The 72,089-nt window shown below is 37.9% G+C and overlaps 1 protein-coding gene across 2 annotated transcripts; it reads right to left on the bottom strand.

Annotated features, from left to right (window-relative positions):
• Positions 1-25,905: 25,905 nt before the first annotated feature.
• On the bottom strand, positions 25,906-51,308 carry Cxxc4 (CXXC finger protein 4). 2 transcript variants are annotated; one of them, XM_028857249.2, is made up of 4 exons: positions 51,047-51,308; positions 50,846-50,921; positions 47,051-48,360; positions 25,906-30,455 (listed from the first exon to the last, which is right to left on the bottom strand). In XM_028857249.2, exons 3-4 carry the CDS (start codon positions 48,101-48,103, stop codon positions 30,411-30,413), a joined length of 1,098 nt encoding a protein of 365 aa, XP_028713082.1. In that variant the 5' UTR covers positions 48,104-48,360; positions 50,846-50,921; positions 51,047-51,308; the 3' UTR covers positions 25,906-30,410. The 2 variants fall into 2 exon arrangements, with proteins under 2 accessions (XP_028713082.1, XP_028713088.1); XM_028857255.2 differs by lacking the exons at positions 50,846-50,921; positions 51,047-51,308 and having other exon boundaries at positions 47,051-48,491.
• Positions 51,309-72,089: the final 20,781 nt, after the last annotated feature.

Genomic DNA, 72,089 nt, shown 5'->3' with positions numbered 1-72,089 from the left:
ATAATCAAATTCAAAATAATCAGTTGAATAAATATCTTTAAAACTCAAATATTAATGCTGTATATAAAATTTTACCAGCATATGAGAAATAAATTGAAAAGCTAGTTGAAAAAAATACCATTGTAACTCACAAATTTGATAGAGTTAATGTAGCATGAATCTTGAAGGGCCTTATTAATAAAAACAAACCTGGAGCAAGGTACTGGGGTCAATGCTGGAAGATCAGAGAAGCAGAACAAGCCACAGCTTCCTCACCTTGCAATTCCTCAGCTGATACTGTTTCCTCAGACTGGAAGCCTCTGTGTCCTTATCCAAATGGATCTCAGCTGAACTGCTTCTCAAAAGCCTGAAAACTTAACCAGCTCTAGTTCCTGGTCCTCATGCCTTATATACCTTTCTGCTTTCTGCCATTACTTCCTGGGATTAAAGGCGTGAGTCACCATGCCTGGCTGTTTCCAGTGTGACTTTGAACTCACAGAGATCCAGAGGGATTTCTGCTTCTAGAATGCTAGGTTTAAAGGCATCAGTGCCACCATTTTCTAGCCTCTGTATCTAGTGGCTGTTCTGTTCTCTGACCCCAGATGAGTTTATTAGGTTGCACAATATTTTGGGGAACACAATATTACCACAAGTTAATATAAAAATATATAAGGAACTCAATTCTACAACAAAAGTATATCGTCTACTAAAACTAAGTAAATGAAAAATTAGACATTTCTCAAAATAAGCACACAAATGATCAAGGGGTATATTTTTAAAATGCCAGAACTATCATATGATTAATCAATCTTTCTACTGAGTCTATAATCAAGGGAAATAAAATTGGTATGTACAGAAGATATCTGTATCCCCTGTGTCCTTTAGCATTATTTACTTTAGCAAACATATGACATCAACCAGTCTTCATTTGTGAATAGACTGTAAAAAAAAATGTGGTACATGTGCACAATAGAATTCTATTCAGTAATAAACAGAAGGAATTTCTGTAGTTTATAAGATTAATTAATCTAGAGGGAAAAATCTAAAGAGAAGAAAACAAAACACGGAAATACAGCATGGTGTCACTTATAGATGGAATCATTTTGACTTTATAGAAGTAAGTGAAAAAATCAATGATTAGCAGGGTTCAGGTCTTTGAATAGAACTATGAGATTGGCAAGATATTGATGAAAGGATTCAAAATTTCAGTTAGGAGGAATGAGTTTATTTATGAGCTCTAGCTACAACTTGGTGAGTGTAGCATAATAATGAAAATATATTTAATTTTTTATTATCATTAATTATGTATTATTGCAAGAAGTATTTATCACTCATTGTTGTTATTGTGTGTGCATCTGAGTATGTACGTGGCTATATACACTATGGTGGGTGTTTGGGGTCAGAGGACAAATCTTGGGAGTAGGTTCGATCCAGCCACTTTTTGGAATCTGAGGATTGCACTCAATTCATCAGAACCCTGACCAAGAGCCTCTATTAACTGAGTCAACTCACCTACCCAAAACATGTAAAAGAAGGGCTATAAAGTGATTCCACTATAAATAATGATAATTATGCAAGGTGATACATATGGAGGCTGGATTTTCTCATTCCACAATGTATATACACTTCACAACATCATACCATACACGAGAAATGTATACAGTTTTACCAATTATTTTAATGAGAGAGAGAAGGAAAGAGGGAGAAAGAGGGAGAGAGCACTAGCTACTGACTGCTAAATATATTCCATTTCTCTGGTATGTTTTATATTTAGCAATTACATGGAAATATTGTAGGCCATGAGATTATTAAAATGTGAGAAAATCTTACCTTACTGTGAATGCTGTGGGAACATAGGTCATTATATCCTGTAATATCTATGACAGACTCAACCCAGTCTGATGAACTACCATGGTAGGGAACAGAATTCATGGAAAGACTTCCAATCTTCATGTAGACATGACCTAATTAATCTACTTATATCCATCTCTTGCAATTACTATCTCTTTGACCTTAATAAAGTACTTAACTTTTCTGAATTCAAGTTATATACAACCAAAAGCTTCAACCATCATTATTACTTGAGCAGGGCTATCATAAAAGGCTAGGTGGATCATGTATGACACAGGAGAGAGAACACATAGTTTAAAGGGGTCTGTTCTGTCCCAGTTGGAGTTTGAGCATTGGTGTTGGGCTCCTTGTATCTGAAGGAGCAGGGCCTTTGTCTTTGGAGTTTCCTTGAGCTTATGCTGGCTTGTACTCAGGGCTGCATCTGCCCAGAGAAGGTCCAGTTCCTAATTCACTAAAAGTTGTAGCTAGCTTAAACTTTGATTGTGAAAATCAAAATGAAAAGCACTACAGAACAAGGAACTGTAGAATTCCATACATATAAATCTAACCAAACAACAAACTAGACACGAGATACTGAGAACATGGGAAGAATTTAATCACGCTAATAGATATATCTCAATTAAAACATTTATGAAGTACTATTTTCTCATAAATTAGTGAATAATAAATTAATAAAATCCAACATTGAGATGACAACTAATTGAACAGAGGCACCAGTAGGTTATGAAGTATAAAACATCTTAAAGTCATTTTTATAAAATTTACCAGAGTCTTCAAAAACATTCCCAACTTAGAATACTTGCCATCATCCAGTACTGGTCTTCACAAATTTTTCCCCAAAAAAGCAAATAAAATATAAGGCAATGTTGTCCAAAAAAGTATTAAGAAAGTCCTATTAGTAGGATTAACTGACTGAAATAACATCTTAGCATTCTTTAAAGATGGTAACAAAAGACAACTCACTTGTCTAGATTCTTCATGTGGTAGATTTACTATACACAAATCAATTGGAATCTAAGAGAATGATGTTCTTGCATTTATATGCATGAAACAAAGTCAATTTCTTTAGCAGATAATTGCAGGAATAGTGATCAAATAAATACTTTAATCAGTTTTACCAGTTATCTGGCAAAAGAAGAGAAATGTCTCTTTTAGATGTCCTCCTATACTTTCACCAGAATATTCTCAGACAAACTATTAATATCTGTTCTGAGACTTTTTCCTGATGATTGTCTCAGTCTGTTGCTTTAAAATTAAGACATCTTTATAATGCATCTCATTCCCTGGGAGAGTCCTATACCATCCATTTTCTGAATTCATCAGTATCGTCCAGTGGTCTTCTCTATTTCTATTCCCCACCATGTCTCTCCTCTTCACTAGTTGAGAACCTAGTACTTCACCACAATCACCATGTGTCGGAAACAGCCCCTCCCCCCTCTGCCTTACCACAGTTCTTTCCATTCAAGCCTAAATTTCTACTTACATGATTTTACAACACTAGGGATGAACGTGATTGGAAGAAAGTTCTCTGCCGTGTTGGGAGATGCAACATTTTATTAAGGACTCCACACTCCAGCCCAAGAGGAGTACAAAGAACACAGTAGAGCATTCCTGTTCTCCTAAACTTGTACTTCCCTTCATTTCCCTTCCTCTTTTCCAAAAAGCAACACCTTTCCCTTATTCCAATGCAGATCATGACTTTGCTGTCTCGTTCATTTAGAAAATAGAATTTATTGGGAAAATATGCCAAGTCTGTATCTAATTTGATGAGTGAAGTCTTCTCCTTGATTGATTTCTTCTCTTCTGATGAATGATATATGTTTTGTGGTAGGTCCACTTTCATTCATCCTGTGTCTTTAAAGGGTTTTGGCAAGTTACTCGGGAATTGGTATTAGAGTAAGCATAAGGATTTTTCTGATAAACTCTTAATAAGTCATGAATCTAGTGACTCTGTAAAAGTCATCCATAAATTATTACATGGTAGCATGATATATCTAATGAGAATATTGTAGTTTATAGGCTGTGTTGCATAATACATAGCAGTAACATTAACCTAATGACCCTTATCTTTGCATTTTTCTTCACAGAGACTTTCCAGCTCATAGTCTTAGCTTGTGGTTCAGATAACTACCATGGATGTAAGAAAGAAACCTGATATGAAGGCAATCTACTTTCAAATTGGCTTCACCATCTGAACCTCAGTGTAATACTGAACTGAAAGTGAAAATTGTGGCAATTCTCCAAGAAGGCGGTAGATGTCTTTAGGATCATGTTTTTTTTTTTTTTTTTTTTTTTTTTTGGTTTTTCGAGACAGGGTTTTTCTGTGTAGCTTTGTGCCTCTCCTGGAACTCACTTGGTAGCCCAGGCTGGCCTCAAACTCACAGAGATCCACCTGGCTCTGCCTCCCGAGTGCTGGGATTAAAGGTGTGCGCCACCACCACCCGGCAAGATCATGGTTCTTTTAATTCACTGATCGTGGATTACATATGAGAGATAATTCAACAATAGTAAGAAAAGCCTAGAATAGTAGTCACAGGTATAAAAGATAAATCAGGTTCATCAAAACATCCCATATGTATCCCATAAATATATGTATAATTTTATAATTTGTATAATCTATTATATTAAAATTTATAATTTATATAATATATAGATAATTTTTACTTAAAAATAAAAACATATTTGGATCTTAAGGAAAAGCATAAAATAAAAGCTAAAAATTTAGAACTGAAACCCAGTGTTCAAACATAAAATAAGGTCACATTCCTCAAAAAAAATGTTCCACACATTGATACATTATTAGAAGGTAGATAATTATTTCTACAATTTGATGTATTTCTTATGGGTCCCAAGAGTACTTTGTCTATATTTTTCTGCATTTTAATCTAGTCCAAAACCAAAAAGTTTGCTAAAATAAGGACAAAGAGGAAACTATGCGATAGGCAAAGAATCAAAGTGTGTAAATTTACCTCTATAAATTAGAGTGTCTTCATTTGTGAGATTGAAAATATAAAGTGTCTTTAACCTTGGTATATGTCAAGACCTGATAAGATCTATGGTAGTGACTATTGAAAAGATGACCATGTCCTTTATACTAATAACTATTTTGAAATTAATCTTAGATTTTGCTCTACTGTTCCTGTCTTCTTCATCAACAACTACAAAGCATTCTGAACCATCTCCATGGCAGCAGTAATACCTGCTTTGTAGTGATGCTCCAATCCATGTTACTGGTCTAGAGCTTGCTTCTAAGAGTTCTCTTGCATTTGACAAAGAAACTCAACCCTAAAGTGAGGGAGCTAACTATCCCACCTTCCTGTTTTACGTCAAAACCTATTGTTTACTTTGATAAAGTTAACAAGCCAGCTCTCTTTTCCTTCACTACCATTTCCAGCATGCAGACAAGTTTCAATCCATTTTAACTTGAAGCATCACTATGGTTTAATTCAGCTTCTAATTTCTTTTTTATCTTTGTTATCTGTATATTCTGTCTTCTCCTTTAAATGGGATTTGTCTTAAGACAAAACTAATTTTTCCACTTCTCAGAGTATGATCTTCTGGGGTCATGATGACATATAGAATGACCCACTAAGATCTTTATATTTGTCTGCATGCTGACTAATTGCCATCGTTTGCTTCTATGGCTATGATAAACACCATAACCAAAGTAACTTAGAGTCAAGGATTTATTTGGCTTACAGTTTAGGGTCCACCGTGTAGGGAAGTCAGGATAGGAACTCAAGACAAAAACCTGGAGGCATGAACTGAAGCAAAGACCATTGAGGAACACTGCTTACTGGCTTGCTTTCCAAGTTCATGTTCAGCTACCCTTGTTATACAACTCAGGCCTTTCTATCCAAGAATATCACTGCCCACAGTGGGCTGAATATCCCCACATCCATCATTAATCAAGAAAATACCTGAAAAACTTGCCTACAGACTGATTCTGAAGGAAGTATTTTCTCAACTGAGGTTCCTTCTCCCCAGCTGACTCACTTTTTATCAAGTTGATGAAAAATTAACCAGGACATTTTTCTCCCACTGTAAGCTTGGGTTGCCAAGAATCTATAACCTGCCTATGCCTGAAGTAATGGCTCTTCTGCACAGCTATAGTCCCATCCTTTCTTTGGTCAATCCATGGGCAGACAGTTCATCTTTCAAGGCATCAGCTTAGCATTACTCCATGACACTCTCTCTACTATCCTCTTCTCCAATAAACCAGTTGCCTTTTTAGTCTGGCTTCTCTGAGCTTTACACCTGCTTCTATAACACCTATTCTAGCTCCCAATTCCTTCCCATCTTTAGATGGTGGTTTTAACTCTAGGTCCCAGTGCCTTAAAGGCAACAACTGTATCTAATTGCTCATGCTGTTCTCAATGTCCACACCAGTCAGGGGAAAGTGATGCTACCTACAATCACTTTGAGATCTAAGGAGTCTTTAGTGATGTGACTAACTTTTTCAGGAGGCTGGGGCAGCAGGCTCACAAATCCAAGGCCTGCTTGAGGATTCAAAAGTAGCCTGGGTAACTTAACAAGACTTTGTTTTAAAACCTAGAAAAAAATAAATGAAAGGGGTTATAAATGTATCTCAGCAGTGAAGCAATTGCCCAGGATTCAAGCCCCAATGTTACTAAATATATAAGTTAATAATTGAATAGACACTTCACGGCATGCAAGCTTAATTTTGAGAGGTCAGTAAAGGATTAGTCTGAATTTGGAAAATAACACAGAGAAAAGGACGTCATTCCAGACCCAAGTACCACTGAATGAGAAACATGTTCCTGTTTACAGAGATTCTGAGAATCTGAAGCAAATCCCACATGGAAAGGACAGCAAGTAGTCCCTCGTTGGCAGTGTCTTTCCATATTCTCAACCCGACACAGTAGCTGGAAGGAAATGCAAAGGCCACTGGCATAGTCCATTAGGTTGGCTTGGAAGAGGGGGATGGGGTCCAGAGCACAGTAGAACAATCAAGAAAATATATAGTGCAAAATAGAAAAGCTCTCATAAATACTAATTGCTTACATGATATGTGTCAAATGAAAATTCATTGAAGGATTATTTGTGGGCCATTGAAATCTGCACAAAATGGACACTGAAGAGTTAAACACAAATGCTCTGAAATAGCATTTCTGCTAGCTTTATACAGGATTATGTTGTGCAGCCACTTAGCTGCTTCAGCAGAGAAATGCTTTAAAGGGAAAGTGCAAGAAACACTGGAGAGAAAGGTTCTGTCATGTTTCCCAGGGGAGAAATGTGTTCCTGGTGGTGTTACCCAGAAGGCAGTCCTTTCCGATAAAATGGTGAGGACGACAGGGGATAGATGCAAAGAAAATTAGGAGAGCCTGCATATAAATGAAAATAAACAAGTCGACACCACAAGAGTAATGATGCTAAGTAAGAAATGCCAACAGCACAGAGAGGGACGTGAGCTTCTGTGTAGCAGGGAGGCAGCATGACTAAGAGGGAGCAAGGGAAGCAGAACTGAAGTGAGGTTATAAGGATTTACTGGGAAGGAGCAGGGGAATGAGATATCTGCGGAGGGAATCTGTAAGTCTCCCACTAAACTCAGAACAACTTGGAGAGCCCTGAAACAGCATGTTTGCCAAAGTGAAAAGACTCTCCTGGAAATGACAGGCTGCTCATCCAGCAGAATGTGCTAGGACAAGGTAGTCGCTAAAGGAAAACAAGGAAATAAAGTGGAAAGATGAGAAGGAATAGCTTGCAACCCATCCCAGCCAAATCAAGACTAATGCATTTCAACCAATTAGTTTGAAATGCCTTTCATTAACTGTACATGTACAAATTAATTCTTCGCTAAACTGATTATCATTTTAACATTCTGTGTGTACAGAAGTAGTTTCAGATAAATCAAATAGTTGATTAAGCTCCTAATCATGGGTGGCTCAAAATATAACAGCCAGGTATTGTCTAAGGGAAGAATTCATGACTTCATAGATAAAACCTAAAAAAAAAAAAAGCATAAAGCATGTGACTCAGAGTCAGGAATGTGAACGTCGGCGTCAGACAAATTTTTATGTCAATTTCTGCTCTAGTGCCCAATAGTTATGTAAACTTGGTGTCAGTTTTAACTTGAGGATAATGTTGGTTCTCCAACTGGGGCTTCACTGGAGTACCTCTAAAACACAGATGGGTAATGTGAGCCAACACAGTGCCTGGCACACATGTGTACCCACATCCTAAATGTGAATTACACTAGAGCTTGCTCTTTACTTATTTCTGTGATGTGAGAAGGAAACACGAAATGTTATTGTCTTATAGATTGTAAACTATTTCACAATTTTTTAGATCCTATCATTATTTCTAATTATTTATGATATGTAGGGATTGATTTTGTAAGTGGTTGTAAGTTAACAATGACAATTTTTAGAGCATCAAGAATTTACATGTATATGCTGGCTTGCCATATAAGTTCAAATCCTTATAATTATAGCAATAGATAAATATATGTCATTATTTTGAAAATTAGTTATGTATTAGTAAGTTATCCACAGTGTCATAAAGTAAAATAGCTTTTTGGCTATTTTAAATTGTATTTTCTTTTTTCTATGGTCTCCTGCTTGCTTTTTTGTAAAATATAGAAATGTTAAGACAAAGTATATACTTGATTACACATTACCAGGTAATTCCAAAATAAATTAAAACTATATATATATACCCAATATAAGGCCTAGGAATTACAGGAAAAAAATAATCATTATATTTTTAATGATTTATAACACCAGACATTATATATATTATATATATATATATAAAATAATGTGTGTGAAACATTAAAAGTATTCAAATTAAGTTAAGAACACCTATTTTATCTCAGTATAGCAACTAAAATTTATATTTACTACAAAGTTTTCCACAGTTACTATCTCTTAGAACCTCATAAGAACCTTGCAAAGCCCCCAGGATGGGTGGCATTACCATCACTACTGCTGACAAGAAGGGGAGAGCGGCCGGCTCTTTCACCAAAATAGCAGTGCAACAGCAACTGTTTATTTCACTCTAACAGTATGGAATAAAGAAACCAAGTAGTGGCTTCATTTTTTAAAAAATGCTTACAATGGTGCTAATTTTTCAAATAGATTAAGAACTTGTATTTATCAGAATGTACTTTATAAACCAACCAGGAGCCATTCTACCCCTGACCCTCTTTCCTCTGAGGTGATGGTGTTTTCCCAGGAAAGCTGTGGGGAGGTCTGCAGCCTGGCTGGTTCTGAGGTGGGTGGGGCTCAGGGCTGCTGTACAGCAGAGCAGCTGTCGGGACAGTGAAAGAGAACCCCAAGTGCCAACGCCAGCATACTTTTCTCTCAACCTCCATTACAATCAGATGAAGCACAGAAAGTGACTTCTGAAATGCCCACGTCTCCTTTCGTGCTGGAAGTTGGATGTGTCTGGAGCGGGTTCTGAGCGGCAGGTAGGTGGGTGTGTCAGGCATTTGCTAAGGAGTGCTCTTGGGATCCATCTTTGTGAAAGAGGAAATTAAAACAGAATTGAACAGGAAACCTGAAGTCACAGTGCATGCCCAGTGTCAACCTTCTCTAACTCCATGGACAAATATATTTGAAAACCAAAATAGTTAAGTCTCATATTTTCAAATTATGTTTTCTTGAGTAATACAGTTCTTAGAATTTAATTTATGAAGGACCACATTCTTGACATCCAAATCATGTTATGCTTTAAGAGTTTTTCCATTTTTTAAAAAAATTGTTTTAAAGTCTTAAACACATATTAAGTGCTTATTCTTAAAAATGTTAAAGTAAAATGGTGAGACATACTTTGGTCACTAAAATAGTATCTTAAGAACCAAGCACAAGAAATTAAAACCTTAGTGGTTGATCATTTTAGGTAGATAAAAAAAATTATATGTAATTGATGTGCCTCAATGAAAAATTAATGGGTTTTAAATACTGTATTAATGAGTTGGAGCCAAAACAATTCAAACTGTCTTTCATATTCTCATCATCTACCACTTCCCAGCTACCTCATCACCAGCAAATGAAAGAGCAAGCAATGTCCATGCCTATTATTACATAAAGCCATGGATTTTCCTTAACTTTAAAATGCCTGATTTTTCAGTAAGAACATTGTACTTTTTCTATTCTTTATTTCCATTTTCTCTAAACCTGTAGAAAAAAAAATGTTTGTGAAGAATCACTGTGTTACCAGGAAACCAAATGACTGAAAGCATTCTGGAGCAGCGAACTAGAAGTCTGAAAAGCTGCAGTGGCTCAGGGAAAACATGCCCCACCCCCAGGTGGTTTTCTATTCTTTACAACAGGACCTTGTAAAGCAAGGACATCTGAGGTCTAATATTTGAGCTCTTATTGCCCAGAAGTGAAATGTCTCTGTCCTCTGTCTGGAACATTTATAAAATTAAGAACAAAGCTATTCTGCTATCCCAAATCCCTGCATAAAATGGCATAGTGCACTCTCCTTTCTCCAACATTATTCACCACAGCCCTAACCGGCTTCTAGGAAAAAGGTGTAAGAGGGAAGGCAAATATGTATATTATTTTAGGAGATGGAAAGCAAGAGTGACGATAGATAGATAGATAGATAGATAGATAGATAGATAGATATAGATAGATAGACAGAGCAATAATCTTATCTGCTTTCTTGTAGAACATACCTTTTCATACTTTCTGCCTACTAATTGATTGTGAAGAGGAAAAGAGAAAAGCAACAAAGGAGAAGGAAGGAGGAAAGGGAGGGAAGGAAAGAGGGAAGAAAAAGGGAAAGGAGAAAGCTATTTTTAATCTCTGCAAGCTAAAAATTTATTGATGACCTACTATATTATACAATATTTTGAATTTTTAATGTGTTCCCTGGCTTGAAATTTAAAGTGATACTAAGATAACAGAACTTTATGAATGATATGAGTGATTACGATTGGAGGTCAAGTTACTGGGAGAAATGTGGTGTAAGTCTACATTGGCTGGAGATTCTAAATCATGATACGTTGCAACAAAATATATTTTATTTTGTAAGATGTCTGTTTTGTAAACATAGACTATATAATTTTATGGTCTTATACTACTCAGCTCTTGCTTATGCTACCAAGGCTGAAATTCTAAGTGTTTTTGTTCATCTTCTGCCCACTGCCTGGGACTCACCTGACCCACAATCTCCATCCAGGCTTCTGTAAGAAACAAAAGATGTCTGTTCTGTACTTTCAGACTAATACAGACATCACTACTCCAGGGTCCTTTATCCACTCCTTTCCAGAAAGCTGCCCCAGATACCTCATACTATTTAAATCCCATTGCTTTAACAATCTCTGGCCTTGATGGTGGTCCTTCACTGGAACTTCTGTCTCCTGAGTCTGGTGAAATGGGTGGTCCAGTATAGCTGGTGCAAAAAGTACAATGGTGATACATTGTGCCTAGTTATAGCAATGTCAGTAATGCACAGTAACAGATAAAGCCCATTCAAGGGACCAGGAAAACCTAAGTAGAGATTCAAACAAAACTTTCCACAACTTTCTGTAATTTGACTCCATAGGATCTACTTTTTGGATTAGTTCCTGTGTCGATGGCTATGTTGGGTACTGAAAGAAATATTGGTTCTAAAAGTGAAAAGCTTTTTCTCTAGCCTGCTAGGAACATATAATATAGAGGGCAAAAATAGAGTATTAATCAAGCCATTTAAATGAATGTGATAAGACTACTGAAATAATGTTAAAAGTATGAACATTGGGTTGGAGTAATTACAAAATACTTAAATAGAGGAGACACCCAAATCTCAGCTTGACTCTATAGGACACTGTTTGGTGTTGGAAAGAATTTCAGAAACAGGAAAAAGTCCAAGCAGAGACAATGCGGAGGGACAATATTTTGAGATATTAATAAGAATTTTCTCCTATAAAGCATTTCATTTACTGCCCCCCTCCCACCTTCTTCTCATCTCACATTAGAGGGCAAGATAAGATTTTACACTGTGCAAAGAAAAAAACTAAAGCTTTTATAAATGAAAAGGTCAGGGCTTTTCAGGGAAGGAACCTAAGGCCTCAACATTCAATACCATCTACGATCAAAGTTTATGTTATAAACAGGGAATAAAGAACCAAAGCTCCCTTTGCAGACTACATAAAGATTCCACGGACAAAGGGAAATGGTAAATGAAGGAGGAGGGAGCTAGGGTTTAGATACTAGTATGTTCCTTGAAAGATCACTGCATTCAGCTCTGCCCTATCTGTGGAAGGTATAATTAAATCCTTAAATATGAATGAGATACTAAACCAGGATGAGAGCCAGACAACATGAAGATAAGGGCAGAAAAAGCAAGGTAAAAGCTAGTGCCCTGCTAAAATACTCAGTAGGACCAAGCATTATCATTCTTACCAAATTTTATTTGAGTCATTATCCAATTGTGAGAGACTTATCATGAAAGCATCCCTATTTTATAGATATTAACACTAGGTCACAGAGAAGTTACGTGAGCTGAGCCATTCCATTGAAAATGACATGGTTGGTGTTTGAATCTCATCATAGATGGAGCTCATAAACATTGTGTTGAGGGATACCCAGAATTATCAAAGATGTTGCTTATAATATATGTTTCGATCAAGGATCAACAGAAACAAAAGATCAGCTGCAAAAAAGAAAGCGAACTATTTATTTTATTATTATTTTTTATTTTACAACACCATTCAGTTCCACATAATAGCCACAGATTCCCCTGCTCTCCCCCTCCCGCCCCCTCCCCTCCCCCCAGCCCACCCCCATTCCCACCTCCTCCAGATCAAGGTCTCCCCTGAGGACCGGGATCGACCTGATAGACTCAGTCCATCAGGGTAATTGTAGCCTCATAGAAGGAGTTTGGTAATGTTCCTTCTGTTTCTATTATGTGGAACAATTTAGAGAGTATTGGTATTAACTCTTCTTTGAAGATCTGGTAGAATTCTGCGCTGAAACCATCTGGTCCTGGGCTTTTTTTTTGGTTGGGAGACTTTTAATGACTGTTTCTATTTCCTTAGGGGTTATTGGACTATTTAAATAGTTTATCTGGTCTTGATTTAACTTAGGTATGTGGTACCTATCCAGAAAAATGTCCATTTCTTTTAGGTTTTCCAGTCTTGTGGAGTAGAGGTTTTTGAAATATGACCTTATAATTCTCTGGATTTCCTCAATGTCTGTTGTTATGTCCCCCTTTTCATCTCTGATTTTGTTGATTTGGATTCTCTTTCTCTGTCTTTTGGTTAGTTTGGATAAGGGCTTGTCTATCTTGTTGATTTTCTCAAAGAACCAACTCTTTGTTTCATTAATTTTTTGTATTATTCTCTTAGTTTCTAATTTATTAATTTCAACTCTCACTTTGATAATTTCCTGGCATCTATTCTTCCTGGAAGACTTTGCTTCTTCTTGTTCTAGAGCTTTCAGGTGTGCTGTTAAGTCACTAGTGTGGGATTTCTCCAACTTCTTTATGTGGGCATTTAGTGCTATGAATTTAGCAATGAAACAAACAAAGGAAACAGTCCAAGACCTGAAAAGGGAAATTGAAAAAATAAAGAAGACACAAACAGAGCGAATGTTGGAAATAGAAAACCTGAGTAAAAGATTGGGAACTTCAGATGCAAGTATAACCAACAGAATGCAAGAGATGGAAGAGAGGATCTCTGGCATTGGAGATACAGTAGAAGAAATAGTTTCATCAGTCGAAGGAAACACTAAAGCCAACAAAGTCATGAACCAAAATGTCCAAGAAATTTGGGACACCATGAAAAGACCAAACCTACGAATTATAGGGATAGAAGAAGGTGAAGAATACCAACTCAAAGGCACAGAAAATATATTCAACAAAATTATAGAAGAAAACTTTCCCAACTTAAAGAAGGAAATGCCTATGAAGATACAAGAAGCCTATAGAACACCAAACAGACTAGACCCCCCAAAAAAGTCCCCTCGACACATAATAATTAAACAACTAAATGTACAGAATAAAGAAAGAATATTAAGAGCAGCAAAGGAAAAAGGCCAAGTAACCTATAAAGGTAAACCCATCAGAATAACACCTGATTTCTCAATGGAGACTTTGGAAGCCAGAAGGACCTGGACAGATGTAATGCAGACACTAAGAGACCATAGATGTCAGCCCAGACTAATATACCCATCAAAACTTTCAATCATCATAGATGGAAGGAACAAGACATTCGAAGACAAAGCCAGATTTAAACACTACCTATCCATAAACCCAGCCCTACAGAAAGCACTAGAAGGAAAATTCCAACCGAAGGAAGTCAGATACACACTCGAAAACACAAGCAATAGATAAAGCCACAACAGTAAACCCCAAAGAAGAGAAGTACACACACACTACCACCAAAAATAACAGGGATGAACAATCACTGGTCGTTAATATCCCTTAATATCAACGACTTAATTCACCTATAAAAAGATATAGACTTACAGAATGGATACGCAAACTAATTTTTAAGCGAAAATTTTTATACCATCTGAAGAGAAACCAGAGTACACTACAGTTTTTTGAATGGGTAACCTGTAGATATAATTATAGATACAACAATAGCACTAATGTGAGGGATTTCTTCTAATCCAATTGAGGAGCTTTTTGGCAGGTGTCAGTACTGATAATCAATTTAGGAATGAGAAGTTCATAAGGTCAAACTTGCCGAAAAGTCCATAGCTAACAAATGACCAAACAATAACTACATGTGACCCTGCTATTTGATTTTCAGACCTGTGCTCATAATCCTTGAGCCATCTATGTTCCTAATATTGTAAAATTATTGTATAATAATACAATTAATACACTCAGTAAGTGACAACAACTGTATCCATAGCTTACATATCCTGCTATATTTTCCTGAGTTCCCAACTACTGTCCTTCTAAACCCACCTCCGCATCCATTCCCACTGGACACCCCCATCCAATGATGGAGATCACTTAATTATACACTGCTCTTCTGATGTAAATTTTGACTCAGCAAAGCTCTCCACTGACCTAACCAAATCTCCATTATTTGTACTATATCTTAAACTCTTTCTACTCGATTCTGCTGTCTCTTTTCTTTCTTTTTTTAAATCACAACTGTCAAACTTATATTCTGAAGCTGCTCTTACTTCCTGCCTTCTCTTGCCAATGAATCTCTCACATCTCTAACCTGTCTTTGGCATCTGCTTCTCTGGGGACCCAAGTAACTTGAGTGGTATGAGATGAAAATGAGTTGAGCGAGAGTAAACCTTAGATGTGGGTAGCTTGGCTCACAAGCTACCCATCCTGACAGAGACACAGTCAAGAGTGCATGGCATCAATCCCAGTAGCTAAAGTAGTGTGTTGATAGGTGATGATCTGTTTTGCAGGTGTCATGGCTCAAGCATTTCAAAGACAGGCGAGCTGGCTTTCAAATATAATTTTAAACTATATTGACACTAACAGTATGCAGAGGCCGAGAAACTGATACTCATTAACAAACAGTTCATAAGTGTGACAGCCAGAGATATCTGTCATAACTTGCCCCAAACTGTGTTCCAAATGTAAGAGCGGCTTGATTTAACAGTGGACCCAAGATCTACAAGACCTAAACTCCAGAGACTTCAAAAACATCCACCAAAGGCAGATTTGTTGTGTTAAACTCAAAGACCAGATATGGAAAACCTGGATAGAGACTTAAATATGGAATGAGAAAATGCAGATGAATGCCCCAAAGGCTTGTGGCTTTGTGCAATCTTCTAATCCATCAGAATTTGGAAAAGAGGTTTACCACAATCTACCACTAGAGAATGTTGCAGAGGACCCTTGCAGAAGTTTTCAAAGCAGCATTACCTTTATACACATCTTCTTGACTTCAGGCACCAAAACTAAATTCAATTCCAACATTATCTAGCTGCCAGTTGTTGGGCATGGTAAAAGGGAAGAGATTATTTTCCAGTGGAGTTTCAAAAATTAGCTGCCGTATACCAAAAGAAGTTCAGGAAGTAATCCTGGGGTTATTTAACAAGGTGCTTACTCAAAAGGGCTGTGAAGTAAGAATAGATAAGGAAAAATTTATCTACTTGAGAGTATTTTATCCAGACCTAATTTTCTTCCAATTTAACACCCTGACAAGAGTCCTCAAGGAACAGGCAAGTTTGCTGCTCTTAAAAATCAGCTTTGACAGTGCTCTCATGGAACCAGGAGACAGCACAATACTCTTCCATCCAAATCTTCCATCCTACATGCTCTGTTCACAGGAATTAGCCACCATTATGCTCTGAAGAGTCCCCCCACTTTCCCCTGTTCCTGATGATAAGATTTCCTTTGCATTTTTAATCTCATAATAATACTTGCTCATAAGTGGACCTACATGAACCCCAAAAGCAAACACAGCCACAGATTTTATAGGAACCAATATAGGGAAGAAGACTCAAAACTAAGACCTGGAAATGATAGTATACCTTGAAGGCCAGAAAGAGAAAACATATCTTAACCCAGAGAGAAAAGCAGTGAAGACGCAAGTTTAGTGTTTAACATAAACAAAACTTTGTCATTATAATAGTTTTGGATTGAGGGTAGGGACAACAACTATTAGGAATCAAAGACTTTTGACAGTTGTATAAAACTTCAAAATTTGAGGTATTGACACATGCATCCTTAAGTTAATATACAAGATGTTCATACTGAGAGACTTAAGTAAACTGTTGTATGATATTTTGTTTGTGTTTTGACAAGTAAAGTTTGCTTTGGGTCAGAGGGCAGAACTAGTCACTAGTTAACCATAGAGGTTTGGAGGACTTATAGAGAGAGGGACAGAAGTGGTAAGGCAGGGATGAGCCAGGATCTAGTACTTTTGGTCAGAGGAACCCATAGGGGTAGGAAGTCACTGGTAGTTGCTCCCCTGCTTCTCTGATCTTTCAGGTTTTCGCCTCAATATCTGGATCTTGGTTTTTATTGATAAGATTAATTAGATTTATGCATCAGTAAACAATGGCACATAACTAAGATCAATAATTCCTTTCTCATGTTGTTTTGAAGCCTATGCCATTCAGCTCCATCAGCAGTATTTTGGTGATATAAGAGGTGAGACTAGAGTACATTTAGGTCAAGATGGTGTAGCCTGTTTTAAGTGGTTAATGTATTTGTAAACAAATTTCTGAAACCATCAATCTATTGGTGCCAGATGAACTATTACTAAGTGATAATTAGAGTCCCATTTGCCACTGTAGGAAAAGGCATTTCTAACGCTGAATTCCAGGTGAGATGGGGATCTCAGGAGGAAGGCTTCTTTCAAAGTTGGTAAAGCAAGTTTGTTTAGTTTACATCTTTTTCTAAAAGTATTTTCTATTTCCAGAAATAGGAGTTTACAAAATGAAAAATTCTTATTTTATCAATCATTCCATTATAAAAGTAAAATAAGCTAAATTAAGTCATACTTATAAGAAGAGCCTCTAAAACAAATAGATGAGGCTTATTCCGAGGAATATTTATATACAGTCTATTTTTACAATGAAATATGAAAAGTTGAATACCTTGTGAAATTAGTTCAGTGTTTATAGGACACAAGTTAGTTGTCTCTAAGGAACTGGCCTTTTATAAATGAAAAGAACATGAAATGATTCATGGAGTTGGCTTCCTCCTCCTAAAGAAGCAGTGTTTGAATACTGATTCAATGTGAGAGTTTGGTAACTGCTATGGATCAATAAAATCAGAAGTGACCTGGGTGTGGCGGCATCTGGAGGGTGAAGTGAGATGGTAAGTTCTAAGCCATTGTGGGCTGCACAGTGAAACCCTGTTTCCCACAAAAGGACAAGACAAACACACAAATAAACAAACAATGAAATACAAATCATAAATAAACAAACAATGAAATACAAACCATAGCTATTTGAACCATATAACCTTAGATATTACAAGAATAATCTTTTTATTCAACTAATCAGTTAGGATTTTCAATATATGAGTTATCAGTGTTATCAATGATATAAATATGAAAGCCTTAACTTTAGAATAAATAACACTTCCTTTTTAAAATTAGCATTCTTATAGCTGTGTATTTACAATTTACTAATATCTCAAAATGACAAATACTTTAAGAATTCATAAATATGGATATAGACACAGTATTCACAGTATCAAGTTCAAGGATTTTTCTTAAGATGCAACACTTAGATTTATGGCCACTCTAATATACAAATGACAAAGTTTTCTACAGATATGTTTATTTATAGGTCAATTGGCACAATAAATAAAAAGTAATAAAAAGTGAAGTAAAGAAAAACCACATGTAGATTTCACAGTGTCTTTCCATCAGGTTTTTTTCACACCAATATCCTTAATAAAGCTCTACCTATTTTAGTCACTCAAATTATTTCTTATTATTCAAATTTAAAGAGAAACTTAACTCAAAATTTTACAAATAATTATTTCTTAGCATCATTTGTTTAGGAATTTCATTTTAAACATATACATTTTAATCCCTCTACTTGTCCATTTTAGTTAAAAAGGTGAGTTACATATACTTTTATAGTTTTCTTCTAAATTAAAGAATGAGAAAAGGATTCTATAAGTCCAGAAGTGCCAGATAGAAAACATATCGTTATAGGGCAAATACATTCCTTTAGTTGATTTTTTTTCCAGTTGAATATTTATATGTGGAGCAACAGATGGGACATTGGTTCCAACACTTGGGGGGTCACTGCTCTATTTATCTAAGAATATTACAAGTCTCACTGACAACATTCTTACTTCTTCGTTTACCTAACAGATGTATGTGTTGAGACCTTATGAGTTTCCATTTCTCCATGTAAGAGGCAGGTACCTTGTTTGCTGTCTGCCTACACCCCTTCTTACGTTAACAAGTCTCCACATGCCTCTGCACACTGACTCTCCTCTTCCACCAGTCTGGTTAACAAGGATGGTTCATTTCCTTGAATCAGTGATGCAGAGACAAGTACAAAGTGCCATGCATGCTAAACCAAACCAGGATATGTTTGTCTCACTCTACCTAAGAAATCACTGGAAAATGAGAGTCTCTCTCGGTGCTGAGCAGTCAAAATGGTATTACAGGATATGTTACTACAGGAGCAGATCTTGTTACTAACAAGAGCGATAGCCTCGATCGACTGAGGTTTGTAGTTTTGTCACTTAATGAGCACAACTATTCAGGCTAACCTGTGGTGAATTGGAGAAGACAGTGAAATGATACCAACACAGACTTAAGAGGAACCACAACCATGTCTGCCAAGCCTCATCAATCACGAGTTTGCTCATATTGTAAAGTACCATAATATCAAATGCTTTCCTTGTCTTTATGACTTAACTGACAGCTGTCATTCAAACAAACCACACATGCCAGGATGGCTAAACATTAAGTAAAAGGGACTTGAATTGCCAAAGAAATCGGTATCTTTGGTTTCTAAAGAGATTCTGAAATATGTCTTTTAAGTTAGTACTGCCTTTCAAATACTTACTAATGGTCTTCCATCTTACATGGAAGCCAGCCTCGAACACTTGTGCCTATTAAGTATGTACTGTTATCCTGAAGTACCTCTTATATACTGCATTTGCATCTGTCTCTGCTGTTGTCTGTGTGATTTCAACTTGCAGATCTGTCTCCATGGCCATGAGTCCTTCTTTCCTCTACTGTATCAAACTGACTGAGGTGGCCAGTGCAAGCACACTTCACCTTCACAGTGTGCTTTGTTTCTGGACGTTCCACCTGATTCTCTCATGTAGTACTGATCTCAGCTGACATCACTAATCAAGTATTGGGTGCTGCCCACCTTTTCAACGACAGCTTGTGCTGAGCTCTATTTCATCATGGCAAGTTGGACTCACATGCCATCTTTCTGAGTTTGTGACTTGTTAGGTTTCACTAGATATCTCTGGAGAGGTTCAAGAACGTGGCATTTTTTTCTCGGTTCTTTTTATTGTAAACTTGACAGTGATATCATTCTGGTGCTTTGCCAATGAAATGAAAACTAGAAACCTAATTAGGATTTAGATTTTTACCTTCTCAATGAAGAACATATTCATTGAGTCAGGTGGTACGAACAGCCATGTTTCAACTTTGTCAATTTTTCCAACTTTGTCTTAAGCAAGATTACTGTAACACATTCAATATTGTGACCTATACTTTTACTATTATCCAATAATAGTATAAAATGGGAAAGCAACTGTTTTTGTTTCTGAAATAAGAATTTTCTTTTAAGCATAGGGTATTTAAGTTCAAGATGTAAATATGACGAAACCAGAAAACCTCCGGCTTCATCATACTCAGTGGTTCAATGATGAAACGGCAAATACAATGAAAGAATCTATATAAAGATAATGTTAAAGTTAGCGGCTAAGGTCTAATTTGTACTTTGTGACTTTGGTGGTCTTCTTTTAGTTTTCTGAAAACAACTCATTTCCTGTATAAAAAATCCATTTGCTGTGTTCTATATAAACAACATTAGCACAGATTTCTGTAAGGAAGTGGATTGACTCTAACAGAATATTGCTGGAAAGCTAATCAAATTGATGGCAAATAATAATCTTCATCTCGGAAATTGTGTATTCACTGAGCCCTAGTCATGGGTAGAAGGCATTGCACATGTCTGTTTGTTGTGTGTGCTTATGCATATACATGACTAATTAATAAAAATGAATCTTCTGAGTTAACCAAATTGAGTTATCAATTATACAGAAATTAATGAGTCTATTAGGATTCCAACCAAGGTCTCAGTTTCTCTGCCTCCTCCTCCTGCTGCTCCCTTATCCATTAATGCTTCAATAAAACACTTTCCTGGAGATGTCACCCAACTCTCCTTCCATCTCCCTTACCGTCTTCACTCCCTGTATTCTCTCACACTGTTTTTTTTTTTGTTGTTGTTGTTGTTGTTCCACTGTTAGTACCTCACTCTTTTTTTCACCTTGCATTCATATTTTCTGCTATCTTCCTTTGCTTCTTATCTTGTCCTACTTTTCTTATCATCTGATCCTAATTTTCTCTGAATAACTCTTTTCATTCTCAATGTGATGAACATATGGGGGAAAAGCATGCCACCACCTTGGTCACACATGCTGATTAAATCACAACTCCTTTAGCTTTCTTACAGCTGTTTAAATGCTGGGCACGTGACCCCAGCCAGGCCAACTGGATCCACCAAGAAAGAATCAACTGTTGGATTGCTGCTGAAAATGAGAGGGATGAAAATGATCAATATTCAGGAATTCCTGAAAATGGAAAATTAATCTCAGGGATGCTAGAAGTCACAGTGTGAACAAGTGAGGGTTCAAACTAAATCTGAGAAAATGGGAAGAATGAGAGCAAGATGACAGGTGTGGCTCTTACTCTAGCCTTTCCTCAACGCTTTCCACCTCTGAACAAACCTCCCCCATCAGTTCAACCTCTTGTCTCTGATGCACTTTCTACCTTCTTTGCACAGTGACTGTGAAATGAAATACTTTGAACTGTTCTGTTCTCACAGGAGCCATTTAATCTTTAACAACTTAGGAAGGATGTTTATATGGAATCTAATCATAGCTGTAGATTCTACAGCTCAGGTAGAGGTTGACAAAGTAGGAGACAAGGCTATGGTGATACACATATTTTAAATTTTAGAGTATATTATTAATTTTTTTTCACTTTCAATGTACAACTCCATTGTAAATTACCATTTGTCCATAAGCATTCACATAGAGAGCGTGTGTTCTGGTTACTTCATGTCTATTGAAATGTCCCTTCAAACAGTGGACTGTCCTATTAAAACCCATTTCCTCATGAAGAAATTAGTAAGTAATCTACTACATTAGGCTTATTGGTAAGTCATTTGTTACTCTTCTTTTTTTAAAAGTATCAGATGAGATAGTCACCAGCAGGTTAAGTGTCAAAACTATGACAAACAACTGTTCAAGGAATACTATGGTAGCATCACTGGAATACTGTTCTGAAATAATCCCTGCCTTAAGGTTTCTGAAGTGAGACATACAGAGCTCATGCCTTAAACAAACAAAAAAAAAGTTCATCTACCAATTCCAACTGATACCTTAGAGTTTACTTTCTGGTGGCCACTGTAGAGACAACTACTGCATTCTAATTTAGAGCTACTTGACGTACATGACAACCACAGAAGATTCCACAACTTAATGAATTTCTGCCTTTTAAAGATATAAGAGGATCAAAGGGTTTTCAAAAATCTCAATCAGAAGCAGGTTTATTTGCCTATTATGTGTTAATTGCCACTAAGGACATAAGTCTATACATAGACTATGATTAGGAGGATATGAATATATAGCACTGGCAATGTATATAATGATTTTGACAAGAATTAATCATCATTCTTCCTTCCATACAGAGTAGTCAGAATAAACACAACAGAATAGACAGACAAGCTGCACAAAAGGCCAAAACAGTGAAAGGCTATTGTCAGCTGTGACTTGAAGCACATCCGTAAATTCTGTGCCAGCTTCCTTTGAACACACCATTTTAAGAGCTTGGTTCCATGTGTACTCTGTCTTCTTGGGCCCACAATTTTATGACATTGTAGGAATATACTACATAATTCAGCTTATAAACTAACCCTTACATGTTTCTGTGAACATTTATTTATGTGATGTCTTTCTTAATGATGGACCTGTTGGCAAGCACCAGTTGTTTTATAAGACTCCCAACTGTGCATTTTCTTTAAAATCCTTAAAAATTTCATAATATTCTCGACTTTTTGTTGAAAATCATGAAGGCAAGTACTTCTGTGTTTGTCATTGTTGTTTTCTTATTCTGGGTGTAGAGGTCCTTGGGATTACCGTGGAGTAAAACAATGGCCCTCTGTATCTTCAGATTTGGAGCAATTTAGTGCTTAGAACTACAGTGGCAAGGATGTACCTGGATCCTGTGGAGACTTCTGTAAAATGGTGGGTTCCACACCTAAAGGAGACTAAAGAAGTGAGGGTATTAAACACTTTCTCTAAAAACACAAAACTCAAGCACGTGTCTTTTCATCACGCTGCCTGGAATGGATTTCAACTCCCAGTGAAAAGGCTTATAATTATTAACTCTGTAAAGAATGGCAGATTAGAAACAAGGATGAAAATTAATGAACAATTTATACCGCAGTACTTTTATCATTATGAGACAACTTTTTCCCTTGTGAAGGATCATTTGGGCAAATCTGAACATATTATCCCTTTTTTGTGACTGGAAGTCAACAAAAATTAATCTCAATTTTCAGTGTCTACCCACTTTCCAGCACCTTAGTTCCCAGAGATACCAAATAAATAATAAGAATACCATCCCCTTTTAAGGAACAGCCAATAAGGAATATAAGCACACAGAGATGAATTGTGAACTCAAATTCAGTACAACTGTGCTTAATTTTTTTTTAAACTGCAGTTGCCACATCAAACTTTTAACTCAATGGGCCTATGCATTAGAGAAAAGATTTGCATATGTAATTAATTAGAATTATGTGTGGATAAATATTGGTAACTATACAAATTTTGCAAGTGATGCAGAGTTGATTGGGGTAATAAAAGGTCAGAAGAATGTGAATCCCAGAGAAGGGAGGATAGCTGGAGCTATTACTGCTTGTTCTTCCCTGGTATTTCCATTTGTTCTCCAGCTTTATCAGTGTGGGATATGGACTCCCAATTAAAACACTGATTGGAATGAAAATAAAGATACAACCACTATAGGAGAGTCCCAGACCTGTCCTTATGCTTCCTCTTCCAGATCACTCATTCTCACCCCTTCATAGCCCCAAGCAAGTTCTTCTTTGTAAATACAATTTCTACCTCTCACATAGAACTCAACCTTAGCCTTTCAACCCATATGTCAAAATTATATGTCTAAAACCAAAGTATAACTTTCCCTCATGTCAGCAAATGTTGACTTCACTTTTCCAGCTATTTATACTAAAATCAGGAAGTAATTACTAATTCTTTTTTTACATATTTAACTCCTTGCATGTCTACAGATTCTGTTGCCTTTACTCTACGTTATAAACCAAATTAGTCTGATTTTACAATCTTCACTATCCCTGTCCTGATTCCATGTGTATTGTAATAGTTTTAATGTCCTTTCTATCACTCTGACCATATATAGTATAAAACTCATGTGTAGTGCTTGGTATCCCTTGCTTCTCATAAACATCTTTCCATTAGTCTTTTCAGCAAATGTCCAGTGTGATCTACAAGGTCCTCCATGATCTGACCCTACTATCTCATCCCCTGTCTCATTACTCCCTTCTCTCAAGTCCCAGACACTTATACTTTCTTGTGGTCTTTACATTTAAAAGATAGGTTTTTCCCTCTCAGCACAGGACAATATGTCTACACTGTTGTTAATGCTTGGATTCTCTTTCTGCCTGGTAATACCGTATATTCATTAAAACTACAAATCAAGGCTTCTATCAGTATTTAGATGTACATTTAAACTTCAAATATAGAAATATCTTAAGAGATTATAAATATATCAAATATACAAATGATGTGAAAGTAAGTAAAACACCTGTGGAGCAAACTGTATGCACAATTTTCAGGACAGCTCCTTAAGTGATTGAAAGTAGGACACAAATCAAAACCAGACCCCAGTAAAGAGCACTTACAAAAGATTCTACATAATTTCCCCAAATTCTCTGATTTCCAGTGCTAAATCTCTGCATTCAATTCAACCATACAGTACAAAAGCATCCTTTCCTAGGCGGATTTCTAATAGCTCATGCTAATATTCAGCTCCTCTGGGACACAGCCTAATGTACAAAGAAAGACCTAATTATACATGTCCACAGGTACACACACACACACACATACACACACACACACACACACACACACACACACATCTATTCAATATGTGAATGGAATATTTAAAAGAAATGTTAAGGCAAATCACAGAAGAGTAAGGAAGTTCTTAAAGTATACAGTAAAAATTTCTAGCTGAGTATGCTTTATGCTTTTATCAAAGGTTAACTGGTACAATCAAATTGTTTCTTTTTCTAAGTGCCCCTCCCCACGTGTGCAGCATTCCTTCAGCCACAGGAGCACTTTTCAGAAAGGCTGTCATCAGAAGACGGTGACTGAAGCCAGCACCAGGCTCCAGATTCTCCTACCACAAACCTTTAAAGCAGTTATGAAATGCAGTTGCGTATTAAAAAAATACTTTATGCTCAGGTTAGACTCAGGCTGGTTTTGAATAGCAGCACTCTTGAAAAGTGACAGCAAAGTGCCTCCAGTTTGCGAACTGTAACACCTGTAAGACATGGACATTTTCACCACCGCTCTCATGGGGAAGACATGGGTGAACATGCAATGTGGTTAATAGCTCACAAATACACAGAAGTTAAGAAACACTGACTTGAGAATTGGCAAAATAAAGAAGCAAATAAAATAAAATAAAATAATCTTAGTTATGAAGGACATAAAAGCAGAACTCAAGCCACCATAGCAGAACAAAAGATTGGAGGCCCAATTCTCAAATAAAAAAGTGCTACTTACACAGCATATGCAAATAAGTCCTTATATTGTGTACAGTGGTAGATTTGAATAATAGTTTTCTACACACACACACACACACACACACACACACACACACAAACAAAACATAAAAGAAGACTGGGAAAACAAGTTCTGCATAAAACCATAAACAAACACTTTTACCAAAACACTTGGAAAATCCATGCTGTGTGTAGAAACCATATAAATTATCTGGTTCAATATTGGGAAAGTTAATAATGGATTCTCCTTCTCTCCAAATTATTCAAACTCTTGAAGAATCATCTCATCATCACATATGAACCTGTAGGCATTCATATTTTTGCTAGATTGAAGTAAAGAAAAGTACTATTTGCCAAATTCCAATTGAATATATTTGACATACTTCTGTTACTTTTACGCAAATATAATAAAAAAGCATGTGACTTACCTGAGAAATTGTTGCTTATTTAGGAGTTTCTTGTAATTAGGATTATTGAAGTTCACTTTCTTGCTCTACTAAATCCCATCCTGTTGCCATGTTCTAAATATTTTCTATTTGGAACCCCAACAATGCACAAATCAGTGTCCAGTATACATATAAACCATCTTCTCAGGTGGTAGTCTATGAACACGAAGTCTTTGTATGGTATGAAGTTCTGTGTGTTCCTATATCAAGGATTTCTAAGTTTTAATACCATGTTCTGGTTGGAATATGTGTGTGTGTGTGTGGTTTCAAAGGCATCAAGTAAAATTAACCCTTTGTGCTGAGAAGTGGTGAACAGAGGTCCAGCACATAGGTAATGAATAGTGGTGGACCCCAGGATTTCATTACAAGAAAAATTAACATAATGCAGAGACCAAATCAAAATGAGAGGGAGTGGACAGAGACACAATCCCTTGTGCCATATTTCTTCATGGACAACATCTCCAAGAGTTATCACTAAAGATTTTCACTCAAGGCACAGGAAGGCTTGAGGTGTTTTCTGCAGGCATGCTTACAATGGATGAGGAGAGGAGGTAGTTAGGACTCATTTCTTCATGTTCAACTTAGTCTTTTCAAGTTTTCAAGAATCATATTCTTTTTATATAAATTAGATAGATAGATAGACAGACAGATAGGGATGAACAAAAAGAACAATAACAGCATATTTTATGAAAGATTTGTACACAGCATCATACCACTAAGATAAGGACACATGCAGAAATACAAACCTTTATACCATAAACAATATTAGATGTTCAGAACTGTGTGTTCATTCATTTAAATCCCACAAATAAAATTTTTGCCATGGAAAAATGGAGATATTTTGAATACTAAAGTCCTTTATTTAACAACACAGAAATTTCACAAAAACAACTTTACTGGGCAAATTGAAGTGATTTTTAAATTTTTTTTACAGTTTTGTACATGCCCCATAAGTGATTTTTCTTTAATAAATACACTGTTTTCCAAAACTGCTTTTTTAAATAACTGCACAAGCTTACATACACCTTTACACAAATATCTATTAGAAAATGTAACCGATAACTGCACAGTTTGGAACAGGAGGACACCAGGAAAGGAGTCCACTTTGTGGCCCATGTCCTGAAATATCTATTTGGCAATTGTGAAGTGGAATCCCTCTGAACACAGTAGCTGTGTTTTATTCACTAGGAATAAAGATCTCAGTGTGAAATGCCAAATTTAATAAAAACAAAATCTAAAACGTTTAGCTGTTACATGAGAACCAACTGTTTGATATTGCTGCGAATCCCGCCATGATCAAAGACCCACTCCAGCTTTCTGCTCAACATATTTGACCCCGAATCATGCATTCATTTAGCTGTGTTCCTCTTCTCATTCTTTGATTACTGATACTATCAGCTTAAAGGCTTTATATGCTCTTGCACTAATTGAACAACGTCCATGCCAGGGGTTCTAACAAGGGATGGACACATTTCTTTCCTTTCGTGATTACTTAATATTAATTCATAGTAAGCCCATCGTCTCCCACCCCTGTGATTGCTTAGAAGGAAATTGAGGGTTGGGGGTTAAGCAACCAGGAGACTTTTTACATATGCATAATCTTAGGGAAAGATGATTCTATTTATGTCCCAAGGATAGATTCAGTACTACTTTGTGAGTATGCCTCCGTTTGTATGAGGACATACAGAGTCCACTAGAAGGAAACTCACCTTAGTCTGAAGGTCACAGAAGACAGAGGTCTGCATTATAGTATTCTTCTGGAGTGCTGAGGGCTAGCTAAGAGGAGCATTTACTTAGTACACTATGTGGCAATGTCCCACTTATTCTCCTGGGCTCCCCTTAAAAGCTGCCAGGGCATGACATCCACTGAAGACTGGACTCTTATGTGTGTAGATTTCTATAATAGCCTTAGCAATATCTGATATGTAATTTTAAGTTGTATATATACAACCTACAATATGATGGCTAATTTCTAAATTTCCTTGATATGGAAAATGAAACATACAGTGATCAACTGTTAAAGGTTATGTTTCATTGATATTTTGGAATAAAGAAAATGCATACCTTCAAGTCACTGCCCTAAGGCTACAAGCTGTCTATACATAGACACTTGAGAAAGAAAACTAGATGCAATCTAGAAGGATAATTTTTTCACCATCACCAGTGAGAATTCTATATGTACCCTACATCTCGTAAACTGAGTTTAAGTGAAAACATAAAAAGTGTGTGGCATAATAGAAATTAGTGTAAATAATAAAATGTATGAGAATTAAAGAAAAAGGCCACACTGTTCATTATAGTAACAAATTCCTTTCATTAAAAATAAATGAACTGCCATGTGAAACAACACATTTACAATACACAGATTCATTGTCTTGGGAAAAAAAGAGGCAAAAAAAATCAAACCAAAATACATCAAGACATGCAATACCAACTTGAGTTTTTGACTGTCCATACATTGCTATGAGTTCCTTATTGTTTGCCTAATACAGTCTGAAAAGAAGTTTGTTTCTTTCTAATCATTTTTACAAAAGCAAGGGAAGCTTCCCATTCAAGTGCGAAAATAAGTTTCCAAGTGCTCATAGTTAACAAACTGGCAAAAGTAAGAATAAAGTAAAATAAAAATTGTAAAGACACACACAGAGAGAAGAACAGAACCAATGGGACAATGACAAACTCATACAGCGCTCATTGGTCCTACAACAGAAGCAGAAATTAGAACTACCAACCCTCTAAGGAATACACATGGAGTAGAAAGCTATCTCAAAAGTAATATACAGCTGTTGATGATTTCATTCCTTTCTCTAAACATAAGTGGGTGTAATACATAATGCATTTCCCTCACAAAGACTGCTTGACCATACTGCAGACTAAGCATTGGTATGCTAGCTAGGCACATTCATCCCACTGGTACTCCACACTGGCATCATACAAACCTACCATGGTCTCATCAAGGTGCTCACTCCAGTGATGGTGTACCTGACCTGCCTTTAGAAAAAATGTGTAATTCCATTTCCCATTCAACACTAAAACGAGATTTTTAAAAAATATTCCCCTGCCAGCCTTTGACACCCTTTCAAGTCCTCACTGACCTACCACTCTCTTCTGTGGCTTTTCTTCTGACTCATCTTGCTAACCTGTTTGACAGGCACAAAGAACAAAGATGGAAGTAACATGGCAACTTTTTTATTCTATGTGTTTTTCCTAAACTATATTTTATTCCTGAAACTGATCCTTACAGTTTAATTAAAAAAAATCAAAATATTTGTCTTAATGGGATAGGCGTCCTTTAAGAAACATGACTGTCCTAGGAAAACCCAATCTTACAGGACAAGGTGCCCGGGTTCTACAAAGTATCCTGGGGGATGGGTTGTCTTGTTTTTATCAAATACCTCACGCTGTGGCCTTGTTTCATGGAAAGAAAGCATCCAGTGATAAGAATGGGGATGGAAGCGGTGGGTGGTCCTCTGAGAGCCTGGGGGAAGAACCCTAGTTCAACTGAGAGGCTGTGGAAAGGAAGATAAAGAAACCAAAAAGACTCACTTTTAATGAATGTGTTTAATTATTTTTAACTTGAAAATATGCCCAGCCATGTCTTAAAGTAGGCTTCAATGCATTCAAGTGTTGTTTTAAACCTATCCATTCAGTGTTATTCATGGAATTAAAACATATGAATACTCTTCTGTTTTTACTTTTCCTACCCCTTCCCAAAGAAAAACATAAACAAGGAATCAAAAAGCTTGGGCAGCTTGTGTATGGCTAGGAAAAAAAATGTCAGGCATGACTTTCTCTTTCTATGATCTGATAACTTCAGCCTAGAAAACACTTTTTTTTTAATAAAAAATTATACAACTGATTCTGCATTTTCCAACTATTCTGAGTACTCCCCTTACAGTGCAACCCAAACAAGTCAACTACACTAAGTATTTGGGGGTATACCCTCTATACAGCTCGTTTGTAAGCAACGCAAGTGCATAACCACTACTCTAATATAGTGCTCAAAAGATTAATTGAGACCTTCACAGTAGCTTCCCCTCTTACATTGACACAATTGAAGGTAATTGCTGGATGCAGCATTATCTTTTAGTCTTGTGAAACTGGCCATCCAGTCTCTACAGAAAGATGCATGAATTATCACCAGTGCTGCTGCTGCTTCTACAAACAACTGGCAAAAATATTTAAAGCTAAAATTTATTGCTCCAGATTTAACTTGCAGAACCATACTGTTGTGTACAAACTGTTAATCTCCATAGATGCTCAGACATGATTGTCTCCTTGTGTCTAAACACACAAAATACAAGCTGCTATCTGTACAGTTTACAGTACTGAATCACATATATTTGAAAATGAAGTATAGATATGTACTTTGCAAAGATACATGATTTTACAGTCGGGGGTTACCCAAACTTATTTTTTTTTTTTACAGCCACTTTCAAAATAGACAACAACTTCACTAGTATAGCTAAATTACATCAAAGGAAGGATCAGTGTATTGAAAGCAAATAGACTGGCCAATTCCCCAAGCTTCCCTGGTATTTTTATGTCTTTTTTCTTTTCTTTTCCTCTTGTTTTTTGAAGAAAACCCTATACATAAAATGAAAATAATTTCTGAATATTTTCTTCAATGGTGGACTAAGTGGTTTCTTAAAACAAGACATTAGTTTGCCCTTTATTTCCAAATGCCTTGAAAATAAGATATACTACGGTTTTAAAAGAACCACCGGAATGCTTCAGCGCTGGGAACAGGTGTTCTCTATAAAAAAAAAAGAGCAAGAAAACAGGTTAAGCTTTCTTTCTATATCAATATAAAATTAATTTTTCTCCTTTACATTTCAGCTATGGTTTTAGTCAACCATACACAACACAAGGACATATATAGCAACATATAATAAAAGAGGAAATGCTCAAACTTATTAATACTGATTATAATGACTTAAACACATTAGATATTTAAAATACAGGAAATGCATCCTGTGCTATATGTAGTAATGAGAATAAAGGGAAGGTCCAAGGTATTAACCAATAGGAAGAGCAACTGGTACCTGTATGTAAATTCTGTAGCTGCCTCATAGGGAACCCACATCATTTTAAGTTGATCATCTTTGTGTCTACACATAAATGGCACATTCACATCATGGCACAGGAAACAGATCTTTCATGATCTCCATTTATATATCTTACCCATTGCTAAAATTCATAACCAGCTACATATGTCATCTTCAATGTGATACATATAAGCCTTTTATACAGCCAGAGTGACTATAACTGAATTATTCTGCCCATTACACTAACAAGTATGTCACCAGGCAGTAACCTGAAGTTTTATATACAAAGTTGAAGTACATACATATATATGCAATCTATGCAAGATTATCATCAGAGCTGAGTGAATCATTTCTTTCTGGTGGCAAACTGAAATGCTAAATGAATATTTCCAGCCAGCCAGCCATCCACTGTGTGTGTGTGTGTGTGTGTGTGTGTGTGTGTGTGTGTGTGTGTGTATTTATCTTAAAGGAACATTCATAGTACTTAAATTTCCTAATAGAATACAATGGAAAGTTACACTACAAAATGTTCTAATAATGGATGTTGGGTTTGACTTACTTTCTCATACTGAAGTAATTTGGTTGTTGTCCTCTTTTCATAATAATGCTAATTGAAAATAAAAATCTGTATTAACCTAGTACATTGTCAGTCTGACTTTAGACTACTCTCCTTTGAGAACCCCATACCCATGCTATTGGGGTGTGTCTTACTTTACTTCAAGTGCCTTTCTTTGTCTTAGACCTAGAACTTAATCCTATATTAAAGTATCTCTATTGTTAAAAAAGTTTAAGTGACTAAATTAACTGTTTTAGAAGGCAAATTTCATTTATACTGTTGCCACTAATAGCTGCTTTAAAAAACTGTCCCTAAAACAATCAAAACTTCAACTATTAAGACAAATTAATTTCCTATAAATTACATAACTCAAATTTGCACGCATATGTAAAAAAACTAAATTGTACATTCACAAAGCACACAGAGATCTACTATACTCAATAAAGTAGCAACTGTTGTACTAGGTATTGATTCCTACTGATGATTTAACTGATTTTGTCTTCTCCCACTCACTGTATATACCAGACCTCCATCATTTGGTTGTTTGTGAAAAAAAATTCTTTAACTAGTTTCTAAATTTAACTTTTGAATACTAAATGTAATAATTACAATTCTAGTTACATTTACTTAGTCATTACTTTAGGAACTATACAAAGCAATAAGGAACACAACATGCCCATTCTAACATTCATTTTTTACATAGGCACTCACATGGCACACACACAGATGCACACACATGAACACACACAAGCAGGAAATGAAAACTGAAAAGTTCTACCAGATGCCACCTTGCTTTCTGATGCCAACTAAGAATAAATTCTATATAAGTAAGTTTATTTATAAAAAATGTAGTCATTTTTAACAAGATACATTAGATCCAAGTGTATCCATGCAATTATATATCTACACTCAGATTCTCATATGAAAAATAAACATGTGCATATATATTCATATATATGCACATTTATGTGTATATGTATGACAGAGATGCCAACTTACTCTCAGATGCCAACTGGAAACAAGTTTATAAATATATACTTATGCAGTCGTGTATCTTGATAAACAGATATGTTTATGAAGATAAACAGAAAAAGTACAGAGTACGTTTTTTAAATGAGCTGAGTCCTTATGCCTTAGACATACTTTTGAATCTATTTTCTAACTTCCTTTACCCCTTTCTGCTATTCAATTTATTTGTACTATTTAGTGAAAGCAAGCTTTTAAAATGCTACCTAGAGTCAAAGGTCACTTTTGTAAAGAAAAGATGGTCCTCTCTCAGTGCTTGCTAGCACTAAGAATTCACCCAACAGGAAGAGACATGAGAGAAGCCAAGCAGAGGTTTCCACAGTGATGTGTTTTGCTAAGTTTCATGACTTCAAAGATCTTAATGTAAAGAAAAGTCATTTTAAAAACTTCTCTGTTTATCTTAACCACCCCTACCTGAGGATGCTTTCTGACCTCACCCCAGTGCACAGTGAAATCACAGAAGAGCAATGAAACTTAAAAAAAAAAAAAAAAAGTTAGTTAAGGAATCACCTAAAACACATAAGAAAAATTAGGAAAACCACCAGTGCAATAATTGAAACAAATTATCAAACATTAATCAGAAACTTACAATTTCTCTGCTAGTTTTATTTTAGAATTAAAAGAGAGCAAAACCCTTTAGTGTCCTAGAGGTTACACAAAGCTGCCACACCTAACATTTTGTCCAACTTTTGTTTGGCTCACCAGAAATTTACTTGAGGGTGAGGCTGAGTTATTTGCAAACAAGCAACTAGAAGCAACTCTGTTTCCATCCCACTACTGGATTAAATCATAGGTTTCTGGTCAGTCCACGTAAATTTGGACACATGTCAACTAAGGAGGACATCTTTGTAAGAAGACCACTGCGAATTGTTTGGAAGCTCAGCATATCAACAGAAGGGATTAGATGCCCTCACCAGCTACCTCCAAGTTAGATACATTCAAAGTCCCGCTGGGGAATCGCACTCTTGATAAGATTGCTATGACTTTGTGGATCTCAGGGATGCTGGCAGGGGATAGTTATCCTGAGTGACAGGAAGACCAGATTCCCCTGGAAGGAAATGGGGTGGGAGGTAATGAACAGAATTGAATTGATTACATTGTTTAAGTCAGCCTTCACTGCTCATGCAGGTGTGAGTAGCCTGGCTCCCAGGAGGCCTGTGGGGGAAATCTGCAGGTCCTCATCCCACCCCACCCCCTTGTCCCTCTTCTTGGCATTGCTATAAAGCCTGCTGCAAAGAATTCTGACAGAGGCCAGTTAGAGAATGACCTTTAAGCTTGAAAGAAGGGCATGTGTTTATCCCCTAAGTAACGCTTCAAAGCAAAGCAATGTCCTTCAATGAAGGAATGACGGAATGAATCAAAGCCAAATACACTTTGCATTTACCTAAAAAACTACAATAAATATTGTCTCTGCTGAAATGCATTTCAGTATGAATTTTTGCTGAGTAATGAAGAACAAACAGAAGAGATTCAGATAATGCAGACACCCCAAGCTCTGCCTGGAGGTTTCTCTTTTCTGGCACCTGTCAAGTGACCCCTGGCACCTTAGATCTTCAGGTCCTGCATTTATCTATCTGCCCATTCCTGTTAGAAGTATGTGCAGCCTAAAGAAAATTCACCTCCTGAAAGCTTCAAGCAGAGCACCTAAAACTATACAAATGAGGGTATGGAGGCTGGACATTTAGATCTGGGTACAATAGATAAATGTGAATGTAGCAGCATTTACCACAGTATATTTAACTTTTTAATGACATTAGACCTGAGGTTTCAAAGACCAAATTAAAAATTAACTTTGGCATTGAAATTCACCTCAGAATGCATAAAATTCTAAACTGAAATTTTAGATGGCATTAGAATTTTCAATTGAGAATGTTAAATAATTTGCCAAAATTTGTTTGCATTACTTCCTAAAACAAAGATTTCCATGATTCACTTGGGTCTTCCACATTTGACTGTGAAACAGGATGGGTCTAACACAGTGATTTCAAAGATCTAGAATTTGAGAATAACATTATTCTTGCATTGATTAAAAATAATTGTTCATGTTCTTGTTGATGACTATTAAGGGAATACATATCATAAAACAGTTTTCTGATTCCCATATAATGATGGGAAAATGTTTTCCAGCCCAAGTCAAAGCAACTTTAGGCTGCACAGAGCCAATGAAACCTCTTTTGAGACCTTCTGAGATGTTGCTTTCTTGTTAATGCCACTACCAGTTTCTTGGACTCAGGGGCATCCTAGGCCTTGAATTTTGAAATATTTGTTATATTTGAACCTACATATTCTTACTACAACTTAAAGATTTTTTAATAGCTTTTAATATTACTTCTCAACTTTAGGATTTTCTTTTTTGGAAAAACAAAAACAAAAGGATTCTTGGTAATGAAAAAATCCTTTTTTTTCTGTTTTGATCTATAAAATAATAATAAAATATCATTACATACATTGAATTTCTTCCTATTAAATTTCAAAATCTGCTTGGAGATATGAGGCATTGTATTGCATATACAATACCGTGGATGTGAACATATTCCTCAGCCTGTGTAGTACTTTGACTATAGACTTCAGTCACCTCTCCCAGCTCTAAAATGACACCTCGCCTTTGTTCTTCAGGCCTCGCAATATACCTGCAGTATGTATGTACACAATGTGTAGCATATCAGATTCACTCCCCTCACAGTTGATTCATTTAGCACACACGTATTTTACATAATAAAGCCTTATTTTGGTCAATATTCAGAGGTAAATAAGAACAAGACTAATACTACCACTAGTTAGTAATAGCTAAAGGAGGATAGGCACTAACTAAAAAACCGGTGACTGTAAAGGTGCATTCACCCTTCCTGGCCTCTAAATTGACATCCGGCCTTAGAAACCGACACTCGGATTCTTTTGGCCAATGGTGAAGAGCTAACAACGGCATTTTTACTCTCCATTCTCCGTGGCAGTTGCTCCTATTACTCTTTCTACTTTGGGAATGAGTCTCTGCCTCCACCTTCTTACCTATCCCTCTAGCACCACCCTCATTACCACCACCAAGGTGATATGAGTTTAGAAGGCAAAGCTAGCTAACTGTAAATAGAAGGACACACCTATAAACCACACTACAAGGAACTAAGTTCATATGGTGGTAGCGTTAGTGAGGGAAACAAGAGTCAGAGAAATGTACTGAAGAAGAGATGGAGTCAGAGAGGAAAAAAAATGACACATGGACACCATTAACCCAAAGACAATGCACGTTCTGTTCCTAGTATCTAATGCAACTAACTTCCTTAGACATGACACTTGATAAATGCTACATAAAATTAAATTTGGTTAAAGAATACTTAAAACCACAACAGCCCAACAAATGAGTAAACTTACTGTGACATAAATAAGTATTTAAGGGATTAAAATGTTCTTGAACAGAAAAAAAAATCCACCATGATACAGCAGCAACGTGCTATAGAGAAAAAAGTAAATTTTTAATGACCCACAGATTTTAAAAAGGATTTTTCAAAGAAAGTATTTTTCAAAAATGACTGTATATAACAATTTTAATCTTATGTGTAAGCAGGGGTACAAAAGTAAAATTGAAATTAAAACTGTAAAATTTAGCTGAACATGGTGGTGTGCACCCATGATCTCAGCACTTTGGAAGTACAGGTAAGAGGAGCAAGAATGCAAGATGATCTCAGGCTACAGGCAGAGGACAGTCTGGGCTCTATGAAACTGTCTTACAAAAATAAATGTGTAAAAATTAGGTTAATGAAATTTAAGCTACACTGTTTATAATGTACAGAAGGTTATTTATATATCCACAAGCTTGTATTAGAGTGTAGGTACATATAAATATATCTGGCTATAGGATTTGAGTATATTTCTGGGTACACACACACACTCAAATCCACTCTCTCCCTGATGCTGCCCTGATAATTTCTGTCTGAAATATTGCCTCTAGGTGAAATATGCTTTTTTAAAAACTGATGAAGTTGTTAAAGAATTTTGAAATTTGAGGTAAATGTTTGTTACAACCATGGATTTTTATCAAGTTCACCACTTTTTTTTTAACTGAAAACAAGAAGAGATATTTGTATAACCATCAGAAAATTGTATATCACTTACAGTATTTAAGATGTTTAAGCTATCAAAGCTAGTTTGAATAGCCTCTAAATTTTACTAAAACAAAACACAATAGTTACAATTATCATCCATGGCCCATCTTACTTACAGAATTTTCATTCCTATAGACCTAGGATCTGGAGAAATATTTACTTATTTTTTGATATATTACATAAAGGTTTAAGTTGAGTAATATTTTGATTGAGGTCACTGGCATGTTGTTCAGTATCTACTCAGGTAACACTCAGCCACTGACACACCCTGCCCTGAAACCCTGAGAGTATTATGCACCTAAATTGCTCAGAGAAACTCAGAGAACAATCATTCTAAGTAGTTCTGCCAATTAGATGTCATCACCAAAATAATTCTCTTGGTTAGACACATGCTCCCAAGAACACCATGAGGTCTTTGCAGCCTGGCTCTTCCAATATTTTCTCCTCCTCTCTCTTTGCCTCTTCTCTCTCATCCCTCTGCTTTCAACTAAGAATCGCCAGCTCAAAGAATGTTCACAATTATTCTGACTTCTTCATCTTTCTTATTAATATTTTTAAATAAATAATATAAAGCCAAGAATTAATATAATTAAACTCATTCAAGTTTTTTTTTTACATGTATCCTCAATTACTGAAAGTATATTTAAGTTCATTTACACTAGGAGGCTACACACATGAAGGATTCCATGGCTTTGACATCAGAGTATCACCACATCCCAGAATACTTTAGCCTATAGGTTCAAATTCGCCCTCAGGAAATATTCATGGGTTTTTCTACATTTTTGTGCAAACATAATAACTCTTAAAGAAAATTAGTAAGCCTATATTTTTAGTCCTGGGATTTGTTTATAATATGTAGTAAGCAATAATCTTTTCACCATCATTCTGAAATCTTTTCTATATGTTCAATTCAGTATTTTTCCAGGAACTTTTCTTATAATCATTTTAAAATTGTGTTAACATCTTTGAATACTTGGTTGTTTATAAATAGATGCCTTTAGTTCCCTAAACACTATCATTAATTAATTTTGAGGATTTGTCTTCTCACCTTGGCCTTCCTATGTTTCTACCTGAACAGTTGAGTTTTATCCTTAAAGAGAAAATTGAAAGAGGAAAAGAAAGGAAAGGAGAACAGGGAAGGGAGGGCTGGAGAGAATTCAGCAAAGGCAAGAAAAGCTAAGCTATGCTAAGCTAGTTTTCCTGGAACTAATTTTTCCATTGTGGTGAATGAAGAAAAAGAGCTCTGAATGGTTCTAGTGGATCTAATCCCACATCCATCTTCTCACAGATTGTAAAGCATTAACAATCTCTGTTCATTTCGGATGTAAAAAGACTCAAGAGTGACCTAGAGCAGCTTAGTGCTTTTCCTGTCTGCTGTAACCTTGCAGCCTGGGTCTCACTCCTCTGTCCTCCGTCCACCCTCTGTTTCTTCCAACATTCCCTTTTCTCTTATTCAGAACCTAACCATACACCTGGAAACACAACAGAAAATCTTAGGATGACATCATGCACCACCCACAGTAGCACTGCAGTCACCATATATCCATTTGTGTCCTTTATCCAGGTATGGAGGACAAAACCAAGGTGACCCATGTCCACAAGTGTGCTGTTGTTTCTAGAGTTCTCTAAAATTTCAACTGTTCCATTTATAATTAGTTCATTTCTTAGATGGGGATTGAACACAAGATTACGTAACTAAGAACCTTGGGTAAAGGACTAAGACTTAGTGTTATGGAATATTAGTTTAAGATATGTTACATTCATTTATGCTGTGTAATATTTGTTTAATGATGCAAAGATGTGTTGCATTCTTTCCTGTTGCATTTGTTTAACTTTGTGAAGCTGTGTTACTTTGCTTGCCTAAAACAACTGACTGTTCTAATAAAGAGATGAATGACCAATGGCAAGGCAGGAGAAAGGGTAGGCAGGGCTGTCAGGCAGAGAGAATGAATAGAAGAACAAGAGGTAGGACTGAGAAGAGGAAGAGAGAACAGTAGGGGCCAGCCACCCAGCTACACAACCAGTCATGGAATAAGAAGGAAAGAAAGGAATAGAGAATAGAGAAAGGTAAAAGCCCAAAGGCAAAACATAAATGGGATAATTTAAGCTAAGAAAAGCTGGCTAGCAACAAGCTAAGGCCAAACATTCATAAGGAAGAATAAGTCTCTGTGTATTTATTTGGGACCTGGTTGGTGGCCACCTAAGAATTAAAAAAACAAAACAAACAAACAAAAACAAGCTACAACCTAGAGTTAGAGAATCATAAAGGTACAGACAGAGGACAGTTAGGAATAAAGAAAAATGGTTCTTTAAGACTGGACACTCACTACAGCTGTGTGTGTTTGTGTGTGTGTGTGTGTGTGTGTGTGTGTGTGTGTGTGTGTGTGTGTGTCTATGTCTACAGAACTTACATTCAGGCACTAGAAAGTAGCAGCCCCTGCCTACAGATATGCTTAGCTGAATACAGTTTATCAAGGGTTTTACCATACTCTTAGCAGTACCACGAATGCACAACACAGGCCTACCTTGAAGAATCAAAGCATGTCATTTATAGAAACATGTATATTTTACTCCTTATCTTGCTAACAAATGTTCAAATATAATTTCCTCCCTCACTATAACCTTGTTCAATTGTGTTATTGATATTATTAATGTTTTCTTTCCGTTTTTATTAGAAAATAGTCAACAGGTTCATATTATACACAGCAGTCTAACACACTTGAAATTACAACGTAACAACACTCATTGCCTGTGGTACATCCATATATTTTCTGCTCCATTCTACTTTATTCTACTTCTAAAGTACTACTGAGAAGCCAACATATTGGTCTCATGGGCCTTTGGTACTAGGCTGTACTAGTCTAACATCCTGTCACCTGTGACTTGAAAAAGTCAGCATCAAGCTCAACTCACCATCATATCACACATCCATATTGTATGAAAAGACTCCCAAGAAGAAAGTACCACACTTCAAAATGATCTCGAATTCTACACAAAGCAGCCTTTCAGTAAATATAAAACACATTTCTTTGAATATGGAAATAAGCCAGCATTCTCTATTTTGTTTTCTATGCATTAGAAATGGATGCAATATATTTAAGATTTAATAAAAGATTTTGCAACTGACTTTTCATCTCTCTGTGTCTCAGTTTTTCTTATTCTTGACTCCATCAAAATCATTAATGTACCTCATTGAAGCCTACAGAAACATTTCCACTCAACATTCATTTCCCAGCACTATAAATTTTCGACCACTGTTCTACCATCACTAAACACTACCATTTCCAACAATTACATTTCAGGGGTTTTCTTTCTTTTAAAAAAAAGTTATTTCATCACTTTCTACTTTATGAAGTTTTAGAGAAAATAGGTCTTTTTCAGAATTTGCCAGATTTGCTGAAATCCACAGAAATGCCCATCACTCTTCCTGCTCTACAGGCATGCATCATGTTCTCTCCTATTTGATCTCTACTCCTTGGATGCTTCTATCAATCATCGAGTTATGGCCTGGTATGCTGAGCAAGGAAGAACACTCTCAGCAGTTTTCTCCCTGTTCAACACTTTTCTCAATGCTTTAGATTGCCCTGTAAAATATAAGTTAAATGCAGATGAGACTCAGATGGGATCCTACTAATCTTGGAAGTATTTTAGCTGTACTCTGGGATTAAGCCACCAAGTGATTCAAAGGCGTAAGTCAAAATAACATCAGCTGTGACATAGACCTCCTCATCTCCAATTCAGTCACTACTAAACCTAAAACCTAAGCTAAGGTCTCAGTTTTCATTCTTAAATCAAATGCATTAGTCAGATCATGAGCCTTGTTTCTTCCTTTTGTCCTATTTTCCAATCTCTGCAGAATTTCAAACTTCTGGAAGAATGAAGGAGTAAACACTCCATCTTGAGAAATGTCCTTCTACATAGTGTTTAGCATCCTATTTTGATTATTTTTTTTTTAGCTAAAAAATATCATCTTTGGTGGTTGAATTCTACTTCTTTTAGGGCCTCTAACCTTTTCCTCTTAGGAACACTAGCTTTCCTATATAACTGCTTAAAAACAGTCACCATCTCACCACTTCACAAAACTTCCCTATGGGGGAGGAAACAACTACAAAAAACAGACTCCACTGAGTTGTAGTCACTCGACTTTTTAATCTCAAAATCCTATTTACTTGTTTCACGTGTACCCTAAATGCATGCCTGTATCTTCTACCTACTAATGTTTGCTAATATATACATTTCAGTTTTTCAATATCAAATATGTTCTCTGGCTGGTATTTATAGGACGCATTTAACCCTTTCCTTACATTGGTTCTCTTGAACTGACATCTAGAACTCCCTCAGTGGTTAAACTGTGTAATGTGCTTAATCATTGTTCATTTAAGAAGTTTCTTGAGGCTAGAAGCACTTTTTACAGCTTTTCTATGTGACAACATGACCCCCATACTATTTTTTAACTTAAAAAAAAAGAAAAGCCAGTAAATAAGTGTTACATTTTCCTGAATGTCATTTATATATGATTTTTCATAAAAAATACAGTGATCATGACTTATTCAGAAAAAAATAACTGTTTTACCATTAGTAAGAAATTTCATTTGAGATAAATACTCAAAAAATAGAGAGGGGAGCCAGTGAGCTTGATTTTCTACCTATTTATGTATTCTCAAGTTCCTGAAAGAAACTAAGACACAATACATAAGTTTAACAGATGAAAAAAAAAATGTTCCTTATAATGCTTTAAAGTAGAAGTCAACAAGCCTGTTAGAATCCTTTCAAGCCCTGCAGAGATGAGTCCTCAACATTATTAAATGGCTGTCGCATCTGAAGTATGATGCAACATAACTCAATAGCAAACAGAAAACATAATGCTGGATGGAAGCAGGATTTTCAGTTACCCTGCAGAATAATTCAGTTTCTGGACAGATGTCTCTCTGCATGTGATGGAACAAGATATGACTTGGATAAAAATCACCTCCACACCCTTCCACAGGTACCTTGAAACTCGGAAGGGTACTAGGGCAATAACAAGTATAAGGTAGGCATAAACACTGAAGTGGAGCTGAAGGAACAAAATTATGCACTCACATACCCACAGCATTCACAGGTTATACAAAATATATTCGTGAGGTTTTTTATAAAAACTACTTTTTAGACTGCTCTGTTCCCTCTATCCAAATCATGTAATATCCTTGCCAGTGACTGAAAAACATACTACCAATCATTACCCTGCACAAGAGCTCACTTCTGCTTTCATAAATTAACTTATTAATTGAAGAAAAATATATTTAAATACATCTTAGCTTCAACCTATTACTTTATCTAGATATCGCTGTCTGAGTATATCACAAAATTTTTAGTATTTTGTATAATATAAGAAACTGAAACACACCCTGATTGTGTGAAGTGTACTGAATAGGACACCATCTTATTAATGTTTTTCAATGCAAAGTTAAAGGGAACTGTTTTCTGGTAAAGGTGAACTATATATTCAGATCATCTGATCAATTCTGATTGAATAATAGATTTTAAGCAGACCCCCAAGTCTAAAAAAACATATTTGTGCCTATTCCTGGGAAATATTAAAATAGGTAAATGTTTAACTTCGTATCCAAAAATTAACATCCCAACAAGGTTTCAGGGCTCATAGCCATGACTCCTGTCTCCAGTTTCCAATGGTAAATAATGTTCCACTTGGAGAAGTTATGGCAGGCATCTCTATCGTTCCTGCAGGCTTTTTAAAGTCTTACAGATCACTTCGCTGAACTGTTCTACACCGGTCTATAAGTCTGACCGTGTGAAATTCCATCATTCCATCCAAAAGAAAAACAGACTGGCTCACAGAAGAGTGATTCCATAATGAAGTCATTAAAACTTTTCAAGTTAAGTCACCTTTACAACCTTCCTCACTAAATATCCCTCCTTCATCAAACAGCTCTGTGATCAAAGGAAAAGCTAAAGTTCAATGCTGTTCAAGAATTTTTTTTTGTTTTTTCTGACTGTTTGCTTATATTTTGTTTGATGATGCAGAAGTTTCAAGAAATATTCTCTATATAGTATATCTGTAAATGGATTTTTTCAATTTTATTTCACTATTTCCAATTATCCCATAAAATACTGCTTAGATTTTTCCATGCTGTTTAGATGGATCAGAGTATTGGTTTCATCTAGGAAGCAATATCCTATTTTCATAAGCAACTATATTTTTAACTGACAGATAAGAGTTGTATGGATTTACTATGTACAACATGAGCTCTGTTGTACACAAAACATAAAAACAGTCTTAACTCCTTTGGACGGAATCTAATGAGGTTCAATGGGTAGTCTAGCGTCTTCATGATGAAGGTGTCTTGTGGCTTTGATCAAAACTGAACTTTCCTGAGCTCTTTTCCTTATCATTCATAGATTCTGGAGAGTGCTCGTTGATTGTCTTGTTGTTACATTCTAATATAACAAATATTTGGTCATTTTATTGAATTTTTTCCCTTCCCCCTCCTATAACCAATACATATTGCATCTTTGCATTAAAAATATTTCCTACTAGCAGACTTTGATTCTTAAACTGAAAACTCATTTTGAAATTATTAGATGAAGTCACAAATCAAAATCTGTTTCAATTTAAAATATGAAAGATTAATATCATATCTATGTATATCTACATATTTAAAAAAATCACTGAACTTCAAAACTTCAGGAAATGTTCAGTTGTTTGCTGATTTTCCCTGCTCTACTTTAGATGTGGTCTACGAATGAATTTCCTCAGCAGGCAGGTGCCATCATCCTGCACAAATTACAGCAGTGTGTTGTCCAGAATTTCACAGCTGCCATTGGTCGAGGTCCTTAGAAATTAAAAACTGTATTTAGTATGTCTCTCCCTTTCTAAAAGACTCTTTTAAGTAAAGTTATTTAGTTTGACTTGATAATATCAAAATGTTTGTCATCCAGTCCCTGAGAATCTCAAGCTAGCTTCTAGAAACAATATTGTGGGCTTGTACATCAACACACATTTTTTTCTTTTATGAGAGAAAAGAGAAAGAAAAAAAGCCATCCTTCCCTCTGATTCCCAGTGTTTCCACCCCTTCTCTATAAAGTGGCAGCAGGAAGAGCAGGGGTGGGGGCAGGGCAACCTCCCAGAGGCACAGCTTCGCTAATGTAATTCCATAAATCAACTAATGGGAGAGAAACCAGATCTGTGTGGTCTCTAATGCTGTCCCACAGAGATCAATCATGTCACCTGAACAATGTTCAGGGACTAAGAGGCCTGGCTTGCCCATGGGACAACTTTATCCCTGGAGTTACATTAGATTGGGATATTTTAAAAAGTTAAATCTTTGTATCACAAAAATACCGGTCGTATATAAACAGTCTGAAGGATTACCTTTGCAAGATAAAGTATTCAATTAATATCATAATAATCTCCTACATGGTCACATTTTAAATACATCTAGGAACTTAATATTAATTAAGGACATACATTTTTAAACTAAATTTTGTCCCACAGGAATATAACACATTTGTATCAACTGCTTTTAACAATTAGTGGCTAATTGTTAATATAGAGATTGATGAATGAGCAGCGACATATGCAAATGCTCAGTACACAGCACAGAGCCCCCACTATTTCATGGGCATCACCACACTGAGTGCCAACAAGGGGCGGTTTCATAAACATCAGTTACTCTTAAAATGGGACTAAGCAGGGATAGGTCGTGTTTAAAGGAAGGCTAGGAAAAGGGGCTTAAGAAAATGTGGGCTCAAATCCCAGCACATCCATGTGAATCTTTCTTAATCTTGTTTTACACAGCCCGAAAGCAACCTGAGAATGCCTTCAGTGTCTGAACTAAGAACAGGTCAAAGGGAAGAAGGAGGACACATCACAGGTTTGCAGTGCTAAGTAAGAATCTGAGTTGTGATTAGTATGCAGACGTTCACTTCTCAAGTGTCCGTAAGTTATAGCCACAAGTATTAGCTACTAAGTTTATGACTAAAATCCAAGGCCAGACCGTCAAACAAAAGTCCATCTACCCTCACAAACATCTCCTGAGATGATAATGGATCAAATTAGAGACAGGAAACCAGCTCTGCAGGGGATTTTCCAGCTTTGATTCAGTCATTCAAGCTCTCTGCTCTGTACAGAAGCCCTAGAAGTTTCCTACAAATGTAGCCTGAGTTTGCATGCGGGGTTGAGGTAACCACACTGAAATCACCTTATTCGTGACCTAGATAAACACTCAAACAACTTTGAAAACTTTTTTCCTTTCATTCTGCCCAGTATTCCATTAATGATCATGGCCTTGAACCACAGCCCATGCTCTGGTAGGAAGGAACCTTCGGGTCAGGAAAACATCTGCAAAGGGAAATGGGCATTCTCCCTCATCCACTCCCCACCTTCTGAGGGGCCCCAAAATTTTTGTGCATGCTAACTTTTGAAATCAAAAATTATTCTATGATGTTTGAAATCATGAAAAAATTAAAGTTAGTGGGAAAACATTGAGAGAGAGGGGAGGGAGAGGAGGGAGGAGGGAGAGAGAGAGAGGAGAGAGAGAGAGAGAGAGAGAGAGAGAGAGAGAGAGAGAGAGAGAGAGAGAGAGAGAGAATATATGAAGCCTGTTTAGATGAACATACCAGCCTAGAAGCCTGTCCAAAAGCCCATTAGAACTCATAGGCAACTCCTCTGGAGTGGTTACTGTCTAAGCAAGTGAGAATCATCCCGTGGTCCTCTCCACTCCATTCTCTGCAATGGTGTGCAGGGTGGTACAGCGACTGTAGTTAAAGCTGAGGCCTAACAATGCCCAAACTATCAAGCTACACATTACTCTTCAAAGAGAAAACAGAAGCCATATAGTCCTACTCACTGGCCTTTGCAGGAAACTACAATGCAAGGTGACTTTTAATTTTCCATGGTCTTCCAGACCTAGAGAAGTCACAGTACATTCACCAGTGAAAGAGAGTTCAAAAGTTAATTTTTGCCATTCTGAGAAAAATGCACGAACCTGCACTGTAGCTGCTGTTATCTTTGCTGGGCCAGAGTTGCCCAAAGGAAGAACAATGAAGCAACCTGTGGTGAAATTAAAGTTCCCAAGAAGACATGGCGTCGTTATAAAGAGAAATACATGCAATATCGTGATGGGACTGCGGTCCATGGTGCTTCTGACTTTGCAAATCCCAGTCCCTTGGCCTTGGCTTGGACCCAACAAAGTAAAATGATCCATCTTCTTTGTAGTCGAACCTGAAGCAAGATCTTGAACTTTTTCCATTATTCTTTGAAACTCCAATTCTCAATGATTCAAAGAAAACATCCCTAGACCATGCTCCTAATTTTTAAAAGAATGTGCAAGTATTCCTCAGAACAGACTTCGACAGTCACTCTCAACCTGCATTGTAGTCCACAGGACCTTCCCAAACAGTAAAGTGAGGACCCAGTCTCACATATGTACAAGCATACTAACCTTGCTCTCTCTATTTCATCATAGACTGTGACCGCCTGTCCATCGTTCCTTCTTAATATGTCACCCAAACAATATACCTGTAGTTTTGCATTTCTTCTTTCGTGTTTTGATTAGAATATCAAATAAAATGTTTCTCACGTACATCAATCTTAATTTGGAATGTAGTTAAAAGCCTAATTTTAGCATTACTTAAGTGACTAATGTCTGTTTTAAAGACCTATAGAAGTAAACTATCATTTACTATATATGGTATCAACCAAAACATCGCTGTTTAATTTTGAAATCACAAAATAGATACTTTGTCAGATATAGAACCCAAAGGAAATGTAAAAAAATAAAAATAAAGCAACAACAACAGTGAGTTTTCCTGGAACTACATAAAATATTTAAAAAATAAAGCACCCATTAGCTATAATAGTAAATAACTACCACTTCACCTAGTCACATCTCAAAAAATGGCTGGTGGCTATCAGCTCCTCTCTATAACATTTCTGCTTGCTCAAAAAAAAAAAAAATCAAGAAAAATAAAAAACAGAAATTCTATCAGACTAAGGAGAAAATTATTCAAGGAAAAAGGTAAAAATCCTCCCTTGAGTCCAGGTATTTCAACACACACACACACACACACACACACACACACACACACACACACATGCACACTCACACATATAAATATATGATATGTATGATAGATGGTATATACACATATGTATGTATGCATATAATGTAGGTTGTGTACCACGTGTGTAGTGTTAGCTCTGGGCCTCTAGTAAGTGCTTTTTTAGCCATATATGTATTTATGGTGGATGTGTTCAGTATTTTGGGCAGATCTATTTGTTTGGGGTTTTCCTCAGAGCACAGTTTAAGCCAGCAAGGGAAAAATATTAACCATACTCAAATGTAAAACTTCGGATTCTTAGACCAATTGCTTTTTTTCCAGAGGTAAGAAAGCAGGGGCACCCTCTGGAAGAAGGGCGGTTCCAGGTGAAGTGCAGCTGGGAGGGTGATGTAGAGGCCATGCCCTCTGCAAACCACCTACGACACTATGTCACAACCTGCAAGAAGCTTCAGAAAAGGGGGTGCTGTGTCTTGAAGCCAGACAAGAAACCCTGCGGAGGAGAGGAGAAGGGGGTGAGCGGGGAGGGGGCAAGACTGGGAAACAAGAAATCATCTCCTCTGACCTCTAGCGAAGTGCCAGGTTTTTTCTTTAGCTCTTCACATTTTCTAAATTTGCAGATCTGGTGTCCCGTTTTGCGGTTCCTGCAACTGCTGCAGACGCCACAGTTGATGAGCCTCTTGCAGGGCACGCAGACCCCACACCTTTTCCTCTTCTTCTTGGCGGGGTTGGCTCCGCCAGCTCCCCCCGAGGAGGACGAGGAGGAGGAGGAATGATTCTGCGGGCAGTCTGCCAGATTGGCAATTTGAAACGCACTGTCTGTGACGGCTGCTGAGGCTGCTGCGGGGGAGTGAAGGGCTGTCATGACGATGACCCCTGGAGGTAATGAGATGCCCCCTAAAGCCGGGATAGCGGAAAAAGTCCCCACCCGCTCGGGGAGATTCATTATCTCTGCTTCAGCAGCGCCGCATTTGAGCTTGTTCATGCATTCCCCCGCCAAAGGTCTGCAGTGTTCGGGGGATAAGGTGGAGAGGAAATTAGTATTTGCCATTTGCAACGACGGCTCTGGCGGACAGCCAGCCTTCCCCAGCCGCTGGGAGTCGTTCCGGTGGTGCATGCTGGTCCTGCCGCCGCCGCCGCCGCCGCCGCCGCCGCCACCTCCACCACCGCCGCCGCCGCCACCGCCGGCGGCGGGGAGGATCGCCGAGGAGGAGGCGGAGGAGGAGGCGGCGGCCGAGGAGGATTTCCTGCCGGCCCCGCCGCCCCCACCCCCGCCCCCGCCGCCCCCGCCGCCGCCCCCGCTGCCCCAGAGCATCGCGGTGGCGGCGGCGGTGGCCGCGTTGTCGCAGTTCCACGGGGACATGCCGATGCGTGCGGCGGCCGCGGCGGCGGCGGCGCTGCTGGGGAAGATGGGGGTGGTGATGCGCGCGATCTTGGCTGCCTGCGGGAAGGCGCCCCCGTTGGTCTTGTAGAAGGAGGTGGCAAAGGAGCGGTAGCGCTCCATCTCCGAGTTGTAATCCACAAGGCTGTTCAGGGCCCCCTCGGGCAGGTGGCTTTCCTTGGGCAAGCCCGGGGCCTCCGGGCTCGGCCCGGGCTCCACGCAGACATTGGTGTTCATGGTGCAGGGGGGGAAGAAGGGGTGCAGGGTGGAAGTGGGGACCGCCTGGTCCGACACCTGGGTGGGAAAGGGGGAGAGGTGGGAGGGAGGGAAGCGGGTGATGGTGGGGTCGGGGTACCGGCCGGGCCGGGCAGGAAAGGGGGATCCGGGTTGGGAGAGCAAGGTGAGGGCTGCTTTAGTCCTCTCTGGGGCGCATGTCCACAGACGGTGAATTCCCAGGCAGTGTCTTCCTTTGCATTATCCTCCAACTGTTACAACTAAAATAAAGAAAGTCATTCCAACGAGCTGCACGAGGAAAAATTTAAAAATAAATAAACAGCCACCCTCGCTAGCCCACTGCAGACACCACAGAAAGCTCCCACGTTCTCCAGTCGGGTCGTTTGCATAACAATCATCAAGACGTGACCCCCCCACCCCCTAACACTCCCACCCCCTGCTCCCTCCCTCCCTCCCCGCAGCACACCACACAGCTCCTCCCCACCCACCACCCACCCCCATTCTTGTAACCCTCCTGAGAAAAAACGTATTAATAGCTAGAGTACCCAGGGAAAGAGGAAAGACGGGGGTGACAAATGCCGAGGGAAAAGGGCAATTGGAGTGCTAAAGACATGCAAATCAGGGGTGGGAGGGCGATACTACCTATAAGCAGAGGGCATTTAAACATTATGAAATGTGTGAACAAGTGCTGCCTGGGCATGCAAATGTTGTAAAGTAGAAAACAGCAATGGTCCTATGAGGAAAACGAGCAGGAAATTAGCAAATGAAGTACTGAGAAAGTCTACAATACATCCGAGCCTAAACTGTAAGCAAACACAATACAACTGAGAGCTACAAGACTGCCCACATACAATCTGAACTAAAGAGGCAGGGGAAAAAAAGAACTACCAGCTGCCACAGTGTCCTTCTGTGTCTGTGGTCATTAGTTTGAATCCCAGCACAGCTGGCTCTGTTAGGGTCTTAATTCAATGGACCAAGGACAGGTCTCAATTGTACAAGCCATTTGGTGGTGGGGCTTGGCTGGGGCAAGAGGGTGGTGTATTAGTTGTTTAAATGAAAGGAGAAAGAGAAAGACGGAATATGTATACATAGATCTCAAACACAAGCAGTGTCACAGACTCAGAACTGTCTGCTGCCCCTGTAAGAATACCCCCCATCATTTCTAATGGAGATTGCTATCTCTTCCCAAGAAAAGAGGAAAGCAAGGGACTTTTTAAAAATCTTTCACCAACACTGATTTTTGCATAGAGTGAAAGGGAGATTCCCTTCAGGTGTTGTTTACCCAAAGAACCATTAAGATGATTTTTTTCTTCCTTTTGCTATTTTTTTTTAAGAGGAAAGTTTAATCTTAACTGGGTATTTGCATTTCTCTCTCTCTGCTTATAGGCCATCATTAAGCTTTAGGAAGATGTATTTCGGTTGCTTATTAAGGGGGGAGAGGTACCCCACAGCCATTTAAGAATTAAAGCCAAGATGTAAAATGTATATTCACCTAAAAAAAAGAAAACAAACCATCAGTTTCTTTGTTCCCTGTTTTTTTGCCAGAGTACCTTTCTCTGGCATCTTCTGAAGCCTATAGATTTGTCTAGAAGGTGGAGTTTCAGGGAATTTAACTGAAGGCCTAGTAGTGTCTGTCTCAAATTTTCAGAGTTTCAAATGCATATCAATTATAGTAATTATGCTTATAATTAGATTAATGAACCATTTATGTCCAAACTCCAAGTGTAAAAACTTCAAGACCTACTGATGAGGCACCCTAAAAAATGGGTTCATGTAAACAAATCCCTATTAGGCAAAGTAAATCAAGATAAGGAACCTCTCCCAGGCTGGATTAGAAGCTAGCAGGCATGCTTCAATCACAGCAAGTCCCTAATCACTCAGGAACCACCTCTGTGGTTTCACATTAGGAGAAACTGCTTCCTTCAGAGGTCTGCTGACAATACAAAGGTGCCCCCAGATCCTCCTGGCTAAATATTCTTGACACTTGCCAAGGTCTGGGGGAAGACACAGCAAGAATATGCATACAGCTTCAGTTTCTGCGGATCACATTGAAGATGCAAGACCATAATAACTGCTACTCACTAAAAACTAGTTAGGCCAACCATGCAATAGGGCATCATCACAGTGAGTAGAGGGACAATTTTAACATTTTAGTCTTTTGACCTTGTTCCAAAATAAAGACAGAATTTAATATCCCCTTTCAGAGTCTTAGTGTGGTGTTTCCAAACAAGCTGTCCTTGCTTCTCTGATTGCCACCACCTCCCCCCTTCCCACCTCTAGGTTCAATGCCACCAGAAATTGTAGAAAATGATTGTGCCCAGTATCCAGGTCATTATTGTTTAATCAATGCATTCCTGGAGCATGAAAAAGGTATCTCAGCCACAGCTATTGTTTGGCTTTTATTTAGCAACAAAATAAAACACACACCAATAACTATAGTTCTAATACTAAAGCTAAATTAAACATCCATACTTCATGATCTTGCTTTGCCTCTGAACAATGTGACTGTACATGCCTAATACTGTATGTCTGGTCTACCAGAGACACGGAGATCAAAGGTCATATTTAACATTCAGGAGGAGGGGCGGGTGCAAATTAATTAATTAATTAATTAATACAGCCACGGGTTTTTATTGCTGGAGTCCAGCATTAATCTACTTTTACAATCCCACCGGACAGCAAACATTTAAGAGAGAAAGAGAGAAGGGGGAAAAAGCCAGAGGAAGAGAAAGAACAATCACTTACCAGTCTCTTTTTATTTGGGGAGCCTTAGAATTTGCAGACGCTGCCAGTCTGCCTTTAATTAGTTGCACATCACCCCCTAACACAAAGAAACACAAATCCAGATGTGTCTTGGCAGCTCCCAATTACAACTTTAATACTTGTAAACAAACTGTTGGGGATGGGGGGGTGGGGTAAATAAATATGCGGATGAAAAAAAAATACCTGTAAATGGCTTTTTTTTTCTTGTTGCAGAGAGGAGGAGGAGATGGTGTTAGTGGAGGGGGTGGAAGGAGGAGGAGGTGGGGGTGGAGAGGAAAGCGCCGAGTGTGAGCGTGTGTGGGAGAGCGCGGGGCTGTTGTCGGTGGTCTCTGCTCTTCCCAGCGCGTTGCTCCCGGTCCGTCTCCAGTCGCTGTGTGCGAGGGAGGGAGGGAGGGAGCCGGGGAGTCTCTCTCTCTCTTTCTCACCCTCCCCCCCTCGCTCTGTTTGTGCGTGTGTGTGTGTGTGTGTGTGTGTGTGCGCGTGTGTGTGTGTGTGTGTGCGCGCGCGTGTGTGCGGTGGCTGGGGGAGGGGAGCGCAGAGAAAGGCGAGGGAGGCGGTGCGGAGCCGGGGGCGGGGGCGGGCCGCGGCGCCGAGGTGAGCAGGACGCAGGCCGCGGACACCTCCCGATGATTGGCTGCAAATTACACGGGGAACAAGAGGCGCACGCGGGCCAGCGCTCCTTTTCACAAATCCCCAGCTCGCCGGCGCGGCCACGTTTCCCGGCCCGCCCGCCGCCCCGCCAGCACCCGGCGCGGCGGAGGATTTGCTTTTTTTTTTTTTTCTCCCTCTGGCAGATAATTGTTTGGAAGGGATGGAAAAGAGGGCGTTCCCGCCCCTCGCGCCCTCGCTCTCTGCGGGTGTGTTTGTGCACGCTGGGCGGGGGGGTGTGTAAATAAACTTGTCTGGGTTCCCTGGCTGAGGAGGGAAGAGCCATGCCAGACACAGAGGGGAGGTCCTGCGTGGTGCAGGGAGGCTCAGTTTCGCAGCCCGGTCGCGTGCTTTTAAATGATCTTCCTGGAGTGGCCGGGAGAGACTCTTTTAAAGAGAATCATTATCGTTTGGGGTTTTTTAAGTAAGAAAAGGACGGGTGTTCTGGTGGTTCGAATCCTTGAAATGTTATTATGCCAGAATGTTTAAAAAAAAAAAAAAAAAAAAAAAAAAAGATGTGATGCTTGACCGATCTCAGTCTGTGGCTGCCTTTTTCTCTCGTCTCCCTCCTGTCTTTCATTCCCACTGCGTCGGGTCTCCCTGCCCCAGAAGGCTCCCTCCCCCACTTTACTATATCATTCTGTAGTTTCAAGGAGTCAACTATCCTACCTCCCTAATTTTGATCCAAACTTTATTATATATCTAAGTGATCTATTTTAACTAACACTAATGTGATGAACACTTTACTTCTCATAACCTGGGGAAAATACTTCAAACTGAAAGACGAATATTTAGCACATCACACATAAATAAAACTCACATAGAAATGCAACTATGAATTAACCTCTTCATTACTGCTTCAAAGAAAATGAGATAACCTGGACACATGCCCTCCGCCTATTGAACTACACACGGGCAGAAACAGGCATGAAAAAGGATGTAAATTTTTGAGAACTTTTAAATATATTTCTTTCTCCTTCCTCTCTGCCCACTTGATGGGGCATTGAGAAACGATCTCACACTGTATCCCAGGGGTTTCTGGAATTTACTATATATAGCCCAGGCTACCCTAGGTACCTCCTTGACAGTCATCCTGGCTCAGTCTCCAGAGTGCTAGGATTATAGGTGTGCTCCACGGCATCTGCCTCTAAATGAATTTTCTAAGAAGAAACAAAATCAGATTAAGCTTGTTGTGAAGTAGAATAAAGTTACACATTGAAACAAAGACTATATTTTAGAATAATATAAGCAGTGTGGTTTCAGAGAAGGAAGAAAATATGAGTTATTTGTTTTGTGAACGCAAATTGCTAAAAGACAGCATAAACCATTTTGTGTTTGAATTTTCAAAAGATTTACCTTGACCTTGTCAAAATTTGGTCATGTGTAGGTTATGGATAGTGGGTAAGATGGTAAGAATGCTGATGTGCACACTCAAGGTGTCCTTTCAAGAGGTAGCAGTGGTTGACGTAAAGGCAGACGTGTTTGTGACTCTGTGTGCAGTTTGTCATGTTTTTAGACATAGGCTAAGTTTATTTATAAACAGTTATGTCCTTTGCAGACAGAATAATTGGGTAATTAGTGAGATACTTCTTCATTCACGTGAATACTTAGCATATTGAAGGAAGGAAATCTTCCATTCAATGCTTGTTTCCTTTCTTTCTTTTGTTTTTGAGGCAAGTATCATATGAAATCTATCAGCAAACTGCAGTCATTTTTTAATGAGTAAATACATTTTACAAAGATTTCCAAGCATCTTTCCAAATATATAGATAGGGTTTGTTTGTTTTGTTTTGTTGAGACAAAGTCTTGCTGTGTACATCAGAGTAGCCTTAAACTTATCTTTGCATGATGAATACTAAAATTATTGGTGTGTACCATCATACCTGGCTTCCAAGTTTTCACATATTTAAGGCACTGGTTTAATGTTTAAAGCTCCTATTGATAACTACTGTTGGCAACCTATCTGTGCTACCCACTGTGTTTTAAGCCATTTACAGTATCTTATTTTATTCTCATACTTCCACTTTAAAAAAATAAGAAAATGGAATCCCAGAGAAAATCAAGAAATTACATTAGCTCATGAAGCTAAAATTTCTACCAAATCCTGTCTCTCTCCAAAACCTTTGATTATAACCTCTACCTGAGTTTCATGATCAATAATTAATCGATCAGCAGACCTTCTCTAGATATTAGAATCTTAGATTTAATTATGATTGTAAGCCCCTGGCTAGTAGGCCATCAGCTGAACACACAGGGCAAATTATCAGCAGTACTCCTCACTTCTCAATATGGCGTCCATCTCCTTTCCACTAGAGAACTGACTGGAGGCTTCGGTGATGCCATACAGGAAAATTTCTTGTCCATTTCCAACCTCATTATTTTTACAGGATCTTAGATACTTGAATGTCCACAATTTTTGACATTAGTCTATGCCCTGTATTGTTGCCTCCAAGATTACATGCCAGAGTTTTGAAAACTGCTTGGCATTTTTAATTTTCAGTTAAATCTCATCAGGATCTATAATTCTGTGAAACACTAAAAGTTAAGGATTGCTGTACACGATGCTTGCCACAACTTCCAACTAGTAGCAAGTCTCTTCTATCTTTGGTCTGCTTCTGTGATCAATATCACTGTCGTTTATCCCAGAACCCCTGAAAAGGTGGTTACAGCTGTTATAACAAGTAAACTCGCAAATATATCAGTGGGAAAACGTAAGAAATCCATTGGTTGTCCTTCTGGTGGTCATTCCAGGTCAGAGGGCTGCTCAGCTCTGAGCGATTCATAGATCCCATCTCCCTCTGTCCTGAGGCTTCAGCCTCAACTACTTCTCAGGTGCCAAGCTGGCAGAAGGGTGTAGAGGAGGCAAGACTGATTGGTCTTCAAGTCGAACACAGTACTACCCAAGCTACTCTGTACTTGCCAAGAACTGGGAACTTGCCACATGTGGCTGCAAAGATCCCCATCCCTGCATGGCCACCTCCTGAATGCTCTCTTACCGAGAAGGGGAAAACATCTTGATGGACAGCTGGCAGCCTCCCATCCACAGCATCACAAGAAGAATAAGCTGCCATGGACTATACAGCTCTGAATCTCACCTCCATTCCTATTCCTCCCGGGGGCCTATTTTACTAATGACTGGCCTTTGAGATTAACACTGTAAGAGACAGTTTCTCTCTGAGTTTATGGAAAGTGTGGCAACTAGAAACAAATTATGCTTCCTTAAATACCTAAGGACACACACGCTAGAGCTGGATCGTCCAAATAAAAATTTACTAAACAACAAAGCAAGCAGAAATAGTATAGTTAAAGGAAGTGTCATAAATTGGAATTAAAATGGCTTAGAGATAAATTTTGGGTAATGTCAGCGTCCATTTCTCCCTCTATGAACTCTATGTATTCAAAGCTACTTTCCTCACCTTGCCATGATCAGATGGAAAAAATGAACAACTATAGCCTAAGCACTGTTACTTATCCAAGAGATTTAAGCCTTCAGTGATCATATAAGAGGGAAATAACATTTCACAGGCCTTAATAGTTGATGTTAAGGAAGCTTTTCAAAGTTTACTTGGTGCTATGAATCCACAGTTGTGATTTGATTAGACGACATTTCAAAAGTCTGCACACATTTCCTTGTCTTTCACTTCCAATTAAATATGGGCACATCAGCATCACCACATTGACCTTCATATTCGAAGCTGGTACCTTTTTGCCGCTGTCTTCATTGTCTTACCATGCTTTTCTAATGACGAGGTAGACTCATCTACGATTTGGCTGGCTGCAGTCAAGGGTAAACAACTATGGCAATTGAGGGTAATGAAAAGAATAGGTTCACAGGGTTAAACCTATCACCCTGGCCCCATTAGCACCGGAGTCACATTGACTAATCAAGCCAAGCATACTTACATGTTTTTAAACATAGTTTGTAGGCCAGGCAAATGCACAGCAAGACCTATTCTGGGTTTTACATCTGTAGAATTGTTGTTCTTCATGGGACCAAATTTGGTTTTGCTCCATGCTTAGTTATTATGGCATTTCTTCCTGTCATAGATTTTCCTCTTTCTACAGAATTATAGGTGATGCTCATAGCAGCACAAGAGAAATTATCTCCAAGCACAAAAATCTATATATTTTCTACAATAATCTAAGAAAAGGACATCTCCAGAAGACTGATCTTTCCACAGGCTCACTCAGCTTGATAGAGATTAGAAACGCTCTTCCTTGTGCTTTGCCATGAATATTTGGGATGCTTTGCTCACTGAGTTATAGAAAAACTTTTCAGATTTATTTCAGTGTATTTACTTAAAGGAAAATTCCTGTTGGTTGTAAAAAATATATCAAGGATGGTAAGCAACTTCTAAAATAACAGTTCTGAAAACAACCTTGAAAGTAGAGTCACAGGCTGTCTGTCGAGGTCACTCTTTTCTTATACCTGAAGTGTCAAGACTCCTGGCACTGACCTTTCCCTAGAAAATGGGCCTCAGACTTGGTGCTGTGTGCTTTCTGATGGTGGCACTCTTCAAATGGTGAATAGTGAAACGCAGCATCAAGTGTGGAAATACGGTGGGGATATTTACAATGATAAGCTGACTTCATCTGTCTTACAGCACTGTTCTGTCAACAGGCACACAGTGTGACAGCAGTCTGATTCCCTAGAGCAGAGTCGGTTTCTGCCCGAGGTCCTGTCTTCTATACAGTGTTATCTGACAGGGTTTACAGAACACTGGAAACAAAACAAAGCCCCTCTGAGACTCTTCCTGATTCTCAGTCAAAACCCCAAATGCATTCTATGTTTCCTAATAGTCTCTGTGGCTGAAGAGAAAGAAACTTCAAAAAAATAAAAATAAAGTGAAACTTCTGTGCAGACATCAAATGTTCTAGAAACAAGTCTCTGAGTCTTTAAATTGCCCAATGAGACACCAGCAAAGACTCTCAAGAAATCTCAATAGTGGAACTATGCAAAAAAAATTGACTTTTTAAAGTCATGAAATTAGAATTACAGAAGTACTGTGCTTTAAGTTCCATAAAGCTGAAAATAAATGCATGCATTTGAAACTATTTTCTATTAAAATCAGTTTCATTTTGCCTTTTTGTGTTGTTTGTTTGGTTGGTTTTGGTTTTGGTTTTGGATTTTGATTGGTTTTTTGAGACAAGGTTTCTCTGTGTCAGAAATTCACTCTTTGGACCAGGTTGGCCTTGAATTCGGAGATCTCCCTGCCTCTGGCTCCACAGTGCTGGGATTAAAGGCATGTGCCACTATGACTGGCTTTTTCAACACCATTTTTCTCCCCTTATTATTAAATCCAATGAAGAAATTTTTCATAAAAATATTTGCAATAGAATTTAATTTTTCTTCTAAATGCAAAGTTTTAGGCTTCCATTGTAATCTAGATAACCTCATTTGCAAAAATCCAAGTTTGTAAATATTTTAGTCTTAACACTTTATTTCTAATAAAAATATTCACTATATTTTTCTACAATTGGGTGTTTCCATTGTTTATTTTTAATTAACAATGGAAAATAAACAACACATTTCCATTTTCCTTCATTGAAAAAAAGAATTCTAGGTAATATCACTGAGTTGTGAAAATTCAATCTAGGCAGGATCCCCACCCCTTCCTAGAGCTGACCTTTGCTATTCTGTAGTTATAGCAACAAGAAGACTTCTTTCTGTCTGTGTGCTGTGTTCTCTTTTCAAAGTAATGACAGCCTTTTATATACTGTTGTGTAATATGGAGAATGGTTTACATTCTTCGATTTCTTGATTCATTGATGCATTTAGCTAAACCAGCAGTTTACATGCAGATTTTAAAAAAAAAATAAAAAAAACAAATACAATCAATTGAAATGGAGTTGCCCTGGTATATATAGTATATATGGAATCTGGATCATTCTTTTAAGTATTGTTTCGTATCATCTTCAAGCTTCCTTAATCAACTTGCAGTCTAACGTTTCAATAATCAAGTTTACTTGTCCTATCATTATATCTTAATCTAAGCATACAGAGAGAAAAATACATAAAACAAACAGGATCCTTTATAGGGTAGTCATCTGATGTAAGAATATATAACTGAGCTGCTAAATTAGGCCTTATGGTTTTCTTCTGACCTTGGGTATTTTAAGTCTCATTTTACCAGTCTGAAATATCACTTTAATTATAGTAATTACCTATCTCACAGGGTTTGTGAGGCTTAATTAATGTTGGCAAAGTGTTAAAGCTATTTAGTAGAACAGTACTATGGCAGCAAACTACCTGAAAATACAACCTCCCACCTTTCAGAGTTCTTCATTTTACACTCCTTTTCTTGGTTTCTTTAGCGTGAACATTGCACTTGCTCCTTTTAAAACTTTCACTTCCATATTGTGGTCTTTTCTTCTTGGAATTTACCTTAGATGAAAATATTCCTGAATCAGACAGGCTAGGAACTAAGAGTCCTCTCTATTAAGGAGACATCACATTCCTCTGTTCAGTCAAAATCATAAATTGCCAGTCAACAATTTGAATTTTGTTCTCAAAATATCCTTTGTTTGGAGCCAACAAGGAGTCAAAAACTGTTAGATCTGCTTGCTCCATTCTGGAAATGGTACCTGGGGCCACTTCTAATAAAGGAGCCTCAACTTTACCTGCATTTGTGGTACTCTTTACTGTTTAACTCCTGTCCATCTAGGCACTAGCATTTGCAACTCAGGATCTGTGTACATTTGCATTGCCTGCTCATTGAACAGCAATGTCTGACCGGATGGAACACTGGTGGGTGACATCCACCCACTAGTTCTCCTACCCATGCCTTGTTCTTGTGGGTCTAATTTCTACAAAGATATTAACAGAGACCAGAAATGACTTAGCTAGTAACCTAAGTTAATTAGTAGTGTAAAGTAATCACACCCACACTTACTAGTATCAAAAATAGCATCTCATCTTTGAAATTATATCCTATAGAAGTATATCTAGGGTAAGATTAAAATCATATGCTAGTATATCTTTGCCCACTTCAGCCAAAACACATTACATCATGTATCCCAATTTCAAATAGAATGCAAATAGTATAAAATTCTCACTTGTATTAATTTATTCCTGCTAAGGTAGGGGCTATATATAATTTGGAATGTGAAAAATAATAACTTAAAACAGGAACACAGATTGAATAGTCATAGTAACATAGTTTTTCACTGGAATAATCATTCTTTGAAAGAGAACTCATTGGTCAAAGCCCAGTCTCGGTGTCCATTGCTAAAACTTTGTAACAGTGCCTTTGCTTGAAGCACAGTGTTTCTTCCTGTTTGTAACTTGCCTCAGTTGAGTTGCATGGTGACAAGATAGCTTTCCATTTGGAATGTTTCTATCTTTAAAAACTTTTATACCTGCGAACTTTGGGCCACACTAATGAAAAGCATCATAAGCAAAGTAAATGAAAAGCTTTCCAGTGGTAGCACTGACTGACTTACCCACCTTTCTTAACTAAGCTTCAAGAATCCAAAATTTGAATAGTGCCAACAAGAATTCTATCTATATGCTTTGCTGTCTTCTTGGAGAAGTCCCGATGTGAAAGTTTTTTAGTAAATTTATTCTTCAACTACAGACAGAGGCTGTCAGAATGCTGCTGACCCTATGACAGAGACTTACCCTAACTGGTTGAAGTTATTAGTTCAGAGTAGAGCTGACTCCAGGCAAGGGGTAGCCATCCTTACCAATGTTATGATTGACATGATTCCTCCTGTGTCCTACTGAGTCATCCCATCACCTTGGCTCCTCTATCAGAATATTTTCCCCCAAGTCACCACTGAACCAGGTTTGGGCATCATACTCAGACATAAGGCTATTTGAGGAAATAGAAAGGCTTTGTTATGTGTCTAAATATTTAGCATGAAAAAATTGCCCAGAAGAACTACTGATGAACTCCTCTGAGTTAAAATTAGATCACATGTCCACATATTAAACCAACCACTCTCAAAGACAATGAGACTGGCATTCTAAACTTGTGTCATTTATGGGACTAAAGATGGGATCCCCCCTAAGAATGTGACAGGGTTGATGACAGGAGCCATGTTACTGTTAAGGTCCAAGGAGATTCTAGGAGAGTCGTAGGTTAGACAAATATCACTGTTTGCTGCCTTGTGTAACTTGACTATTCCTTGATTTCTACTACCGTAGAAAGGCTACCCAGATTTACGCTTCCCAAATCATACCAAATTATGTATAAGAGGAAGTAAGTTTGAATTAATAAGAGTCAGTTCTTCATTGTAAGAAAATTAGTGGATTATAGTACCACTTATTAATGCCTATAAATGGAGTTTGTTTTTAATAGCATGGCATTCTGACGAGTTTTGATTTTTCTACTAACCTTTATTGAGTCCTATCTGTGTTCATGATCATGAGGCCTTTTGTACTGTCTTATACAAATCATGGGCTGATCTGCTGAGGGTTTGAAGTATAAGGGATATGAGATAAAATTCTCCGGATATGTAGAGAAAGAAAGAAGAATGGAAAAGTTGAAGGAAATTAAGTTAAGAGAAATCATAAAATTTTAGCAGCGTAACACATCTAGTTCCATGCTTTGGTCCATTTTGAACATTTTCCCATAATGCCTTCTGCTGGCCCTCAAATCTCATGCCCTAACAAAATTGCAAAGTATCATAAGCAAAGTAAATAGCCAGTCTTTAAGTTTTCAAGTTGATCCCCAAACTGACTCAAATTTGCAAAAATCTGGCATAATTTAAAAGTAAATAAATAGAAGCAACGCTTAACAGAAGGTTCCCAACATAAACAAAGCTGTGCACGTTTTATTTATTTATGGGATCCTGTAAAGTGTCATATTCACTTAAAAATAGTCAGCATGAGAGTGATTGATTTTTAAAAATTGAATAGAGTTCAGTAATATGAGCATTTTAAAAATTAAGTAGTTTGGTAAGAGGAAGGCTTTTTGGATAATATTGTAGTTTAGAAAACATTTGTCTGTTCAGAGTTTTTTAAAGGTTGACTGTGAGAAAATAGCCACTGTTTTTGCTGTTGTGGTTTTACCAAAAGTGCATTTGAATTGGAATTGTAAAGAATCTCACCACACATAGAGCACCTGTATGTCTCTTGAGATTGAGTGTTAAACGGAAGTGTAATTATTCTATTTTAATCTTTTTCATTCAATAAAAATGTACCATGTTCTGAAAAACAAGTTTAATGAGTTAAATACCCTATGCCAGTAGAATTTTTAATTTACTGTTGTCCCTTCATGCAGCTAATAGCCATTTGCTTTTCCTCTCCATCCAGGACTGTTCTTTAGCACATTTTCATCAAATATTTCTTGAACATCTACTATGTACATGATACAACGTCAAGTGCTGAAAAATTGTTCTTAATAGACAATACTCAGGCAACATTAACACACACACACAGGCATACACACAACAACAATTACCTCTCTTCTTTTATAAATGGAAGTATTAGAAGTATTTACATGACTATAAGTCAAATATGGCAAGAGAACACTCTGGAAACTTCCATACTATGACTTTCTGAGGATGACCTCACAAAAGTCTTCTTTAAATAGGAAGGGCTAACATAGAGGAAGGGAAAGGGAGTATGATGCAAAGGAAACTGTAATCAAAAGCTGAGCGAACACAGCACACAAAGGCTGTGCTGTTGAATATGGCCACAGTGATGAGAACTTTCAAGAAGCAAAAACAGTGATAGTGAATGAGGCACCAGAACAGAATTACATTGCATATAACCTTTAAAGTTACAGGAGAAAGGGGGATTTAAAATGTTCAGGATCTCTGTAGTCAGCTGTGCTTTTTGATTGCTCTGAAAGGTTTGCTCTGAAAGGATCCTGCTGACTTAATTTGGAGAAGATGACTTGGATGGAAGGGGCATTCGGTCCCTTGAGGACATTTTAGAAACAGTAAGGAGACACTACAGCCAACGCAGTGAATGCTTATAGTTGATTTAAGGTACACGGGAGCTTCCCAAGGCAAGGAAGGTGATTCAGAAAAGTCATTGATAATGACAGAAAATCCCCCAAGGAAAGGTACTCCTGCATTGATAAGTGGTCCACAGAAGCAGTAATGCTTCATGGTCCTCAAAGAAGCTGCCAAGGTTCAGCCCTTGTGTTGTATCAGCAGGTCAACTTTAGTAAATTCCCATTATTCTTACTACTCTGAGTATGACTCCACAATCCATTTTTCTCATTAAATACCTAAACTATGATTGTTTCATAATTTATTTTATAGAAAATTATTACCTATTTTATGTGAAAATTATAAACTTGAGGCTCTTGATACATATTTTAACTTGCTCATCTAGAAGCTAATCATTGTAACAATAATGTAGATATTGCCCCCATAAAAAAGGTTTGAAGGACATTGTGGTTCCATGCATAACTACATAGTCAATAAGCATCTCTCTTATGGTCTCCAGGAGTCAAGATATCGAGAACAGGCTGAGAATTCTAACTCTTGCATACTCATTTCTACACTCATCTCCTATACTACTGACAGGTGATCATCGATGTTTCCGTTAGTGCACTTTTTCACTATTTTTGTGACAACCAGAAACTCTGAATTCCAAGGACCTTGTTTATTTTCCACATTCTAGTTTTCATATGTCTCTTTACACCTACCATTAATCACCTGTGTGCCCTTTGCTCCTGAGAGTGTCTATCCATTATTATCAAAATCATCTCTTTCCTCCTCAGGATCTGTGGAAGTCCCTTTAAATATTCTTGTAGTGGTTGCAATGCATTTCATGTAGGGACATTATAAAGCCCATTGCTCTCTTGAGGAGTCGAAGGGAAAGCTGCACTCTCTCTCCTCATCGCCACTTCAGAATATGCTATTCTCTGTAAGCTTTTTACTCCCTGGCTTCAGTATTGGGAGCATCGTGCCACACCACCACCACCTGCACTTTCTCTAAGTCATCTACAGAACTCTGGGCTCCTCTTAAATCAATGAAACATTCACCTTCAGCTCGTGCCTTACACTGCCACAATTCTGTTTTAGATTCTGGGAGGTTTCAAGTCCTTGGTGTATGATGTTTCCAGTACAATGGTCATCTACAGTTCTTTCAAGACTCTGTGGTCACACTCTAGACCAACAACCTATCTTTCTCAATCACCCCCCTTGAATCTTTGATTCTCAGATATTCCTTAACCCTCCACCTCAGAACGTACAATTCGTTTGACCCCTCCCACCATTCTCATCCTTTCTTTGTACCTTTGCTTCTCTATATCCTCATTAAAAGACATCTCCTGCAAGCTTTTTCAAATTTCCATTACCTGAAGACCTTATTTTCATAGACCTTAACATCTTGACTTTCTCATGGCTAACACAGTTAGAGAAAATCCTTTACCTTGATGACACACAGCTCAATGGCCTCCTTCACCCCTGTGTCTATGACTAGAAAACATAATCTCTGAGTCTACATCTCATTTTAATTTTGCTACAGCTGTTCGGGTAAGTTTTTAATGACACAGCATTAAAAAACGCTTTTCTCCCTTCTTTGTTTTATACTTTTTATCTTCACACCTGTAACACTACCTCCCTACTCTTTAGTCTAGTTTCTGCTTTACTGCGTTAATTCATTAAAGCCACAGAAAGAAAACCTCCATAAGCCCCACCTACAACATTCTACTCACCATTAATGATCCTTGCTCAACATTCTTTCTTTCCTCTAATTAGAAGAAACACTGGGTGTTCCCATTTAATGTTCAAACCCACATTTTCTCTATGCTCAATATACTCTAGCTTTGCTCAAAAAGTTCACTCTAGAAAGGCCCCCTTCCCATTACAAATTATTTCCATCAACTCATTCATTACCACCACATAAAACGCATTTGCTTTGCTTCCTTAGTTAACCCCATTTCTTCCCTCCAACTACAGCTCTATTCAGTCTTTTGGCTGTAAAATTTCTCCAAAGAACATATGAAAAGTAATGTTTTCTTTTCGACTTTGTGCATTGAGCCAGTTTCAGTAGGACTCGGATAAAGATTTCCAATGCTTGCCCTTTGCTAGACTCAAATATGACTTCAGTATGCCTCTTCTATCACCCATAAGTGACACCTGACATTTTCCCCATAGCTTTTAGAAAATCACTCTTATGGTTAATCTCTTAATGGTAAACTGGTTCAGGGCTGGTCTTCAGATAATTTCCTTCTTACCTGTCTATTCACCCCCTTCCTCATTTCATCCAATCTCAGGACATTAAAATTTATCCGTGAGCCCAGAAGGCAAATCTCCATTCTTTATCAGGTACCGTTCTCCTCAATACTCCCCAAACTGAATGCTTAGTTAATAGCAATTCCAACTTTTAAGATAAGAAATCTTGCTGTCAATCTCTATTCCCTGTTATGTCTATGATAATTAATTTTCCATGTCAATTCAACTGAGCAAAGGGATATTCAGCTATCTGACAAAACATTATCTCATAAAACTGCTGGGGTGTTCTTGGGAAAGCCCAATGTTTTCATCTGTGAAGATCACTTCTATCAATGTTGGTGGGCATCATGCAACATGTGGAGGTCCTGAAAGGAAGGAAAGTGTGGAAGAGGGAGAATACTGCTCTCACCATTGTCTGGAAGATCTATTAGCACTTGCTTTCATATATCACTGCACTCTTGGCACTTTGGATTCAGGCTGTGACTCACAAGTGCGCTCCCTGGGTTTTGTGAACCTTCCGCTTGAACACAGTATATTATAGGACTCCTCAGCCTCTGAAATCATTTCTGCCAATCCTCCAAAATACATTTCTCCTTTTGGCTCAATTTTCACAAAAAAACCCTGACTTACACAATCTCCTACTCTCTATGTCAAATTAATCTGAAAATCTAATTTTTGCCTCTTCTGAAGTACATTAAGGGAATTTGTATCTTATGCTTTGCTAGCCTTCCAACACTGAGGTGATTGGTCCTTGTCCCACCCAATTCTAGGCACTATGATCTTTCACATATCCTTCATCTTTTTTTCCCAATAGGATTTATTAACTTTTCTAGGAAAATGTGCTAAATTACCTCAATTTTTCTCACATTCCAGTGAAGAAACCCTTCACTTCTCCAGTGACTTTGAACTATGCTGAGCTCTTCTTAGCCTTGGCCCTCCACTAAGAGGCAGTTTTCAATATTATTTCTCCTACTTGGCTTCCCACATAGAACATGTGGTCAGTTGAAGAGGATGAATTGCTTGCTTCCCCATTTTTCAAGTTGGAACTACTATGAAGTGTCAACCAACTGTAGAGTACCTTACAAAATCCTCTGAGTCATCTAATGTGACTACATCATGATTCATTTCTTTTGCCAAAGCATGAGATCCTCTTCTGATACTGCCCAGTTGTTCTTGAGCGGAGTAACTACCCAATCCCTTAAAGTCTCATAATATCGGACCTATGATCTTTGTACTGGCGTCATCATAGAAAACAAACTCTACAGTAAATGCATGGAGCTGGGGCACCTGTCAGCCAGATGGCAATAAAAACCTCCTCAACAGCGCAGAAGGAACACTGTCAGGCTCTGACATTTAGTTGCAATGAAATTATTAAAAAATTTGGAGGCATAAAACTGAGAGTAGACACTAAAATTAAGTCAGTGGCAGGCACACCATCTTAGGGGTTTGAGAAATTGCAGCAATGTTAATTTTAAGGAATTTTTGAATAGGGTGGTTATTTCTGGGGGCCACTGATATATTGGAGAATGGTGGGGGAGACCTGAGGATGACCAGTCACTAATATAAAGAGGATCTTCTGTGGCCAGTGAAGTGCAAAGGCAGAAAACTGTGTTTTATTTAAAGAAGAACTGAGTCCTGGTGTAGTAGTTTAAATGTATTTGACCCCCATAAGATCACAGGGAGTGGCACTATTAGGAAGTGAGGTCTTGTTGGAGGAGGCTGAATGACATACTCCTTTAATCCAGACTTTAAGGCTGGAGGGCACACCTTTAATCTGGGCCACACCTTCTGTTGGAAGTGTGTCACTGTGGGGGTGGGCTTTGAGGTCTTTTTCTCAAGCTTCACTCAGTGTGACAGTCAGTGGACTTCCTGTTGCCTCTGAGTCAAGATCTATCACTCTCAGCTCCTGCATCACATCTGCCTGCATGCTGCCGTGCTCGCCGCCATGATGGACTGAACCTCTGAAACTGTAAGCAAGAGACCACAATTAAATGTTTCCTTTGTAAGAGTTGCCATGGTCATGGTGTCTCTTCACAGCAATAGTAAACCCTATCTAAGACAGCTAGGGACACGGAATTCCTAGTGCTCAGAGGATTCTCCAGCTCAAGGACGGAGGGAGTAGGATTGTGAAACCTATGACACAGATATCTGAGTTTAAACATTACCGAATTTTAAATCCCAGATTTGTCTGCATCCTTGGAGACTTTCCTTCTAAATAATCAGACCATTCTGTCTTTGATTGTGGTCTCTTCTTTGTCGATTCAGTGTGCTTTGTATAGGACACACAGCCATTCCCATTCTGCTCTATCCCTAGCCATGTCCCCTGAATGCTCGACACTAAGCCAATAACTAGGATTAAGTCACAACCTACTTCATGTAGATACACTACTAAAGTAGCAAAGGGGTTGTAACCTAAAGAAATACTCGTCAATATATGTCATTAAGGGTCCAGGACAATAAACATTTCAAATGTGAGAACGTTGAAGAAAAAGTATTTATCCACACAAGAGTGCCTTTCCAGGTTACAGGGTTTGAAATTGGTGCAAAGTCCCCAGAAGGTACGATAAGCAAGGTGCTAGAAAAACCAATGGTCTCCACTCAATGGGGTGGAATTGTCAGAACTGTTTCAAGCTACAGTTGTAAGACATAAAGACTCACACAGGTGGGCATTGGCTGAGTCAGAGAACCTACCAGACCACTATGATTCCTGAGGGAAAATTCCCTATATCAAAGGAAAAATGACTTTGTTAGTCACACTGATAATAATCAGACTCTTTGATGGCAGTGGGACTCATAGGGCCCCTAATTAATTGAGACAAGGTGGCAATGCTGAACTATCAGACTCCACTTAGTATGATCATTATAATGAATAGTAGCATCAGAATGGCATGCAGGAGAAAGCCAACAGAGATCTAGAGAGGCAGAGAGCAGAATGGAACATATGTAAGAGTAAGATGTGTATGCATCTAAACTAGTTACAATGCATGAAGCAAAATTGAAGTAAGAGAGAGGCTGAAGCTGAGGGAGATCCCAGCTGGGTCAAGAACAGAGAGGGAGAACAAGGAATAGGTGACCATGGTAAATGAAGACCACATGAGAATAGGAAGCAAAGTGCTAGAGAGGTCCACAGAAATCCACAAAATAGACTGTTGGCAATGGTCGAGAGACAGCCCGAACTGACCTACTCTGGTGATGGGATGGCCAAACACCCTAATTGTCGTGCTAGAAACCCCATCCAAAAAAAAAAGAAAAAAAAAAAAGAAAAAAAGAAACCCCATCCAATAACTGAGGGATCTGGATGCAGAGATCCATGGCTAGAGCCCTGGTGGAGCTCCGGCAGTCCAATTAGCGAGAAAGAGGAGGGTCTATATGAGCAAGAATTATTGAGACCAAGGTTGGATAAAGCACAGGGACAAATAGCCAAACAAATGGAAACACATGAACTATGAACCAATGGCTGAGTGGCCCCCAGCTGGATCAGGCCCTCTGAATGGGTGAGACAGTTGATTGGCTTGATCTGTTTGGGAGGCATCTAGGGAGTGGTACCAGGTCCTGTGCTCATTGCATGAGTTGGCTGTTTGAAACCTGGGGCTTATGCAGGGTCGCTTGGCTTGGCCTGGGAGGAGGGGACTGGACCTGTCTGGACTGAGTCTACCAGGTTGATCTCAGTCCTTGGGGGAGGATTTGCCTTCGAGGAGGTGGGAATGGGGGGGGGCTGGGGGAAGGGGAGGGGTGCGGGAGTGGGGAGAACAAAGGAATCCATGGCTGATATGTAGAACTGAATTGTATTGTAAAATAAAAGAAAGAAAGAAAGAAAGAAAGAAAGAAAGAAAGAAAGAAAGAAAGAAAGAAAGAAAGAAAGAAAGAAAGAAAGGATGAAAGATATTCCCTTCCCTTCCCTACATTCCACATCTAAGTCTGTTCTTAATCTCTTAGACCTTGGGATTTCTGGCTGAAGGTAAGACTTTTCTCTAAGAAGAAAGAAAGCTGAAACACCACAAAAAGACAAAGACGAAGTGGTGATCCCCATAGTCTATTCTAATCAGACCTTGACATTTGCTAGTGTAATTATACACAGGAGAAAGAAAAACATTTCAAAGAGCTTGTTAGACACAGGTCCAAGTTGACAGAGATACCTAGAGTCATGAACATCATTACCTCCATCTGTTTTGAGTAGAGTAGGCTTGATAGTCAAATTCCAGCAGTGGCCCACAGTGGATTTCACAAAGACTTCTGGGTTTGTTGACTTGTGTGATCAAAGATTGCACAACTGAAGCAAATCTGATAGACCTTGAGAAATGCTCTATCACGGATCTCTGGGCTCTAGGCTAAAAGCTCCCATCCTGCCAAAGACAAAGGCAAAATTTCTGCACTGGCCATTTACTATGGTGGGGGACATAGTGACACTGGAACCAAGACAAAGTAGGCAAAGATGATGCAATCCTGAAAGACAGTAGACTCAAGATCATTTATCCACACTGCACTGCATTTCCATTTAATTCTTTAGTCAGCTCTCTATAAAATCTAGGTGGATCCTAGGTTTACCATTTACTGAAAACTCAACAAACAAATAAAAGCTAACATATACTTGCTTTCCTAGTATCAGTTAGCAATAGTTCACGTCCAAGGGGCTTAGTAACATTTGGCTGGGTATTACTTTACATGTCTTCAAAATGAACTGTGTCTTAGTTAGGATTTCTATTGCTGTGAAAAGACATCATGACCACAGCAATTAATATAAAGGAAAACATTTAATTGGGGTGGCTTACATTTTCAGAGGTTTAGTCCATGTCACCGTGTGTGACATGGTGGCAATCAAGCAGACATGGTGCTGGAGAAGTACCTGAGAATTCTACATCTTGCAGGCAACAGGATGTGGTCTATCTCACTGGGTGAGGCTTGAGCATATATGAGACCTCAAAGCCTACTGCCAACGTGACTCATTTCCTCCAACAAGGCCACATCTCCTCCAACAAGGCCACAATTCCTAACAGTGTCACTCCCTTGGAGGGGGAGTATTTTCTTTCAAACCACCATGAACTACAAGAAACATTTTATGTTCTCTTCAAAAGCAGTATATTTTTACAGTCTTAAATTAGGACTGTTCTGTCCTGAATTAAGGTTGAAGGTATTTAAGCTATAAATTCTGCAGTAGAGCACTTCCTACAGGGTTCAGTGAGCATCTCCTTGTATTTATTTAAACTAGGTGTCAGTGGTTTATGTTTATGCTACTATCTATATGATCTTCTGTTCCACTGTTGTTCTTCCCAGGAGAATCCTTCAATATTCCTGCATGAAAGTCCCAGTCTTAAACCCTGCTTCCTGGGAAGAAGCCTTCAACAACATTTAACTTAACACAGCATTTATTCATTTATCATTTTTATGCTTCATTTTTCTTTCTTACCTGTATAACATGAGATCCTTGAGAGTTGGAATTTTCTTTTTCTGGATACAAGTCCCACACTCCCCAACCCAAGGCAGATCCCAGCCTATCAAAAACATTAAAGAAATATTCAAATAATGCTTAATTTATTAATTTTATACTTTGGAAATAATGTCTGGTTTCAAAACACTATGGTGCCTTTAAAGACGCCTTCCTTCCACGGTATCTTCTGTGTGACTTAAAACTTATTAAATCTACTCCTGAAAACTATAGGTCTCATTTGAAATATATCCAGTCATCATCCTGAGAACTGCTGTACATTTTTAAAGTTTTGTAATTTTCTAAATCACATACCATATACATCTGATTTTTCTGCTCCAAGAGATGAGAATAATGGGAAGGCAATGTCACAACCCAAAGATGAATACTATCCATGATCATTCTTTAATGCTTCTTAGCATAGCATTGGTGCATTTTAAAATTTACCTTGACAAGATGTGGACTCTGTGCTTCCTAGTTTTAACCTTTTGCTTCTTTTGATTGCCCTATACTACTTTTAGCCTAATCATTTACCTAATGACCTTGAAAGTCTACATTTCCCTTTACATAGCTATCATTATTATAACTATGTCTATACCTTTTGGCTTTGGACAGAATTTGTTTTAGGTATTGTGATGGACAGAAGCACCACCCAGACATCTCCTCAGCAGATAACTCAGAAGTTGCTGGAGCCATTGCCATGAACTCCCGGTCTCTTCAGTGATTGTTACCTGCCAAGAGTCATTTTCTCATGGGTCATACCTTCACCTGAGCATGCACCCACATAAAGTAACTTACTAAATTCTTTTGCACAGTGCAAGAACACCATGATGACCTTTCCAGCTAAGATTCTCATCCATTCTGCTTTATAGCTGAATTTCGCTTTCTTCCCAGTCTTATTTCCCAAGGTAGATTCCAAGACACTCCCTAATGTGCACACAAAACCTAAATGCTATCTCATATTCTGCTTCCAAGAGCCCCCAGACTGTGTAGTAGTTCATATTATATTTCTATCTCTGCATCTCACTATTGTAACAAGACCCTGTGTCAGATGGCAATGGGCACAGCTCTAATAATTTCTTTTAGATGAATATGTGAATTTCTAAGGTTTGCTTGAACTAATTGGCTTATTCTGGTTGTTCCAAGTTGTTGTTTTAATCATGTTTTGTACATGTGTGATCATGTTTGTGTGTCAGTGCATGTGCACATGTTATTGAACACATGGAGGCCAGAGAACAACCTATGGAGTTATTCTTCCTCAGACACCATTCACCTTGTTCGAGACAGGGCCTCTTTTTGGTCTGTTTACTAGGCTAGGCTGGATGGCCAGTGAGACCTGGGATTACAAGCATTCCTCAGCATACCCATTGTTTTTGCATGAATTGTGACCTTGAGCTAAGGTAACAAACTTTTCCAACTTCTTCTTCTTCTTCTTCTTCTTCTTTTCTTTTTTTTTTTTTTTTTTTTTTTTTTTTTTTTTTTTTTTTTTTTTTTTTTTTTTTTCTTCTTCTTCTTCTTCTTCTTCTTCTTCTTCTTCTTCTTCTTCTTCTTCTTCTTCTTCTGTTTTTCAAGACAGGGTTTCTCTGTGTAGCTTTGGTGCCTGTCCTGGAACTCACTTTGTAGCCCAGGCTGGCCTTGAACTCGTGGAGATCTGCCTGCTTCTGTCTCCTGAGTGCTGGGATTAAAGGCATGTGCCACCACCACCCAGATCTTTCCCAACTTTTGTCTTCCAGGACTCTCCAAATTTTTAGAACAAAAGTTCTGAAATAAATAAACAACCCCATCATAGACCAATTTAAGCACAAAATTACTTCCAAAGATCCTATTACCATTCTCACTAATGAGTTCTTCTTGGTTTGATGAAATCCTTAGAGGTTCATTTATTTCTTCTTATGCTTTCTTTTTCACTACCAATACAGGCCAATAACTTAAGAAATTTTTGGTTGGTGCATAGAATTAAATCTCTATGTATTTTATGCCATTGTTCTTTCTCTGATTTTGTGAAATATAAGGAAGTATGCTATCAATGTTATTTATCTGAGATAAATGTAATAATATCAATTTACTTTTCATAAGTTTAATCCACATGCACTGAAAAGCATTTTATATTGTAAAATTTGAAATAATAAAGAATAGATTAAATCCAGACTATACTAAATATTGCATAACCAGTATACAAGAAGCTCAAATTATTTCAAGTTCCTTGGTTTGTAAGAAGGGACTGAGTAAGAAATAAAGACTTTGTAAGTTCCTTTTTTTGGAAGAGGATTGTAAATAGAGAAGATGGTCTGTAAATCACTATAATTATTTTTCATAGGCTTGGATTTCCCTTTTTATTGTGAATGTGTATATGTGTGTCACTATACTCACTTTTTCCCCATAAAATTTGTTAATTTTGAGAGAAATTCACCTCTACCCTGCTTTGTGAAAGTAAATAGCTGATTCATATGTGGGCTTCATGATACCTAACTAAAGGTATTTACCTCCTTATGAGATTTCCATTGTGTTGGCCATCACCAGAATATAGTCCTACACCAAAACTAAAGAAGTAGACATAGACAAAACCTCTGACTTAAATCAAATCTTAAGCTGCAGAAAAATAAAACAGAAACAAATGTGCACACACAAAAAAAGTCATAGTTTCCAAGAGTCAGTTCACATACAAATAAGGGCTCTTGATTTGATGTAAAATTAATTAGTGCTATTTTTTCCTTGCCCAGAAATCAAGTTCCTCAGCTGTTGGAACCCATGAGTCTTCCTTAATACTATAGCAGAAACATAAAGAAGGTTTTTGTTTTGTTGTTGATGATTTTTGGTTGATTCTGGTGTGCCTTGTAAGTGATATTCAGATCTGTTGTATAGTTTCAATACTTCAGGTTTTTTTTTTTCTTCTCTGTTTTACATGGATTCTATTTGACAGCATTTAACCTTTGGTTTTTATCACCTTTTCCTTGGTGCTTTCTTCTTGAATTACTTCTTCTATCCTGTCTAGCAACCCTGCTAACCCAGGTTTAC

This window comes from Peromyscus leucopus, chromosome 6 (assembly GCF_004664715.2).
Source record: "Peromyscus leucopus breed LL Stock chromosome 6, UCI_PerLeu_2.1, whole genome shotgun sequence".
In the NCBI taxonomy this organism is placed as follows: domain Eukaryota; kingdom Metazoa; phylum Chordata; class Mammalia; order Rodentia; family Cricetidae; genus Peromyscus; species Peromyscus leucopus.
The sequence above is the reverse complement of the archived record's forward strand: the minus strand, read 5'-3'. Positions and strand labels throughout refer to the sequence as shown.

Coding starts and splice junctions, on each gene's coding strand:
- Cxxc4 (XM_028857249.2), bottom strand. CDS start 48,103: ATGAACACCAATGTCTGCGTGGAGCCCGGGCCGAGCCCGGAGGCCCCG. Junction 30,456..47,050: donor AACCTGGCACTTCGCTAGAG/GTCAGAGGAGAT, acceptor TTTTTTTTATAG/AGAACACCTGTTCCCAGCGC.